Source organism: Alligator mississippiensis, chromosome 1, assembly GCF_030867095.1.
Source record: "Alligator mississippiensis isolate rAllMis1 chromosome 1, rAllMis1, whole genome shotgun sequence".
In the NCBI taxonomy this organism is placed as follows: domain Eukaryota; kingdom Metazoa; phylum Chordata; order Crocodylia; family Alligatoridae; genus Alligator; species Alligator mississippiensis.
This window is the reverse complement of record NC_081824.1, coordinates 432887348-432959436: the sequence shown is the minus strand read 5'-3', so window position 1 is coordinate 432959436 and position 72089 is coordinate 432887348. Positions and strand designations below refer to the sequence as shown.

Below are 72089 nucleotides of genomic sequence, written 5' to 3'. Positions count from 1 at the left end.
CAGCCCTGCCCCGTGCTAGCGGGGCTGGCCCTTCTGCCCACAAGGATGGGAGCAAGTCATAATAGGATATGCTGGGTGTAGGTGTAGGCACCTTGCTGACACCCTCACAGGTGGAAAGGCTGGGCAGGGCACAAGTCATTGATGGGTGCCGCAGGCTGGAGGAAAGTGCCTGGCAGCCTGGATCCAACCTGCAGGCTGTAGGAAGGTAGTAAAACACTGGAACAGGTTACCCAGAGTGGTGGTGGAATCTCCATCCTTGGGGGTTTTTAAGACCTGTGTAGACAAAGCCTTGGCTGGGGATGGTCCTGCTTTTGAGCCGGGGTTTGGACTAGATGACCTTGAGGTCCCTTCTAACCCTAATTTTCTATAATGCTATGCATGATGTGAGCATAGTGGCTCAGGACAATGTATCAATTGAGAGAGTATTGAGGCATACTGAGGACTATGGTGTGTGTCAGGTAAAATTAAATATGATGAAAAGGACATTAATGAGTGTGGAAAATTGGGAGAATTTACAGAGGTTTGGGCTGTGGGTGGTAGAGGGTATAATCAAGATCTTCAGAATCTTAATGGACACTGAAGGGAAAGGAACAAAGGTGTGGGAGAAGTTAGGCATAAGAGTCAGACAGATCTTGGGATCATGGAGTTAGAATGTTATCTTTCAAAGTTAAAGTGGCTGTTGTGAAAACAGTACTCTTGCTGATCATCCTTTACACAGGTGTGGTGTATCAACCAGCATGGCAACAGATAAGGAGGCAGATATGCATTTTTGGGGGGAACTAAAAGAAAAGGGGTAGCCAGAAAAGGGGGAGCTACACAAAACCAGGGAATTTGGAGGTTGTGGAATGCCAGATTTGGAAAGTTTTGTGTATATTTACTTTATAAATATGTTCTATAAAGAGAAAACAGAGGGGGTAAGGAAGGCTGCATGTTGTTACTTGGCAGAAAGAAGATTAAGAAGATGAGGCATATATGGAGAGAATGGAAAAAGCCATGGGCATAGCAGCCACCATCCCGCTATGTGATGATCAAGAGGTTTGTACAGGTAAATAAATTTGAGGGAGTGGCATAAGAGTGCTTGAAAGACCATAAGCAAGTGACTAATACGATAAGAAAGATAACATAACAATAGTTGGGGATCTGGCAGAAAGACAGATGGCAAATATGTGGAAAGAAGTGACAGATAATAGAGTGAAAGGAGAACATACAGATATCATATGGATGATGATACATAATATTCTTCCTGTAAGGGGCATTCAGAATAAATGGAGCTTGGTAAAATTGGCGGCATGCCTGAGAGATGGATGTGGGGCTAAATAATCTGTACTGCATGTATTTTGGGGCTGCCCTTTTGTGCAAGGGGTGTGGAAGGGAGTTCTGTTGCTCTCCTTCCCTCTTCCCTTTAGGATCTTGCACACTATAATTTGGTGGTTACTCAGCATGTCTACATGAGACAATTAATGTAGAACAGACTAATTAGCTCCTCAGTAAATGTTGCATTTCTACACGTGTGCCCCTATTATGGTGGAATAAACTAATTATCTCTGCAGCAGGATAGTAATTGTAAAAACAAGTAGAGTGAAGTTTTTTAGTCTGCAGCAGTGTACGTGTAGATGCTACCCCAGCTGGCTGGGGCATGGGAGTGCTTCAGTGGAGTATCATGCACCCCAGCCAGCCCCTCTGCAGCACACTGAACCAGGGGGGAGCAGGCCCGGATTGGCAGAGTAGCCCAGCTGGGGCTACTCTGTTCCAGCTTGATGTGCTGTGGTCCAGGTGCACATTCAAACGGCATTCCTGGGAACAATAAACTCCAGAGCAATAAACTCTGGGGGTTTATTGCTTCACATTAATTGCCCACTGTCACCTATATTACCTTCTACCTTCACATTCTCAACTAATTCCTTCCTGTTTGTGAGCACCAATTCAAGAAGAGCTTCTCCCCTAGTTGGCCTATCTACCATCTAAATCACAAAGTTATTAGGAACCCATTTTGAGAATCTGCTGGACTAATTGTGTACAGCTGTGTTTTCCACCCAGCAGGTGTTCTGATAATTACAGTCCCCCATGAGAACCAGGTCCTGTGATCTGGGCAGTGTGTGGGATCTAGCTCATGGGCCAGCCCTGTGCCACTCATTTAGCCCAAGGCTGGAAATTTGAGCATCCCTGCTTTATAGCATAGCACTGAAACCATGCCTATGAATAAAACAAGATATTGCTACTTAGGTTGTAGTTGTAATGTTATTGTGCATGTATATATACAAATGCACACCACTCTGTGCTTTTGGATTTGGCTCAAATCCTGCAAGAATTGCCCTGAAGTTAGTGTTTGTTCTATGCTGGGAGGGCTTCCAAATCAGGTCTTTTATCTCATATACAGCTCAATAAAATGTCAGTTAAAAATAGTACTTTTGGCTTTAGCCTCCTCCATCCTTCTCTCCCTACTAGCTTTCTCATAATAGTTACTTGAATATGTGGGGCTGACTACATGTTATTTACAGATACATATTAACATCTATTTTGTTACCACATTAACTACATTTGTACTGTGAAGATATTTTACTTCAAAGAGACTCTGTCTATTTTTGTGTACGTAAGATAAACTTAAATAGATATCCAGTTCATTCACGTGGCTTTTAACTGTCTTTTAACCATTTTTAAGTTTGATAAAACTACATATTTAGATTTCTTCAACTAATCTTCTGTTGCGAGTGTATGCTTACAGAGCACTGGCTATACTAAAATGATGAAAGAAGAGGAAAACACAGTTTTCCATGGATCCATGAGATAACACATTATTTCTTTGCTGAAGGTACATTGCCACCTAGCAAGCACTGACAATAATGACCACAAGAAAAAGAGTCTGATCAGCTAGTGTCTTATAGTTAAAGGGTAAAAGAAAGATTGTAAAAAGAGCTGATAGATTTTCCTGATTGTCCCAACAAGGGATCTCTGCACAAGAGCGTTTTCTCCCTGCTCCCTCCTTCCCACCCCAGTTGTATGTACAGGAAGGAGGGGAATCAGTCACTGCTTACCATGCCCAAAATGTTGCCAGCTTGAGACTATGCACATGAGGAGGATAAGGAGTTCAGTCTGGGAGGGATGTTTTACAGTAACTATTCTTGATTTCACAAAAGAGTTATTGCAGTATGAATTAAAATGCATTACCTGTTATACAGAGCCCCTGGATTCTGTGGAATTCCAAGAAACATGGCCAGCTGGGAAAACCTTGATAATTACTTCTATTAGAAACTTGACTCCCAAGAAGTGGGAGAAGCTAAGGCAGAAGACCCAGAGCTGCCACATGTATACATTCTCCATGTAGACTTCCTTATCCCTCTAGATTGTTCCTTATTTCAGAACAAGGTATTACATTGCAGCAAGGGAAATTTAGGTTGCATATCAGGAAGAACTGTTTTACTATGTGGGTAGTTAAGCATTGGAACAGGTTACCCAGACAGGTTATAGAATCCCCATCTTTGGAAGTTTTTAGGAGCAGCTTAGATAAACACTTATCTGGGATGGTTTAGACAGAGATGATCCTGCCTGGAGCAGGTGGTTGGGCTAGATGACCTCCTGAGGTCCCCACCTACCCCCAACCCATTTTATGATTTTCTTGGGACTCTCACATTTTGAGGATGAAACAAACTTGGGTGTCATTGACAGTACTGAAGAAGAAGTGGCTGGACCGGAGTAATAGAATATAATTAAATGTGGCATGGCCAGGTAAAAGGCAGGCCTGATTCTAGGTTATACAGGTGTAAGTAGAAATCAAGAAGTATTAATAATTAAGAAGTATTAATATTAATGACAACATCTAGAATTCAGCTTGTTTTTCCTACAAAAATGAAGCTGAAGATGGAATACAATTGCTTTCTATAAATAAATAATACATCAGGGGTTAAACACCAGGGATGGAGAAGAATTTTTTAAGCTGAAACAAAATGCTGGTACAAGATCAAATGCATATAAGCTAGCGATGAATAAATGTAAGCTGGAAATGAGAAGAAGGTTTCTTATCATCAGAAGATGGATTGAATCAGCCTCAGTAGAAGTATTGCAGGCAAAAATCCTACCTGGTTTTAAGATGAAGCTTGATACATATATGAACAGGAACATGTGATATAGTTCCTGTGATAGCAGGGAACTACAGCTCATACTTCACAGGTTAGTCTTATGTCCCTAAAGTGATGAGAAAGCTTCAGGTAAACTGAGGATCTGCACTGAGTCAAAACCACTCAACAGAACATCATAACATCAGCATAACAAATAAAGGCTTTACGCTGGGGAAAAGTGTTCACTGTTTAAAGTCAAGAAAGGTGCCTTATATATTGAACTAGAAGAGGCGGAGAATAATGGACAGTATAGAGAAGCAGTTAGAGGAATGTCAAGCTAAACAGTCTTCTACCATACAAGGACCTGAAGCTGCTATACACAAAGGAGCAGGTTTGGGTCTAGCCATCAAGTGGCCACATAAAGCAATATCACAAGATAACAATCCAGGATGAAGTGAGACGTAAGTTGTGTGAATTGTCTACAGCTCTAGGACAATATTGGAGATGAAACTGAAAACAACTGAATTGTAGCAGGAGACGGCCAGCATGAGGGTTCAGATCAAGGTCAGGAGGACATACAAAGAGCCTTAACCACCAGCAAATCTGCACTAAGAAAGGGAGAAGAAATGAAGTGATTTGAAATACAGAGGACCAATAGGATGCTCTCCAACAAAATGAAGGCAGCAAAACAGCAGAAGCTAGTTCCCTGTTAACAGTATTAACAAGTAGTTAGGAACTGAAAGACTGCTTTAAGAACCAGCACAGTTAGAGGACTACAAAGCCTAACTCATTGCAATGGACTTGCCATAAAGACCATGTCCCCAGAGTGGCCAATGTCCTTGTAACTTCTGGCTGCAGCAAGTCAGCAAATATTTGCAGAAAGACACAACAGCAACATTTGTTGAAAGAAAAGATGCAGCTACCTGCATAGAATGTGGAGGAAAGAGGATAGATTAGAGGAGCAATTATTTTGGAAGAGGTACCAGGAAGTTTGGCTGTTGTGTGCATAGCTAAAATGTTAGTTGTAGTTGCAACATCCCTGTAACTAGTTTTCTTAGTAAAGGGCCAACATAATTTTACACACATAGATTCCTTTCATATTATTACTCAGCCTGCAGTACATGAACCAGGCTATAGCTTTAATTGCTTCTTGCCTTAAGGCTGAACTAGAGAAAAATGAAAACATACTTCAGTAAATATAGAAAAAAGAAAATTAGGAAAAGGAATAGGCTATACAGTATACAGCACTGAGGGCACTGCAACCCCCTAGAGGCATCAAACCATCAGCAAAAAGATTGCACAGATTTTTGCAAAATTCCTAGTAGCTGTGAGATAATTGCCACCTAGCAGCAGTTAGGGGAAAAAGCAGGTGCACCACATCACTCTACCTATGGACAGGTACTTTCATGCATCTGAGCTGATTGGAAACAATTGGACTACAGTAGCCAAGAACAGAAATTCTTAGAGGAGTATCAGACAGGGTTCTTGAAAACACACTGAGGAATTTCTTTTCTAGCAGTATAGATTGTCAAAGTTTCTTTTGGGTTATGGGACCTGTATTTCCCACTGTGTAAGAGCAGGTGTGAATTTTTGGACATCCTTTTATGTATCTCTGTAGAGGTTAAAGCTTAATAGGCTTTAACCTGACCTTAATAAAGGTTGAGCTGCCTGGTGTGGAAATGTGTTTCTGATGAGTGTTTTTATATTTATGAACATAGCACTTCTACATAGCTTAGTCATCAATCTGAGGGCTAGCAGGAATGCTTACCTTTGTGAATGTTTCCAAGAAAGACTGTAAATATGAGGATTAGGATGCTTTAAAAATGAATGTATACTTTGTCATTATCTAGGGGTAATTGGCATTGAGAGGGTAGCACCTATAATGAGCTGTTTATATTCCCTAGTGGATTAAGACTGGAAATTAGTTAGGCTCATACAGTTCTATACCAGTGAACAGTTGCCACTGAGGCCTCTTGTGTGAATCTTACATCCAGGAAGTTTGAAGTTGCTGCCTAATGGTTGCCATGAGCACAGCAATTAGGGCTTAAACCTGCAGGCTGCTGAGCTCTGCTGTGTGTGCTGAGGGCCAAAGTGCTAGCACTCAGCATCCTGTGTAGTGTGCACCTGTGCAGCAAGGCTTTGCGAAAATGTAGCCAGTGGTTAGCAGAAAGAGCATGCTTCTATGCCTACATTGAACTGAGACATGGTGAATAAAGGTTGGCAGGAAGGGGGCTGAATGTGAGGAGAGGAGGGACAGAGACTGTATGCTCTGTGTGTAGGTGCTTAAAGTTCTCCAGAAAATGCAGAAGAAATACAGACTAGTCATTTTTTGGCTTCTCAGTTATTCCACCTGCTATTCATAAGCACTAGCTGACTCTAGTGTACCCAAGAGCCACTCTCAAAAGAAATTGATAGCAGGACCAGCCATGTGGGCTAACCAGTGTCAGAGATGCTGCCAAAGTGTGCTATGAAAAAGAATTTCTCACAGATGGCTGCTCATTGACTCATGACATGCTGGGCACAAGCTAGTTGCTCTTGTTTGCACCAGCTTTCTTTCTCAGTTTACTTTCACCTGCTAGGCTGTGAATATAGAAGTACTATGTTCAAGAGTCTTCTTACTGGTTCCTAACCAGTCTTTCACAACTTGACAGGCTTGAAGACTTAGCAATTACTCAAAGATGAAAGATTGATATGCAAAGGTAATAGCTGCATGTCACATAACATCTACAGAAACAATATATTTACTGGTTTAAGCAGGTTTTTGTTGTGGTAGGTGATGTTTCTATGATGAAAGGGCTAAATTATTTTGAAGCAATAAAGAATAAACATAGTATCATCTGAAACTTTTCAGGTTAAAAATGCTAAGTAATGAAAAACACTGTATGTAAAGATATGGGCAAGATTAAAAAAAGTGGAGCCCAGATTTCAGCATTGGAATCTTTAGGATCTAAATAAACTATGCAAAAATATTTTGTGGTTTTGTGTGTTTTAATTAAGACTCAACTTGTGATACCCTAAGGTGGCATGACTTTCTGAAGACACTTTCTGAAAGTCACTTTTATAGCACAAGCCTTATTTAAGGTTTCTCAGGTCTTTCAATGAAATATGGATCCATCAGAGATAGATGCTTGCAAATCTTAGACTGTTAGGCTAGATTCAGGGAACTGTTTTTCAAAATTATGGCCTGTATATTAATAAAAACAGTGTAATTACAAATACTTTGATTATTCATATATTCATATTAAAGATAATAACCTCATGGTATAACTTCTTAAATGAGTGATCCTGCACATGGGTTTATGAGCCTTATGAACAAGATGAAGTTAGTTCAAATTACTTCATATTTAAACACTCCTTTAAATGACTATCTCTTTTCAAATACTGTTATTATTCACAATTGTATTCTTTTCTAACTTGGCTTTTATTTTTTGTATCTTTTTATTTTTCCTTTAGGAGAATGATAAGAAACAAGCTTCAGTCACATAGATAATAAATATTACAAATTTTTGTGAATTTAAGTCTCAACTTTTTTTGTGGAACTCAGTAATGTTGAAATATAAAGCAGACACTAGATTACATTGATTCTGACTATGCCCAAGGGAAATTGCAAGAATCATATTAGCTCTGAGAGGGCTCCTCTATTGTTCTCTGAATTCTATAGAAATGTTATAAATTATTAGGCAAAACAATAGAAAAGCAGCATATACTGACTCATAAACAAAATATGTGCCCTTCTTAGTACCAATTTTACATGTAGGCAAATTTCATGATAATTAGCTTCACAGTCAGATATGTTCAATAAGAACATACTGAGTCCACTGATTAAGCTGAATGGTCTGAATAGCTGAGTTGTGAGCTGCACTGCAGAGACTATTTCATTTTATAGCTGAAGTAGCTGTCTATACCTTTTACAATCACCTATCTTCATTCCTGTGCCCTGGCTTCTGCTCTGCCTTCACTTGCCCTGCTACTGTAGAAAATTTTCCACAGCTGTGGAAGTGGGGGCAAATATTTGCCCTTATATGCAGAATATTTGGACGGTGGTAGAAGGGTGATGAATTTGTTGCTATGTATTTTACTGAGAGAGTAAAAGATACAAAGAGGCAGACCCTCAGTGGTCTAAATTATCAGACTTCCACTGATGTCAATGGCAATTTATACCAGCTCAGGAGCTATTTCGAAGAATTTTAAAATCAGAATACATTCCTTTGTAACTTGAAGTTACTATTTTTGCATATGATAAATATCAAATCCATTAGAACACATAGACTTTGGTTGTCATCTGTGAGAATTTAAATGAGGGAGTGAACCTGTGTGCTGTCTATAGACAAACTCTCGGAGGCAGCATACAGGAGGTTCCTAGATGCAGAACTGAAACAAATTGATAATTGTAAGGGCTAAATTCATTAAAAAATGTACTTATAAATCTTGAACAAAGTTAACATAATTTCTTAGCTAGTTTATACTTCGATTTATATGAGTGGCATAACTTGAGCGATCTTGCCTGATATTATGCTGCCTTTGTGAGTAGCTTTATTGGCCGTAATGAGGCTACCCACGGGAGTAAGGGTGATAGGGTCAGACCCAGGTTTACGCATCTTGACAGAATGAATAAACTTTCAGTGCTTGGTGGTGGTATACAGCCAACCCTGAGATTCCTCAGTGGGTGCAGTAGGGTTGTTTTTTTTAACTTAGTTTTGGTTGTGAGAAATGTTTAAAAAGGAAGAAGCACCATATATATATATATGGGCATCCAACCTCTGGAAAAAAAAGGTTTTCCATCTGTTTAAAATGTTTTTACTCTGGTGCTTAGAAAAAGCAAACAGTCTAGGAAGCATCTATTTTGGGTTGAAATCCAAGTTGTGGATTCCCAGTGCTGCTGCATTTTTTCAGACCCTCTTGTTATGAGTTATAAAGCTCTCTTCGAATAACAGCTGCTGGGAGAGGATTGGAATCTCCACGGTAGTTTTCTGGGAGTCGCATATTTATGAGATCTCCCAACTGGAGCAGGCTAGAGAATCTGTTCTTTTTTGAGAGCAGCTACAGACACAAGTAGTGCAAAGCAGTAGTGTAAGCAGGGGTGGGCAACCAGGGCACCAGTCTCAGGTGTCAGTTCTTAGGGGGCACAAGCAGTGCCATACCTACACTCCTGGCAGCCCTGGGCAGACTTTTAGTATCGGGCCCCACTTTGCCAGAGATAATGATTTTTTTGTTGCAGAAGTCCTTATCACATTTCTGTCTGGGCCCCAAGTGGCCACCTGGTTTGCCCATGCCTGTGTCCAGGTCTGGGCACAAGAATAGTGGCTGCCACCACTGCCACCCAGGGAACAAAAATTGTTTGTTATGCTTCTGATGCAAAGTCAAGATGTTATCATTTAGGAATCTGGGGGCTCTTCTCCTTTTCTCTTGAGAAATGATGTGGTGGGGTGCAAAGAACCTGCTTGAAAACTGCTGTGTGTATAATGTAATGGACTAAGCAACAAAGTAGGACTAGAGCCCAGCAATGGGAGAAGGATACTGCAATGACCTGCTGATATAGTAGCAGGAGTGGTAAAAGTTAATTTTGTTGTGAGTGAGGAAAAAATATTGGCTTTCAGCAGAGGCATAGCAGGGCAGCTCTGCGCTGGCTCCTGCGTTGCCAGTAGTGGTGGTGTATTCAGTCACAAACTGCAACAGTGGCTATTTTTGCAGCCTCCCCACCCCAAAGGCAGTTCCCAGGTCTACTGTCCCGGTTGCCCCCTCAGTTATGCTACTGCCTTTCAGGAATTTGCAGAAACAGACTTAATTTACTTATTTATGCTCTGACCACAAACTGTTTCCAGATTAAATGGAATTTAAGTTGTGGACAGGAGAGGGGAAAATGCAAGATAAAAACAGGAGGAGTGTCTGCAGTACAACAGGAGCTGGATTATATATGTAGGACTGCACAGAGCTCTACCTTAGAGACCTCTATAAACAAGGTCCAGGGTAGCCAGAGAGAGAGCAGGATTTTGGAAGAACCACACTCAGATGCTACAGGAGTAGTTTGAATCCTAAGATTGTTCCCTGAGTTCATTCTATTGAAAGCCCGTTGTTTCTCTTTCCTAGATTTATAGATTTTAAAAACAGAAGAGACCTTCACTGTAACATCTAACAGGAGTTGTATCTCTGTACCCTGAATATCCAAAGCAGGCTGTAGGGGATAAATCCCTGCAGCAGAAAGATTTCTAGCAGTTGCTGGACCATGGACAGTGCCCACTCCTACAGCTGGCAGGGCTTTGGATCCAAATTCTCAAGTGATGTACATGGGATTAATGACACTGTGGCAGGTCACTGTTTGTGCCTGCCACTTTAAAACCTGGTGACAAGTAGCCAGCAGGTGCTTAATTGCAGTGGCCATTTTTAGAGCTCTGGCCCCCCATATAAGCAGGGCATTTTGCTGCTGGTTGGAGGTGCAGCAACATCACCTGGATGTGAGGCTTCATGGAGCACTCTGGAGGTAAGGGAGGAGCTGTAGGGGATGGTCAGGAGGCTCCTGGTCCTGGGCATGACCTAAAACTGCACCCTGCCAGGAATGGGTGGCCCAATGGGGCTCTCAGTGGTGCAGGAGCCCCCAGGAAATACCAGGTCAGTTACCACCCTGGTGAAAGGCGGGTCGGGGTGCCTTAACCCCAGCTTCCACAACCAACCCTTGTAGGGTCCAGAAGGTGGACCCCAGCAGTTGGTAGGGTTGGAAGGGACCTGAGCAGATCAACAAGTCCAACCCCCTGCCATGGACAGGAAAAAGTACTGGGGTCAAACGACCCCGGCAAGGTGTTCATCTAACCTCCTCTTAAAGACCCCCCAGGGTAGGAGCCAGCACCACTTCACTTGGAAGTTGGTTCCAGATCCTAGCCGCCCTGACAGTGAAGTAGCACCTCCTGATATCTAGTCTGAATCTACCCTCTGCCAGCTTGTGACTGTTACTTCTTGTCACTCCTCGTAGTGCTCGGGGGAACAGGGACTCCCCCAATACCTGCTGGCCCCCTCTGACTAGTTTGTAACAGGTCACCAGATCCCCCCTCAGCTTTCTCTTGTGGAGGCTGAACAGGTTTAGGTCCCGTAACCTCTCCTCGTAGGGCCTACCGTGCTGACTCCTGATCATGCGACTGGCCCTCCTCTGGACCCTCTCCATGTTGTCCACATCCCTCCTGAAGTGCGGCGCCCAGAACTGGATGAAGTACTCCAGCTGCGGCCTGACCAGTGTCGCTTAGAGGGGGAGGATCAATGCTGGGGCCAGGACCGGAAGGGTCGAAGGGCCAGGTGCCCACTGCGAGGAACACCCAAAGCTGAGGGCCTGGGGTCCTGACTGGCCTGGAGGTGAGGCCAGGGCCAGTGTAGCCAAAAAGTCCCAGGGGGACCATACCCATAAGGGAGCTATGCAGCCTAGAATGAAGGCGGAGTAGGCCGCCTGAGCAGAGGGATCCAGGTGGGGTTCAAACAGTAGGATTCTGGGGCCCAGAGTGGGGCCAGTGATGTTGACAACAGAAGATGCCATCTGTGAGGCATGGGCTGCGGTGTAGGGGAGGTACGGAGCCCCAGATAATGCCCTCTGGCATTGGGGCAAGAAATGGGCAGTCTCCTGCTTATTAAGATAATTAATTAATTAATATCAAGGCATGGCAGGAAAGAAAGTGGCCAGTTAGCCCAGGAACACGTGGGTGGGCCAAAGGTAAAATCGGCCCTGAGAAGGCCCCCTGTTACAGACACATAGGAAAATGACTGTTCAATAGAAGGTTAGCTTTTATTTGGAAAAGTATCAAACTGGATGGTGGAGAAAGATATCAGATATACATATATACATACACATAGATTTTAAACACACACACTTACATAATATATAATTAATAATTATAAGTGATGTCCAACCAGGGTTGTCCTGAGGTGGGGGAGCTCTGGGGGGCCCTGTGGACAGTGCCTTACAAGCCCCACTGCCGACCGCTGTTGGCTCCGCCCACTTGCCACCACCCCCCCATGCCCCCTGGGCCCCGCACACCCCTAGGGATGGCTCTGTGTCCAACAATAGCTAGAGGAAATCTTAGATTTCTCATGTGAAGCACAGTATTTTTCTTTTCAGTTTTAAGGCATGTATTCCATTTATGCAGGTTGGTAGAAACCACTTTACTGTGTTTTACACTTTGTTCAGCATATTTAGTCATTAGAAGATAAATAATTCATAATAAATAACACCAAATATGAGCCAACAATTAACATATGTGTATGATCACAGTAGAGGAATGTGTGGGACAAATTTCAAGCATTTTGACAGAGTAACACATGCTTCCACCTTATGTACCTACAAGTATCCTTTGCAGATGTAGACATTAAATAAGACCATAAGTATCTATAATGCTGTAATTTCTGCCGGCTTTCTCATAATGGTGTTAGAATGATTGTAGCTAAATCAGGACTTTTGAAATCACACCATCAGATCATTCCCAATGACAGTAAAAGAGTCCCATATTTTGCCATACTTATCGGTTTTTAAATGAATTCATGCACTAGTTTCTAGGACTGGCGAAAAATCATCATGTTATAAGAAATCTATGCAGGGCATGGAGTTGTAACTGTGAATCAAAGGGTAACTGTGATACTACATAAGAATGTAAGACATGCCATACTGGGTCATACCACGAGTCCAATGAGCTCAGTATTCTCAACTGCACAGTGGCACAGAATAGATGCTAAAGGTAAGAATATTTATTTAGGGTCTTTCTTGACTTAGTTATCCCCTGCTGTTCTTCTCTTATTGCTTCCAGCAATTAAAGGCCTACTATTGTGTTTAATACCCATCGATGGACCTATCCTGCATGAATTTCTCTTTGGAACCTGGTTAAATTGTCATCTTCTACATCTTGTAGCAATGAGTTTCACAAGTTAAATACATGCTGTGTGAGAGAGAATGTCTTTTTGTTAGTTTTAAGCATGCTTCCTAATAATTTCCTTGCATGTCCTGTACTTCTAGTATCGTGAGAGATGGCACATTCATTATTTTATCGACCGTTCACATATCCCCATCAGTCTTCTTTTCCTTAAAGTGAAAAGCCCCAGCCTATTAAGTCTCTCCTTACATGGAAGCCTTGCCATACCTTGACCATCCTTGCTGCCCTTCTCTTTTCTAGTTTGATCTTCTAGTTCTACCTGTTAACAGCTTTTACTTGGAATCCCATGTGTAAAATTCACAGTGCATTTTATAATCCTCTAGCTTGAAAAGTTTTATATATGTCAATTACTCAGCACAGGCAAAATATAGTTCTTGTGTGTTTCACTTTTCCATATTTCCTTCTTTAGGATCATAGAGAAAGAGGGCAGGAAGGGACTTCCAGAGGTCATGTAGTCCAACTTTCTGCCTGAGGCAGAATCATCCCTATCCAAACCATTCTATACAAACCCATTGTTAAACCTATTGGCAAAACTACAATCAACCCTGACAGAACCACAAGACATAACATCTTAACCTGCTGTAGGTGAAGAAAGGGGACAACAGCAGCCAATGTCTTGGTGCCATGAGGGTTGTTGAAATACTCCAAGATTCTAGTCTTTTAGCAGTATCTGATTTTAGATGTATTCTTATGTAGTTCTGAAATGGGAAATGAACTGTATTCTGGTACGTCAATCTTCTTCAGACTTATAAGCATTTATTTTATAGGGTAGGGCGACTTGAAGTCCATGGCCAAATCATTTTAGAGGTATATTACTGATTTTTTTCTGGTAATCTAGAATTTTGTAGCCAGGGGTGTAAGCAGTCTTCAACTACTAAATTGAAATAGTATTTGCCCAGCCATTTCTTCTTTGCAGGTTTCATTGGTGCTATTAATAGTTGACTGCCCTCCCTGCCCCTGCCTCTTTGGAGGGAAATGCTGCAACACAGCAACACAGTTTGTTCATACGTACAGCTTATTTCAAAGTACCTTCGAAGTCAGAATTCTTGTGATGAAGCCTGAAATAGTGCCTACATTTCAGAGCTATGCTTGCCTTTGCAAGCAAGGTTTTTCATTTGTGTATTATTCTGTTCATTTTATCCTGTATCATATCTCCCTAGTGAAAGTAAACCCTTCAAGGCATGGACAGGTTGGTTATATATGCAGCAAAGTCCTCCCATTGCAAATGTTGCATAGTGCTAGATCAGCAATAATAAAGCTTTGTCTTCCTACAATGAAATCTGCAGGATAGTATGGAAAACCTCCTTAAGTTCACACAGTGGGTTATTTCGGAGCCTATAGAGGCACATGTTGTAACTTCCAACATCTGCGGGACCTGGAAAAAAGGAAGTAACAGCCCCACAGAGATCTGATTCCTTCATAGTGTTGACAGGTCTCCTCTTCATGGCACCGTGAAGGCAAGGAACATAGGAATGTAAGATTGGAAAGGGACTCTTGGGCCATCAAAACCAATCCCCTGTGTTTGCAGGCAATCATTTAGTGAAAGAAACTCACAATGGATCTTATATCCACATCTAGTTAAACAGCCTTTTTCAGTTATAGGGGTTTAGACACAGAACGAGAGTTAACATTGTCTGAAGCATTAATTTGTTCAGATACGAGCAGATTTTCCTACAGATTAAGGGAGCAAGACATAGATTTAGCTTTTTCTCTGGTGCACTCCATACTAAATAGGCTTTTCCCTATATGAAAATGTAGCGATTTAAGGTCTGATAACTCAAGAATTTCTATGACTACACACAAACATTATGTATCTTACTGGAAAACTCTGGATCTTATATTTTTTATGGTACAGAAAATCCATTTCTACCTCTACAAGGTTGTGAGGCACAGGATTTTAGATATATCATGTGGTTGGTCCAGGATAGAGTATTCTCCATCCTGGGTAAAAGTTACATTATACATTCACCCTATCACACAAATACCATATTGATGTGGTACATGTGGGAAGAATACACAATGATGTAACAGTGCCAAGATTTATGACCCTGCATAGGGATGCAGGGCTTTTTTTGACCCACTCTGTCAGTGGGAGCTAAAATCCTGCATAAAGCTGCTGAGTAACTTCTGATGACTCATTGTGGCAGATGCAGTCTTTTAACTCTGCCAGGCTATAGGGAGGTGGGCGGGAATCTCTTGTTGAAGGGGACCAGTGGTAGAGATGTTCCTGAATGAATATCTTTGGAATAAAAGTGCAGACTTTTAATATTGCTTGAGATATCAATGAAACCAAACTTTTGTGGAGGGGTAAATTTGACTTTATACAGCATATGGAGCACTGCCTACTCACAGATTAATGTAATTTTGGGGAAGACCTGCATAATTCATGTGTGGCTTTAATCCTTATGAAATAACTCAGACATCAAAGCCTCAAGTTAGAGAAAACCTTTATACCACAAAATCTTCTATATCCCATAATATGTGTATATGTTGGCATATGCATCTTTTTAAGTGCCTTTAAAAAAAATAACTAGCAAAAATATCTCTTTACCCTCCAAAATAAAATGTACTTCCCATATAATATTGGTTTGAAACACAGGCTGGATGGTATTCAAACTTGGACTGGTGACAGATTTAAAATCCAATTTCTCATCATCCTGCAGGGTTAGAAATGTATTCTTTATATCACTGGGGAGGAGTTGGGAATACCCTTTCCACTTGTTTCTAATTCTAATTTCTAATATGTGGTAGATCAACACATATTAATCTGTACCATCACTTTGTTATATTACCACTTCTTTGCCAATGGTGCAAGTCTTAACTGCTAAAGTAATTTTCTAGCAAGGGTTTTTGGGTTCTCTCCCATGTAACCCATTAGGTATGAAAAGAGTTTCCATTAATATCCATAAGCCACTACTTTGTTCTTCTTTGGCTCTCTCTAAAACTTGCCTCTGTCACAAAATGCTTGATGTTAGGTAGGCCTGCTGTTTCTTATGCTATTCATGTCTGTGCCTTCTCTCCTTATCCTCCCTTCTTTGAAGCATACACCTGTTGTTTTTCATCATATGCTAGAAATATAAAATCTTCAGGGCAGACACCATCTCTTTTATCCCAGGTGCCTACATTACCTACTATAATAAAGCTGTGAACCCTGACAACAATAAATGTATGACACAGGGAGTTCTGCATTTTTTTCAAATATTTCTACAGGTTTTCACAGTTATCACCACTGGGCATGTCAGCAATGTACACAGTTGTGATAACAGTGCTTTAGGCCCTTCCTGAAGAATACCACAATTTTTATTTATAAAGCTAGAAGAGGCTGTCTTACCTTTTTCTTGTCTACCACTGAACAATTAAATCCTACTAAGTAGACACCTTGGGGCAGTAACTGTATCTCTTTCTGTTTGTACAGCATCAAGCACTTGCCAACACAGCTACTGGCAGGGGCCTCTGGATCCTGTCATAATACAAACAGTAACCACCACAGTAAAGTTAATACATGCATAACAGGCCCCATATGTGTCAGTGGAACAGGGTGTGATAATTAGTTTCATAAAAATAGCTAGTATGACATACTCAAGTTACAACCATGATCACAAAAATAGGAGATAATGATAATCCTGGTCCCTCCCTCTGAAGTGGCTGCCCACACTGGAGGGGGTAGGGGCAGAGGAAGGATGGGATCCCTCGGGTAAAAGACAGGGCTGCTATACCTGGAGAAAGTGGGAAAGGTCACTCCAGTTTGTGGTGCTTCCCCTAAGCTAAAAGAACCAGCAAGTCCGTGTTGCAAAGCTCTTCTCCAGGCAGGATCTCCAGCCTGCACAGCCTTGTGCCCTGCCACGTTGGAGAAGTATCCCCCGCGCTCTTACATCCCTCCCAAGCAGCCTGCTCCCCAGGCGCTGGCCCTCCTCCCCTTCCAGCGGGCTCACGGAATTGTCTTTCCCCTCCACGTGAGCACACCCAAGCCTTGCTGCAGGGAACCTTCTGCGCCCCCCTTGGCCCGCAGCGCCGTGACGTCGTGGGAGGGGGGCACAGGGCCCAGCCTTGCCGTGGGTGTGCGGCGCTTTGCAGGGGGAAAGCCCGGCTCTGGGAGGGGGGAGCCCCGCATGGCAGGGAAGCGAAGCAGGAAGGACTGGGCTGGGCTGGGGAGCGCGGCCGGGTTGAGCTGGAGCTCTCCCCCGCGCGGCCCCGAGGGGCGCCTCCGCGGTGCTGCGAAGTCCAGCCGTGGTGAATGCACCAGGGAGGGGAATTGGGGCGGGGGGATCTGCGGCACATCCAGCATGCACTGAAACTGCAGCGATGGGCACAAGGGGCAGCGGCACAAGCCGCGGCTTTGGCCGCACGCAGCACCTGGCCCGGGGGACCAGGCTTCGCACTCCGCGGCCGATGGGATGCAGCCCGGGAGTGGCGGAGCCCAGCCCCGGCTAAGCAGCGGAGCGAGGGGGGGTTTCCTCAATGTCACGGTGGACTTGGGCTACTGCAGGCATCTGCCGGGAGCTGCTGCCTCCCGCGGCAGCGCCGCTTTGTCCAGGGAGCGCCCGGCTCCTGCCCACCACAAAGTTTCTGGCCGCCGCTTTCTTCCTTTGCAGGCGCGATTGCCGCAGAGCAGCTAGAGCCGCTCGAAGGAGGGCAGAGCTGGAAGGGGAGCGGTATTGCAGCAGGTAGAGCTGGGCGCTAGGACCGCGGAGAATCCTCCCGGCAGCAATCAGGACTACCTTAAACCCAGCCCAATGCCTCTTCCTGCGCCACTCTGCGTGCTGGATGGAGACCCACAGTCAAGAGCTGCAGCTCAGTGCTGGAGTACAACATTGCACAGCGAGCCCTGCAGAAGCAACACCTGTTTCGAGCCAGCCAAGACAGACACAAGCACTTGTACGGTTCTGCTTTGCTTGTGGATCGCCAATAATCCTAAACCAATGGACATCTGCGGAGCCTCCTGAGGATTCTGGATAATAGATTTGGACGTCAAAAGTTTTTTTTTTTTTTTTTTTTTGGATTTATCTCAGCCAACAACGTGAGATCCCCCACCCCCCTTTGCAGGATTCATGCTGATGTATGCAGTCTGTTATAGAGTAAAAACAGCGCATGCCTTTCTGGAGTCAGAATCCATAAATCCTGACGTAGCCTGTGCATCTTAAAAAAAATCCCTATAACGCCTAGGTATTTAAGTTGCTATGGTCATTCTTGTCTTAAACCAAATGGAGAAACTACGGATTTTTTTCCTTATTACAGTTGGATGGGCTGAAGACCTTACTGCTTGCTAAGAGCTGGGGATCTATCTATACATATAGCGAGATACACATATAGATGTTTATACATATGTCAGTGTGTGAGTAGAAAGTGGTGGTTTCTTAGACTAACTGGTTTGACCTTGAACCTGTGCCACTCCAGCCAGAATATTACTTTTATTTATGCATTTAATGGATTGAAGAAAGAACATTTTCTCTGTAACCGCAGTAGGGAGGGGAGTGGAGTGGATATACCTAATCTTGTATCTCCTGGGTTTGGCACCATCATTATTGTTTGCTCTTATTCTCTAAAAGCAGAATCTTCTGATGGCTCCCTTAGGTGAAGTTGGGAACTATTTCGGTGTGCAGGATGCAGTAGCCTTTGGGAATGTGCCTGTTTTGCCGGTGGATAGTCCGGTTTTGTTAAGTGACCACCTGGGTCAGTCCGAGGCAGGTGGGCTACCCAGGGGGCCTGCAGTCACTGACTTGGACCATTTAAAGGGGATCCTCAGGCGGAGGCAGCTCTACTGCAGGACTGGATTTCATTTAGAAATCTTCCCCAATGGTACTATCCAGGGAACGAGGCAAGACCACAGCAGATTTGGTAGGTATTATCCTTAACCCTTTAGCGGCCATGTGATGAAATGTGCTAGAACTAAGGGGGGAGGAGGCTGGATTTGGATGCTGCTGCTGGTGGTGGTGGCGACGATGGCTGGGGTCCGGGGTTGCTGCTGGACGAGTGGCACAACTGCAGCAAAGCAAGAGCACTTAGCGAAGTCTCGGTATTTTTAGTAGCAGCCTCCCGTGTCCTCAAGTTGCGGCTCAGGGAGAAGAAGATGGGAAGGCTTTGTGTTCAGGACGTTTCTACTGAATGGGCTGATTTCGCGACTTTAAAGGGTGGGGGGGGGGTGTTAATCATTAACCACGACCATTGCAAATCCACCGAGTTTCCTCCAGGGAGTGGCTACCGCCTTGTACGCACGCGAAGGCAGGCTGCTCCTTCTTTCTCCCCCTGCAGCACCTGCCCGAGCAGCCGCCGGCACGAGAGGCTGCTCCGCCGGCCCGGAAGGTAGGCGCGGGGCCGCGGGCAGGTATCCAGGGCAGAGCCGGCGCGGGGCCGCCGGGAGGGAGGCAGCGGCATGCCGCAAAATGTGGCTTTCCGGAGCTATGCGCGCGTGAAGCCCGGAGCTAATTTTAAAGAGCATTCCGCAGATTTCATTTCCAGCGGGCGCTATTTGTGACTCAGCATCGAGGGCTGGAGGGAGGCTGGAGGGCTTGCGGCTTCAGCCACGACCAAGAGCCCGAGCGCCCCCGGCAGATGGGCCTGGAGCAGCCCTTCTGCCAGGGCAAGGCTGAAGGCTGGGCGAATACACAGCCCCGAGCCACTCTGCACGGACAAACTCCGTGTTTCAGGAGGGGGGTGTGCGTGTGTGGGGGGGATCGCGCCCCCTGGAGCTAGCCAGCCGGCCAGGCTCTCGGAAGGAGTTAACTTGTGAGTGAACCCACCTGACAGCACTCAAACTAGGTCGTTAAAACAAAGTCCTGGGGTGATCCGCCCCCCCCCCCCGCATGCTTGACTACCAGATGTCGAACAGGATCTAAGCTGCGCGGTAGTGCGAGGTGGGGCTGCTTAGATAACACCCGCCGGGGACTGACGATCTCCAAAGGGCTCCGGCACGGAGGGGGCAGGATCCACTCTTGCAGAGGCCCAGCCCGTCCTGTTGCCCCTGGGAAATGCCAGGGTCCTGCTCTAGAGCCGCTCCTGCCCGTCGCACCCACCCACCTTTCTGGCCCCGCCGCAGCTCCCAGAGCCCTGGCCCGACTCCCCCCGCTGGCCCCCTTGCAAAGCTGGCGGCAAAACAACCCAGCCAAAAAAAAAAAAAAAAAAAGTGCAGCTGGAGTTCCCTCCGGTGTCTTGCACGACCCGAGATAAAGGCAATAAAACGTCTAATAAAATACGGAGGGACATGCAATAAATTGCAGCTGGGCTTTCCAGCGACCGGGGGGAGGAAGGTTTATAGGTGGTATTCGTATCTGCCCGGCCTCGGGGCCGCTCCGGCCGGGGCGGGCAGGAGGCCGCGCGCTGCTCCGGCGCCTTAGGCACGCTTTGTACGGGAGATGCGAAGCGGGAGCACTGGGTGCGTGGAGCGGCGCGGGCTGCGGGCTCCCGCCGCCAGCAGGTGTACGGCGGCGGCGGCGCGGCTCTGCCCGGGGAGCGGCGGGAGGGGCTCTGCGGGGTCCTCGCCCCCTCCCCCGCGCCCGCCAGCTGTTCCCCGCCAGCGCTGCGGCGGCCGCGATCGTGCCACCAGCTATTTTTACAAATGGCTTTCAGGCCCCGGGGGGCGGGCGGGGCGCCCCAGGGCGGGCCGGGGGCAGCGCTGCCAGCCCTGCGGCGCCGCAGCTCCCAGCACCCCCCCAACACCCCTCCCTCTAGGTGTCGTCCCCCCACCCTGTAGCTGCCTCCCCCCGTAGCCGTGTTGTGAGGCTGGGAGCGCTGAGCCGCTGGGCTTTGCCCGGGGCTGAGGGGGCAGCCCTGGCGCTGCTTTTGCCGGGGCCCTTCTCAGTGCACGTGGCCCGGGGCTGTGTCCCCCCGCGTCGCTGGCACTGCCAGCACCTCGCCCGGCCCTAGCCGGGGAAGGGGGCGCTGGGGCCGTGCAGCGACACCTCGGGCACTAGCCGGGGAGCTTGGAGCTGCCCCAGCCAAGGGCTCTTGGCATTTTTGCAACACCCTCCTCCCAAAATCTGTGGGCGGCGGCAGACGCGGGTCCCCTGCGCACAGCTCCCGCGATCCCCCGGGTGACAAAGGGTTTTTTTTTTGATGCAGTCTCCTTTAGTCGAGGGCATTGGGCAGACAGCGGAGTCATTGTGAATCCGGCGGGGGGGCGCCGTGCGTCAGCACCAGGGCTGCATGCACAGCAGGAGAAAAAAAAAAAAAAATCAGGAGCATGCAGGGAAAAAAAAAAAGCTGCCGAGGTGACCTCCGCTCCCGGGACCTGCTGTCACCAGGAAGCGCAGCGCTCAGCATCTGTAGCAGCCGCGCGGGGAGGCGGGACCAGCTCCGCCTCCGCAACTCGCCCGGGACTGATACAGCCCCATTAGGTCGGCGCTCGTGCGGGGCCGGGCAGCATCTCCGCGCGCCCGGGAGCGGGAGCATCTCTGCAGCGCTCCGCGGGCAGCGGCCGGGCACACAATAGCTCCGGAAACGAGCGCGGCGGGGGCTGGTTCCTGCCATCCCCCCCGGCTTCTCGGCCCTTTCCCGCGCCTGCCCCAGCCCCCAGGTCTGACTCCCCGCGCCCTCAGGCAGGGGATGCTGCCCGCAGCACTGGGGAGCTCGGCCTGCCAGCCGCGCGGAGCGAGGGGGGGGAAGCAGGCAGCTCAGTCAAAGCCTAACACTAAAGCAGCTTCCTCCCGCCCCGCCTCCTGGAGCTGCCGTCTCTGCTCTGGGGGCTCTTAATTGGCATAATGTGGCGGAGGAGGCGGCGAGGTGGCAGCTGTGACTGGCAGGGAGCACACCCCAGCTGCAAGGCTCGTTCCAGCTGAGTGCAAACGCGGAGCCTTCTAAAAGCAGGCAGTAGGTGTCGGGGGACGGAACCGCGGGAGTAGGAAAGCCTGGGGAAATCCCGCCTGGCCTCTGCTCCCCCGCGCCCCCTCCTCCCCCAGCCCCTTGGAGTCTGCTCCATGAGCCTGAACTGTCACAACTTCCTAGCCAGGGAGTCTCTCTTTCTATTCCCTGCTCTCTCTCTCTGTCTTTCTGAGGCAATATTATTGCTTGCTAAATATATTGCAACACAGTGCTATTTACCTTGCTCTCTGTCTCCAGGTCCTCTGTGGCTTCCCTCCTATGTGCTGGGCACCTCATTACATCCTCTCAGAAAATTTCACAAATAAGCTGCTGGCAGTGATGCTTAGCTCCTGTATTAGTTACTTGTTTGTGGCATTTTAGGGGTAATTGCAAGCCAAGGAGGAAAGCATTGTACTTAGCAAATTGCACAAATGTCCCAAGTATGGAGGAAATGCAATCCCCAGCTGCAAAGTTGTTCAAGAGAAACGTATTCTCAGGTTCCATTCTTGGGTATTTTGTATGATGCATTGGCTAGATTGAAGTTCAGTTTGTTTTCGTAAAAGATATGCAGTACAATGTCATGGAAGGTCTTGATATTGTTAGGAAGTGGGGATTGCCAGAAGCGATCAAATTGGTATCTTGTCTCCAGCCGGGGACATTGGAACTTTTAAAAAAAGGTGCAAAAATGTTGATTGTGGACATTTCTGGAATAACCTTCCCACAGAGAAGTTTCTTCCTGACCTCCTCACATGGAAGTTAACTTCCTGCCTTAAAATGGGCTAGTTTAACTCAATGCTTAATGTTTAAGAAGAGGGGATTCAAGATCAAACATTTTTAGAAATGTATTTCTTTATTTTGGAAGCTTCCAGAATTTCTAACTGGAAATGGGGTCCAACCTGTCAAATTCAGACTGTTCTGATCAGTTTAATTCTTAAGGGAGACTATCTTTTTAAATATCTGCTTCAGCTCTTAAGTACTGTGTGCACATTATATAAACTATAAAGTGAAAATATTCACAAGGGCATTGGGCCAAATCATGCAATCCTCAAACTGGCAAAACTCCCAATTAAGTTTTGCTTGAGTAAGGACAGAAAGAGAAGCCCCAAAATAATCTCTTGAATTACTTTGCAATTTTGCATATAAAACTTGTTGTGAATGAGCTGTGAATAGTTTAGAGAAGCTATCTACATTTCAAATTTGTAGGTGCTCATTGCTAAGGACCTTAAAAGGTCTCCTGCTGCATTTGCAGTAGCACGTGACTGATTTTTTTTATGACAGTCAGCAGTGCACACCCAAATATGTGAAATTAGAGTAGCAATTAAGGTCACACTACTTTCATATTGATGTGAAAGATGCCAAGCTTACAAACTTAGCTACAATGTGGAATAATACACACCTAATATAAGATTGGCCTCAGTTAAAATCGCTTGGTAATATATATTATTGAGTAATATGATACACAGTGAAAGCTTTACAGACAAAGCTTTATTAACAGGATTTGAACATATCCAGAAATAAGGGGAATATTTAAATAATTTCAGTAGACTGATTGTATCGGAGATGCTACCATAAATATTGCATATAGTATAGTACCACTTTTTATTACTTCAGAAACATAATTCCGTAATTACTAGATATTTTCCCACAACATTTGTGAGGCCTCTTTCCATGCACATAGTTACAAATCTATTTAAGACTCCCAGGTCTTAAGTCAGGGTTACATTTTGTCATGCTGAATAATATATAAAGTAATGATCAATGATTCCTTATACGGAATGTTTCATCTTTACATTATCTTGGCTATAAAGTTTTCCCATAGGCTTCAACCTATACTTTCTTAGATTTATGTGACTCATGCTTGTTATTGATTAACACACAACCTGTTTTGTGAGACACAAAATTAATTGTTCAAAAATCCATGAATGTGCTTTTTTATTAGCCACATGAGACTCAATGCTTCAATATTACACTGTTACTTTACAGTTTCGTGTAAAGATAATTTCTAATAGCTTTTAAAAATAGTTATGTTGATGCCTGGACATGCACATTCTACAAATATACTGAAAATGCTGCTCTACATTTTATTATGTGGCTCAGAAAGTAGCTTACTGCAGCAATAGGCTTCTGTATGAATGTTGCAGCATAGCTATTTTGAGATCATAATAACCTTGCATCAACATTCCAAAATAGAAAACTATTTCCATTTTGTTCCACTAGAATTCTAGATTTATGCAAACCTCCATGCTAGCATCCTTAGTGATGAGGTAAGCAATTTGATGGAAAGGAAGAGGAGGGGGCACGGAGCTAGTGGCTTGATATTTGATGCAGATACTTGCTGTATCAACGTACATTTATGCTGAACATAAGGGGTTTTATGGAAGCAATGTTTCTTTGCAGAATGTTCTTATCTGTGGTGCACAATTGCCTCTTTATGAGGTTACTGTAAAATGTACATGAGTACTTAACCATTTACGCGCTATTATTTAGGTCGGGGAATATTTTAATTTTCAAAGTTGGGATGAGTTAATAATATATTCCCAAGAGTCAGATAATTAATTTGTAGACAAATGTCTGTGAGGCTCTGGACTGCACCACAGATTTTCATTTCTCAAGCCTTTGGAGGATCATACTGTGAGTAGATCTCTTTCAATGTATTCCTCATTCTGTGATGCTTGGAAGTAAATGCTTTTCATAGCAAATGCATAACAGTTATTTTCCTTTTGCAGTTTTGATTAAACCATTTTAGGGATTTATTTGGCAAAACACATTTTATAGCCATGATTAACTTTATTAAAGAATCTATCTAAATACTTGACATTTTTCTTTCGAATTGATTGTTTGTGGTGCAAATCAGGATACCGATTAATATTGTGTAATAGGAACATGCTGCAGAGTTTTTTGTTTAAAAAATTCTGGGAAAGGTTGAGAATAATCTCTTGGTTTGACACCCTTGTGCTATCTGCAATGCATCATTGTAGCAGATTTAAGAGACTTAACTGTTTCAAGTACCTTTCTTTTTTAAAAACAAATTTAGTCAGTAGTTCTTTAACTTCTCGGCAACATAGTCCTAAAGCAGAATTTGATAATATCGCCTTCTTTGTTAGTGATACACCAACAGCAAAAGTCATTAAATGGAAACAATCTGTACCTTTTCTGTTCTGAATTTTCTAGGTATACTGGAATTTATCAGTATAGCAGTGGGCCTGGTCAGCATTCGAGGGGTTGACAGTGGACTCTACCTTGGAATGAATGAGAAAGGGGAATTGTATGGCTCGGTAAGTTCTTTATTGTTTTATAAAAACCTTAGTCTCTCTGCTCTACATTGCACCAAGTATTATTATTACTGCTATTCCCGGAAGCTTTAATCATATCTGGACCCCCTTGTGTTAGGTACTGTAGCAACACATACAAATGCAAACAGGTCATCTCTGTCTTTTATATCTTACTGTATATTTTAAGACATGGTTCAACAGGTCAAAGTAACAAACAAGGAAAGAGCATGATGTAACCCAGAAGTGGTCAACCTATGCTACACATGCCACAAGTGGCACAGGCAGCTTCTGTGCATGGCATATAGATCTGGGAGGACCATATAGCACAGAGGCTGATAGGTCAAGGAGCACAGGGGAGGGAGCAGAAAGCAGAGCACAGATCAGTGAGGGGAAAGAAATTGGAGTGGTACTCAGGGAGGGCGTGGGGCTAATTTGTGGCATGCCTGCCAAAAGGGTTAGCCCCCCACTGGAATAGCTTATTAGAGTTTGACTTTCACTTCTTCCATCCCCCTTCACCAAGTGTTAACTGATTGCAAACTTGATCGTAGTTCTTCATTTCCACAGTGTATACTGTTTATTTACTGTAGGCTTTGTTGCAGACATGTACCTTGAGGAAGGATATGGAGTAGGACAAAAAGCTTGGGTATATAAACTTGAAGTGGCAAAATAAGAGATAAGACTATATAGGCAAGGGGAGGCTCTACTGTGAAATGCCTGAAAGAGGAGGAAAAGAAGCTTGCTGATCATATTTTCTGACGACTTATCAAGATTGTTTATGGGGAGGGAGAAAGAAAGATGGCTAGGAGTAAGGGATGGCTAAAGGAAGGAGAAAAAGCCTGGATTTCTGGTATAGAGTCAGAATGGAGGAGTAGTATTATATGAATGAGTTGACAGGCCTGAAGGAGGAAAAATGTATCTATGCTGGTGCAAGGCTGTACGGATACTTACCTTCTTTCAGAAGCTTGAGGAGGGTTATACCAGTGATCAGTCTGAACTTTGGATAAGTGTGAGACAGGCCTTGCAAAGAAACAGAGAAAGGAGCTGAATGTGATGGAAGGTGGGTCATAGAAGGAATCACTAAGGATGAGGTTGGGAAAGGGAAAAGGAGTCACTGAGAAAAGTAGTGGAGAGTAGTTAGGCAGTAGATGACATCCACATGGAGGGGAGACATGAATGGAGTTGGATGGAATATTGTCCGATGGAGATGAGAGGAGGGCTGGAAAGCAGTTAGAACAGGAGAGCAGAACCCTAGAGCCCATACCACATGTTTCTCTGGGGATGACTGGCAGAGGATCATGTGGAAATGAGAAGCCCACATGAGAGAGAGGTCCAGTGGAAATGATTTCAGAGGGAGATTCAGATATCTGTATTCCCTCTTCTGACATCACCCTGTGAGAGCAGGGAGGTGGAGGGGATAGGGATGACTGTAATCTTGGAGAAGATGCAGGTGGAGGAAAGTGCAATTTGGGGGAGATATTCCAGAAGGGCAGAGGTGGTAACACTAATCGTGTGGGAAGCGGGAAGCAGGAGTGGGATACAGATCACTGGAGACACAGAGAAGAGTGTGAAGGAGTGGCAGGCAGGTGTATGAATTTGTGAAGAGGAGAAGGAGTAAGAGATCAGGGAAGGGGAAGAAGAGAGGAGATGCTAGAATCTATACAGTGAGGAAGGTAGAAAGCAGGGAGGTCTGAAGGGAGGAGGAGAGGAAGGAAGGGAGGCAGAGAAGAGGAGCAGGACTATAGATAGATGATCAGTGATTGACCATGAATAGAAAATATAATAAACAATTCTACAGTTGACTGATAGAACAAAGAGCCAATTAAGTCATTATCTGTCCTTTGACATGGTACATATTCAGAGAAACAACAGTAATACAAATCAGTAATGCTAAAAATTAGAAATGAAGTAAATCATTTAACTAGATAAGCTGTATTCACTGAATCAATTCAATTATGCTACACTCTGCCAAATTTTTAAAAAACAATATCTGATAGCAAAAAGAAATGTAAAAAATGACTATTATAGCATGCTAATAAATGTATTACTATTACAGCACTTTTCTATGTTAATTTTGTAATTTATGCTTGCAATGTGTTCTGGTCATACTGAGCTAGTGAAAATACTCCTTGAAGAAACTTAGAACAAGAAGTTCTAAGAAGAACAAGAAGTTACAATGACTGCTATTAAAAAAATGTGGAGCTCTTTAGCCAATAGGGAAGATTGACTAAATATAGGGCAGTTTAGATATTGGCAAAATATAGCTGCTCATCATGCTGCATAAGGGGACAGAATGTGGAAGAATGATGGTAATCAAACTGCATTACTTTTAATGAAAAATAACCTCAAATAGCTACTTAGGATGACAATGCTGTAAAGCCTCATCGACACTTGCAAAATTAGTACTTTACTCATATATGTCAGCAGCTACCCGCTGTGGCAGAAACACTAACTCAGGTATGGCTTAAAGCAGTTTTTCATTTGGGGTTGGTTGGGAATTTTTCAGCTACACAGATTTTTGTCAGAAAATGACAATTCCTTTTCCTGGGTTTTTATATACCATTTGAAAAGGAGTTGTGTGTCTGGTCCATGATGGAATTTTTGGTCTTTGAGAGGCAGAAACCATGAGTACTCAACAGTGCTCCAGAGTATCCTAAAGCCCTCACCTGAGTTGTGGGGGTCTAAGGTCCAAATCCCTGATCTGAATCAGGCAAAGCAGAACTTAAGCGCATATCTCCAACATCCCAAGTAAGTGTCTTAACTGTTAGACAATTGACTGTTCTGGCATGAAGGCATATCTTTGTTTTTGACTTGAAAGTTCTTGACTTTATTCTGATACAGATGGGAGCAGTTTTTATGACCAATTCTCTTTTCATGATGATGAAAAAACACCTCACCTGAACTTAATTTCCATTAGAGTCATAGGACCAGATTGGTACATTCCTGTTAGGACTTGCTGTTACTGGCATTAATCTTGCTAGTGTAGATGCATCCTATGAGAAAACTATGTCTTTACATTGAAATTACTGTAGAACACTGCAAAAGGTGAAATTTGTCTAGTTCTTTAAAGAAGCTGCTTTAAAGCCCATATCTTCCCAAAATGGGAAGATGGTACCTGACAAGGGTAGATGGAACAGCTGGTAGAGTGGAACAGCTGGGGGCCTGATTGTTGTCAATTCTCAGAGAGGGGAAGAGACCCGTGAGAACAACTAAGTCATCTCTGGCAAGTCTTGACCTCTGCATAGTCCCAATGGCCTTCCAAGCATTGCCCATTTGTGAGGTGGTTACCAGCTGCTTGTAATCTCCCTTCCTTGTTTATCAACATAGGCACTGACTCTGGGTGTTCTGGGGCTCAAGCATCCACCAAAAAAAAATAGTGGGTGTTCAGCACCCATGAGCCACACTGGGTGAGCCGGGTTGAAGTAAAGTGCTACCTCTTCTGGGTATGCACAGGGCTTGGCGCAGAGATGCAAAAAACCCCACCCATCAGCAAAGTCGGCACCTATGTTTGTCAGCATGAATAAGGTGAGGGAGTTCTTACAATTTTTTTACAGTATACTGAAAAATCCTAGAATCACAGAAAATTAGTGTTGGAAGGGACCTCAGGAAGTCATCTAGTCCAACCCCCTGTTCAAAGCAGGACCAGCCCCAACTAGATCATTCCAGATGAGCCAGGCCTTAAAAACCTTAAATTCTGTATAAAATTATTCCTGGTGATACTCTCAGATCAAAACATGCTATATTCAATGGCTATTCTCAGATTCTTCCTTTCTGCCCTCTCTGTACAACCTCAGCCATGCAGAGCTAAGAATGTAAGTTCAGTCCCAGAAGAGGCCAGCAGTAGTTTTCTGGCTGGAAGTGCTGTTTCTCTTCTCTTTTGCACTCATGTTGACTATTGTGTAGCCCCTTCCCCTTTTGCGCTCATGACCATTTTAAGCCTGCAGATATGAGTTCTCATGATTTCACTTCACAGAAGAAAATAGGAGGAAGGATCCCAATGACAAAGGAACCTTAAGACAAGGGAACCTTAAGAGTTTAGATCAATACAGTAAAAGCAGAGAGATTAAGTACATCTGAAAGCTAAGTCTTGTTACAGGGAGAAGAAACAAATAGCTGCTTTTTCATTTTGAAAGGGTCTGTCTAGAAACTAGCTAGTTGAAGACATGGGTACAGTAGTCCATAGATAACTAGCATAGTGCTTATCTTTATTCTCCTACTGTAGGGGTGCTTAACTCCTGGCCTGTGGGCCAAATCCAGCTCACAGAGCCATGTCATTCAGTCCACAGGAATCCCCATGAGTCCAGAAATGTGGCGATGGGGGAGTGGCAGCAATTAACAATGCCACTGCTCTCCCACTGCCAAATTTCCAAGCCTTGTGTGGTTGGATTGGGCCTGGGTTGAGCTGTTGCCTCATGACTAGATTGGGCCCATGGACTGTATCTGGCCCACAGACAGACTTGGCGCTGCTCATCTGGTCCATGGGATGAAAAGGTGAGGCACCGCTGTCCTAGTGAGTCTATATCTGGAATGTTTTATATGTTTGCAACCCCCCAAATTTTGGAAGGGCACCTTCAGCAAAAGCAATAGAATTATGCAGACTGAGAATAAAACAATTTTTTTGAGGAGAGAGATTTTAATAACCTAACAAAAATAACATGGTGTGGTTAAGGGATCACAATGCCATGTTCTATAAATACCTTTCAGGTTATAAAGTAAATAAAAGACAAGAATTTTTCAGTTTCTCAGATGGTAGGACAAGGAGCAAGGAAGAAAAAAAATGAGGCTATGTTAGGAAAAAAAAGACTGAAGCAACTGGGCTAAGTAGGTAGTCAGTGCATAGTTACAAATATCCAAGGACGGGGCAGATAATACATGTTGTTGCAAGGTGTTATTATTATCTTCCATTGATCCAAAAGTCTCTCGTATACTTTAGATTCTATCTTACATATATAGAGTATTTCTCCATCAATCTGAATGCAGCCACTTGGGGCATGGGGGTTGGGGTGGAAACAGGGCAGTCATTATGTACTAGCTGCATTGCACAACACCTTTAGGAGGGAGATTGAAGAGTAGTTCCCTGAATAAAACCACAGGGGATTATTTTAGGTAGAGAGAGGCAATTATCAAGACTGGAATTCGGCCATGACACTAGGGTTAACACCCTCATGATTGCAAAAAGTGTCATATAACGTTTAATGGGAATAAATGCTTGGTACTCACAGGGCAGTGCCAGGATTGGCTTAACTCTAAGAACCCTGCTGGGTTTAGCATGAATGTTATGAAAAGAACTGATGAAAATAGGGATATATTGATAATCAGAAATGTGATCCTAGCCAATAACCAATAACCTTGGATCAAGTGGTCATAAGCTAATTCACCTTAAATTAAACGGAAGGATACACAAAAGTTGGTCTGTAATTAAGGTTCTCAATTTCAAAAGGGCAAGCTTTGAGAAATTAAGAGAACTGGCTGGTGAGGTTAGATGGCCTGAAGAGCACAGGGACTTGAATTTGGAGGAGGCTAGGAATTTCTTTAGTCAGAGGTGCAATAGCTGTCTGGAACCTGTATTCTGGTAAGGGGGAGAAATTGTACAGAAGGGATTCGGAGCTAAATGGATGAATAACTATCTGAAAAGGCTATTGAGAGTAAGCAGAGGGCCTAAAAGAAATAGAAAAAAGGACTGATTAGCAAGGGAAACTGTCTAAGAGGTCAAGAAGAGAAAGGGTAAAGTGAGACTTGCCAAGAGGTAAGGTGAGTTAGACCTGACAAAGGATATTAAAATACATATGAAGACATTTATCAGTGATATAAATACAAAGAGTACAGGGAAAAGAAAAGTGAGGTGCTTTACTGTGAAGGTTGTGTGGACGTGAAAGATAATGTAGTCATGGCCCCAAAACTAAATGAATATTTTGCCTCAGTTTTCAATAATGGCAATGCTGTTGAACATTGGAGCAAAGGCTAGGTGGCTAGTTCACAGGTCAAGTAGCAAGACATAAACTTGTTAAAGGGGATGGTACCATAAGACTGAAGAATAGTAAACATACTATCTGTACTTGAAAAGAAATGAAAAAGGTAATCTGGGCATCTATGGGCCCCTTAAGTTGACTGCAGTAGCATGCAAGGCTTCAGAACATATTTTGAAAGGAAAACATTGGAATCTGGAGGTGAATGTGATATGGATTTACTTGAAGGTAAGTTGTGCTAGGCTAATCTTTGTGTGATAAGAACTGATTTTCTAGACCAAGGAAATGGAATAGATCTAATCCAGGTGGACTATAGTAAGGCAACAGGGTGAGTACCACATGGAAAATCATTAGCTTAGGTGGAAAAGATAGGTAAGGAACAAGCTGGAAGGGTTATGGCAGAGGTAGGCAATGTTTGGCCCGTGGGCCAGATCGGGCCCATGTCGGACTCCATTTCTCAGCAGCCCCGCCTATGCCACTTCAGCTGGGCTCCATGGAGGTCCCTGGAGCAGTGGGCCCTGACAGTGTGGGCTGTCATGGCCCCTTGCTCCCAGGGTCTCTACGGAGACTGGCCTGAGCAGTGGTGGCAGGGCACGTGGCTGAGAGGGTTGCTGCTCCGGGGCCCGGGCTAGGATCTCGCAGCAGTGACGGTGTGGGGCCAGAGCTGAAGCAGAGCTGTGATCTGCCCGTACGCCCCTGTGACAAGCGTGAGTTCTGCGAGCAGGGACTTGCAGGCAGTGGATTGTGGCTCTTCCCCGGCTCTGGCCTGCGCTATCACTGCTGCAAGTTCTGGCCCTGGCCCCAGATGCATCTCTGCCCAGCCGTGTGCCATGCCAGTGCCACTCGGGTTGGTCTTCATGGAGACCCTGGGAGTTTGGGGCTGTCACAGCCCCACTCTATCAGTGCTTCACCACTCCTGAGTTTCCATGGAGATTGGTCATTGCGGCGTGGGCAGGGGCTGGTGGGAAATGGAGTCCAGCCACCAGCTAAATCTGCAATTTTGCCTACCGCTGGGTTATAGGAATATGTTGTTTTGAAAAGGAAGTATTTGGCTGGAGGAAGGTTACTTGGTCCTAGGCCCAATCTTATTTCATATGTCAATTAAGGCCCCCAAACAGTAGTGTGTGCTTATGGAATTGGTTGATGATATCACAGTGGAGGCATTGTCAATATAAAAGAGGATCAGAATATCACACAAAAAGCACTGGATGACATTGAGGACTAGAGCAATAGAAATGGGATGAAATGGAAGTGTACCAAGTACAGGGTTATGTACTTGGGGGCTTGTAATAAAATATTTTGCTATAAACTGGGAGGTCATGAGGTAGAAACAATAGGAGAAAGACTAAGGGATGTTGATCAAAGGATGACTGAAATCTCTTAATGTGACATAGCTATGAGAAAAAGGCAAATATTATCCTAGAGTATATCAGGGGAGGTATTTCCACTAGGGATGGGGAAATGTTAATGCCATTGGACAACTGCACAAAACACCAATGAAACCTTGTGGAATACTGTGTACAATTTTAGTCAACTGTCTTCAAAAAAGATGCATTTAAATTGGGACAGGTGCCAAGGAAAGCTACTAAGATGATTGGAGGAAATGTAACAGCCCATCTTATGAGAGGAAACTAAAAGCATGGCTTGATTAACCAGTGTTTTTGGTGGATGTGCTACAAATTAGCTCCATACCCTCCCTGAGATCCTTGTCACCTGTCCAATTTGCTACCATGTTTTCTGCTCTCTGCCCAATCTTCCACTGTCGTGCATGTCCCCTCCCTGGCCTGCTATGTGCCACATGTGTGGAGGTTGACTACCCCTGGCCTAGACTTATAAAGTCTGAGAGGGGAAATGATTGTCTTCCATATACACATTAAGAGAGTAAAACACCAGATAGGGAAAAGAACTATTTAAGCTAAAGGACAGTGTTTGCACCCAAAAAAATGCCATACACTGGCCATAAATAAATGATCTGGAAACTAGAGGGTTCAAATCCTCAGAGGAGGGAAGTTCTGGAACAGTCATTGAATAGAATAATGGAGAAAAAGCCCAAACTGGAGCTTGATAAATTTATGATGAGGTTTTCTGCAATATAAGGGGACTGTACTTAGTAACCTAGGAAGTCCCTAGCAGTCCCATTGCTCTACTTAATTCTTTATTTGTGTTTTCAGTGAAGGCTAGGTCTGAACCTTTGCTGGTGGATTTCATCTAACAATTGTGCTTGGAGTCTCAGGTTCATGTGAAAGCAGTGGCCCATTGACTTTCAGCACCTCCTTCTCCCTAGCTCTGAAGTTGCCAAAGGTGTCTGTTATTTTAACCTTTTCTTTTGGGGCTTGGGGATCTCAATGAATTCTAAAAAGGTGATGCCCAGTTCTAAAAGGGTCTTTGGTTGTGTATGGATGGGAAAAATGTAAACCTTCTTTCTTCACGCCACTCTGCTGTAGGGCAGGAAACAGCTTGCCCTGCTGTTGGCACCATCTTTGTTGAGACTACAGATGTGAGAGATGCCATAGGATCCTCAAGAGTAGTTGCTACGGAAAACCCGTGTATGTTTTCTAGTATCCCTCAGCTTCCAAGATTATCCTTTTAGGACTTGTCCAGTGCAATCTGACTAAAAATTGGATAGTGTAGTTGTGAGGGATACAGAAATAAGCTAAGGAACCTGTATATCTATTTGAGAACTTGCGAGAATATCCTCTGTAAAAAACATTAGATTGGAATTCTTAATAAAACCTGAAATCAGCACTGTGTTCTGACATCATAATTTAATGATGTCATCCTACATGGTATTGGATCAATACTGATTTGGGGAAACAGCTAGTGAATCACCAGCACTGCTTCCATTGGCACTTAGGTTTTTGTTGGAGAGCTAAGTTTCAGGTACTGACTAGGTCTTGCAAAACTAGATGGGGTAATAGTAGATGACCTAAGTCAGTGACTCTCAAACAGGGTGCTGTGGCACCCTGGGGTGTCTCAAGATCCATTCAAAAGTGCTGTGGGATGCCACACAATGTTAATACTGTTACGTGTACAAACATGATTCACAAGATTAACCCAGAAATGTCCAATAGGAGTCCATGGTGTTAAAAAACATTCTGCCCTATAGTAGTCTTTCTGAGTTGTTTATAACAGAAGAATTGCTCTAGGAATTTTCTGGAATAAAAAAGGAGTCAAAACTAAGATCTGGAATTTTCTTAGGGGTGCCTGAAGTTCAAGAAGGTTGAAAACTACTGACCCAAGTGATTTCTCTGGTCTCGCTGTTTTATGGTTCAGTGATGAGCTTCTAATAGACCAGACATGCAGAAGTTATTTCTTTTAGTTAAACAGTTGACACATAGTAAAATAAAATTTTCCAAAAGAGTTACATTGCTTAGTTCTTAACTGAATTACTTCTCCTTTTCTCTTTCTCTGCATTTAAAAAAAGTGTGTGAATTCTGGGTACTCATGAAAATTGGGGACCAATAGACACAAGCAAATGTGCAAATTTTTTGTGCAGCTGTTCAAATATACCTCATTCTAGATTTGCAGCTTCCCACCTGTTCATATCCTACATTTTTCAGGAGCTGGCACAGTTAGTGATCTTAAACTGTATTAAATTGTGGTTTTATGGATTATGTTTCCTAGGGAATAGGGTAAAGATATGGAAGTGACATGTTAAAATGCATAGGCAAAATGGCACATTAGATATATGCTTGGAAGCTGTTCACAACATCAGATAGAGATAATTTTCTTTAGATTTGACTCAGTAGGTGAAATATAATACTTTTCACTTTTATTTGCTTTTCAGGAAGAGGTTAAAAGCTTAGGTCTCCATTGACTTAATTAGGAGATTTGTATCTCTAGGTCCTTACCCTGCAGTTTACATATGTTCATGCTGGTCTGGTGGTGTACAACAGTGCAATTGATTTATAAATTGAGAAATCCTAAGGAACAGTGCTCACTTCAGTATAAATCCACATCCTTTAAAAAGCTGTTTGTAAAAGATCATGATTCTTTTTGTAATGGGAGATTTTGGGATATTGTACTAGAAAGTGAGTACTGTGCAATGACCACAGAAGGAGAAAAAAAAAAAGACTTTAGTGGTTTGGTGCTGAGCACTTGTGAAATCTTGCCCAAAATGCTTATCATTAAAGGAAAAAAATAAAATTTAGCAGACTAAAGTGATTATGGTACATTGTAACTATGCTGGAGAAGCAGCACTTTAGGCCTGCTTCTGCTGCCATAGAAGTCAGTCAGAAAATTCTCGTTGACTGGCGGAGGTAAGTTTGAGTCCATTCATGCAAAACCTATGGGTGGTGGGCTTGGGAAAGATGGTGAAGGGATCTGAGAGCCTATTTCAGTGAAGGAGCAGTTTAAAAGGGAAGGACTTGGCCTTGATATGGAAAGGGTGAACAAAACTGCCAAGAGAGATATCGAGCAGATCATCTGAAATTACGCTCGTTCAGAGAGTAACGTTGACTTGACATTCTCGATAGAACTTAACAACGATGAACAGAAGCGAATACATCAAATTGCCCAAAAATATGGGCTTAAAAGTAAATCGCACAGGCAAGGTTATGTTAGATACTTGGTGGTAAGCAGAAAGAGGCGCAAGGAAGATTTATTAGACCAGCTGAAGCAAGAGGCCCAGGTTGGGCGTTATGAGCTTATTATGCCTCAAGCAAACTGAGATGCACGGTGCCCAGTTTTACCAGTGAACGCAAAACAAGACTGATTTCCTAGCTCCTGAATTAGAGAGAGAGATGCTACATTTCCTTGTTGTGGGGCATATTCATGCTGAAAATGTTCTATGTTGCTCATTTTAATTTTGAAAATGTTATTAGGAAATTAGAACCTGCCAAGTTCTGTCCAATTATATTAGCACGATCCAGACGCCAATAGTTCTGTTCCTGTATGTGTCTTTAGTTCCTCCATATTTTAATAGTTTTGTAATAGCAAAAATGCAAGTCCAACCACAGCGTATCTGACGCCACTTAAAATTATAGCTACCTTAGTCTTTTTGGACTCAGGAAATAAATATGCCTTTGTTATTTAAAAACAAACAAACAAAACAAAAAAAGGAAAGAAAATGCAGTTTGGAGGAAAAATTATGTAAAGTTGGTATTAATGACAATAAAAATAGTTTTATTTCTGGAAAAATTTTTCAAAAACATTTTGGGGCTGGACTCGACAATCTTCTGAGGTCCCTTCCAGCCTAATGTCTATGAAATCTATGAAATTGTTATTCTGATAGTATCCCCAGATCCTGATCAAGATAAGAGCCCCATTGTGTTAACACATGAAAAACATACATTTAGACATGGTCCTTGCCCTAAAGTGTTTGCAGTCTAAAGAAAAAATTTAGTCTTTGGGCACTTAGCTGTTTTGAAAAAGTATTATGTTTAAATATCTAAGGTGACATTTTGGCCACTTAAAAGCAATGAGAGTATTGCATGGACTGCATTTGGGACAGGATTTCACTCAGTGCACTCAAAGTTGAATTCTTGTTCAGAAAGTTTGAAGGGAATCCTTGAAGTCATGTTAATATGCAAGTGTTATCATGTGAAAAAAATCCCTTTTAGATGCTTTATAAAAAAGAATGAAATAATATTGAATAATTTTGCCCATAGGAGTTTGAAGTTTGATTGGGGGGGGGGAGAGGAGGGGGAGCAGGGGGGGAAAGGGATGTGTGTCCATTGCCTGATTCCTGCAGAATAATTGCCTGATCTTTCACCTTTTCATTCACCAATCCAATTGAAATCATAGGACATTTATAGATCTCCAGGAGGGTGGAGGTGGGGAGGGCAGAGGGGGTGTTTTAATTAGTGCAGCTCTGAGAGGCAAGCTAATTAAAGCTCCAAGAGTGTCACATGTATTAGTGTCCCTGTGCTGAAAAATAGCCATGGGGCACTTTGAACTAAAGCTCATAAAACGCCGGGGTGCTGATACACGTGATGCTGGAGCAGCAGCAGACTCGATTAAGCGCATCAGAGCAGCATCTCTGCACGTGTATAGGAACAATTACATTTTTTAAGACAAATTGACACACTGTCTTTAAGAAAGCTGAAATTAACTGTCTGGGTAAAGTATGACCTAATACAGAGGGATTTCACTGGTGTGGGGGTGGGGAGTATGGAGATAACAAAAGACCCAAGCCAGCTGATGTGTCTAAGAAATCATTGATGGCAGAAGCAGCTGCAGGTCTGAAAGCCTAATGCAAGGCACAAAAGCACAGAACATATTCCTGGCCTTTTTAGAGTTCTCTGATATTACATGTCCTGTGTCATATTTAGGAAAGGAATTACAAAAAAATTATCATTGAAACCCCTGAGGTGCCTTTCCATGGAGAGACGAATGGACAAATGAGTCAGGATAATCTGGAAAACAAATCAAGAAATAACATTTGTATAATAAGGATCAATGACTGTCTTAAAAGAAAAAACAATGATTTATTTATACTGGGTCTTCAAAGTGTAAGGCCAAAAGATCAGGAAGCTAACAAAAGCATAATCTTTAAACAGCTAAAATTAGTAAGATTATGACTTCTTTTAAAAAAAGAGCAGATGTTTAAATCGCCTTAAAATAGCCGACTTTTCCACCCAACTGACTAATGTAAGGATTGAAATCAATGGGAAAAAGTAGATTCCATGGGGGACAAACATTGGCCTCAGGTTTCCAGCTATCTTTACTAAGGCCATAAGCAAATTTTACAGGGTTCTGTCAAGCTCCAGTGGAGGCTTGGCATACTTGATATCTTTTGATATAACATAATAGAATGTGGGAGTTGGAGGTGAGTTTGGTGAAGTTACAGTCTTCAGTCAATCTAAACGTGGCTGAAGCTGTTCTTTTAAAATCTGTATTTTTCCCTTTTTAAAATCATTACCAGACTTCATAATTCAACTCCTATTTAAATGGATTTTTTTTCTGTTGATTTCACTAGAAATGGGGCTGTGTCTTATATTGGCTCCAAGACCAAAGGGTATGTAAAACCTTGCTTCTGATTCTTGGAAGGGTTTACTGTTATACATTTAGCCAACCATGAATTAGATACTCAGATAACATTGACATAACATCAAGGACTGTAGTCCTTGATTGTGCCAGGGAAACAAAAATAAAATAGAGGTTAGAAGGCTTTTAAAGTATGGCACAGTATAGTTCCAAATCTACTGGCATTACAGACAGTTGAAAACACCCCACAATTAGTCTTTCTGTTGTTTTCTTTACAAATTGACTTCCTTGGGCAGGGTTGGTAAAGAAAACTCAACTTCCAATCTGGTACCATTAAACTGAATAGGCGTTAGCTCTTCTAATTTTGAAATCAGTGGAGCAGTGATAGTTTGTACTAACCTTTGTAATTTTGTCATTGCCTTCAATGGCAGTAAGGGCAGGCTTTCCTATGGGTGAACTCCGTGCATTTCAATATCTGAACAGTGAAAGAAAGGCACTTTTATCAGTTTCATTTGTATGAGTATATGTAAAGTGTTCCCATGTTCAGGTAGACCCCCTTCTTGGAACAGCGACATTCTTGGCAAGAGTGACTCTAAGTGCAGTAAAGCTTTCATCATTTAAAAATATTTGCATTTCTAGTTAGAGCTCACTTAAAAACTTGACTGAATTAAAATGCTGAAAATCAAATGGAGTGGATATCAGTAAAATGAAGGTATGTATAATGAACTTGGTTCTTGTAAAAGGTGTTGGAGGAGAAGAGGGAAATTCTAGTTTTATTGAAATCAGTGATAAGTCTTGGGATTTCAATGTTAGTGCCAAAATTATTTATCTAAAAAAAGTAATTGTCTCCTTCCTATTACCCCTGATATAGAGGGACCACAGCTTCTTTGAGTAGTTTTTCATTGCTGACTCTACTAACAAGGGGAACAAGTGCTACCAGGTCCGCTGACAATTTTAAAATGACTTTCTAGGTTCTTCTCAGTCTGAGGTGGTTCAAACCTACATCTCTGGAGGGTGTAACCAAGCTATTAGCAAGGCTGGGTAGAGGCACCTTTCATTTCTCTTACTGAAGTTGGGTTGCTGCCTGGAAATCAATTCAAAATTTCTGGAGCCAGGAAAAGAGAGTATAAGAGGGACTCTGGTTTTGTGGCATAGTGGTAGGACAATAAACTGGGACAGGGTATCCCAGGTTTATGTCAGTGTTTGTTCAATGGCTACTTAATATAAAATATGACTGGTGACAGAAGCAGGGATTCAAAACTGGGACTTCCCTTTCTCAGGTGTGTATCCAAACTAGCAGGCCAGGGCAGCTTTTAGTATACCCACAATACAAAACTAGAGGCATGTAGGGAACATTCAGACCCAACAGGAAGATGCCTAGTGGATCACAAGTTTAGACATAGGCAACTTGAATCTTCCTAAATCTTGTTTTAGAAGCCTATTGCTTTAAAAAAAAAAAAAGAGGGAATTAGGTGATTAAAACAGGACTTTGATGGACTTCAGATAGTTAAATCTGAAATTGGAATCCGAAAGAAACCCTTCTCAGGAATCATTCCTCTTTTTTAACCCAACTGCCAAATGTAAAACACATATTTAATCCTGGGTGCAAGCAGCAGAGCCCAACACCTTCCCCATTACCTCTACCCCCCACAGAATGTCAGTAGGCTACAGTAATGACACCTCTTCCTCTTCCTGGCTGCATGATTTTTGCATTCTAGCTGTACAGTGGCTGAGCTTTAACAATAGGGATGAAAAATACTGCCACCCTTGGAAGTGGGAAATGAGGATTTGAATAGCTTCAGGCCAACAAGGGCCTGTGACCCATGTTTCCTACTTCCTGGGTGTGTCTACATGAATTGCTAACTGTGCAGTAGCCTGATAATACTGTGCGTTAGTGGGTCATAGCACAAACAGTGCTAATACACTACTGCACAGTATTATTAGGATACTGTGCAGTAGCATTACTAAAAAGGCACTACTGCACAGTAACTCTAGTTACTGTGCATTTATTTAGTACTTGATTATACAAGAACTAAATTAAATGCACAGTAACCACTGCACATAAATGAATGTGTAGATATGCCCCCCAGATACCTGCTCTAACCAGTAGGTCATTAAATAAGGGGAGGGCAGTAGCATTGTTACCACTTACTCTGGCTACACCTCAAAAAGGCAATACCTGTAGGTTCCTGATCTCAAGAGCAGATTCTGGACTGTGGATCCTGAGAGGATGGAGGGAACCTACCTTGCAACCCTAATTTGGACCTCTATGCTCTGGAGAGGAATGGGAGTTCAGAGACACCTTTGAACTTGGTATTTCCTATTGGCTAGCTCTAGGCAGTTCTCCACTTAGCATGTAGGCTTTTGTATTGCCATTCTTAGGCACCCAGCTCTGCTTCGGCATGGTGAAAGGAGCCTGGGCACCTGATTCTTGATGCTGGGTTCTATGCTGGGGTCCAGAAGCCTAAAATTTAACTTTGCAGGGCCTAACTTCTTTATAGGGTGTGCCCCCCAAATTCTTTTAAATGTTTCACCTTGTACAGTGTTTGCTAATGGGGGTGCATGCACAATAAAACTGTCTCATGAAATTACATTAACAATTTAGGAGGGGAAGCTAAGATTAATATAGTATCTTGTTGAAAGAACAAGATGACCTAAGGCAGACCAAATATAATTGCACAACTGGGGGCTGGCCAAGACACCTGCCTTAACATCTTAGGTCTTGTTAAAAAATATTTAATGATCATATCTGGCCTGAATTTCAATTTAACATAGTAGTAGGTAAACCTTTCCTCTAAAAGTACAATGCCTTTTACTTTTATTATGGGACATTCTTTCAGCAGTATAAAACTCTTTAAAGTCAAAGACATTTTTGATAGGTTTTTATAATAAATTATCAAATTATTTAACAGCTGAGAGCTGGCTGAATAGTGTCAAAATATTGGTTGAATCACCTTTATCTTGTTTTTCTTCAACATGCACAAAGTCAGATATTTAACAGGAAGTATTCAATGAGCTTTATTCACTACGGAAGCTTTATTCAATGAACCTTATTCACTATAATTAGACGGAAAAGTGGCACTGCCTAGTTACCAGTACTGTTTCCAACAGTGGCTGTGGTTTCCCTAGAGGTTCTCTATCCAATCAGACAACAAGCCTGCTTAGTGTGTGTGATCAGACGAAAGGATAGCCAAAGGGTTTATGACTGCAGTCATATTTATGACATCTCTTCAATTAATTACTGTATCTGAACATGATGTTACACTATTGTAATCTAAGTTCAATAGCTTGTTCAGACCATTGCATATGAAAGACCAATTTTATTATAATGCCATCGTTTGCAAGTAAACCATGAAGGGAAATGCTTAAAATAATAGTTCCTTTTTTAAAAATTTTTCATAGCACACACAATACACTAGGCCTGTAAGATGAAAGTAGCATATACGCTTTTAGGGGAGAATATACCTCTAACCATGAGCTTACTTTATAAAAGATGAACAATCTTTGATATAATGCATAGGAGACATATTAAGAGTATTGACTGACCTTTTAAACTGACTTACTGATTTCTTTTTATACTGTTTGGGGATTTTTGGATTATATAAGTATTTTTTAAATGTCTGTTTCAATTCAGATTAGTGTAGTAGTTTCATGGGTCAGGACAAAACTGTAGGTTTCTTTAAAATAAAATTGTTTGACCCAAACGCACAACAGGGCATGTTTGTTGTTATATTAGTAAAATTGGGCAAAATAATTTTCTTTTGGTCACATTTCAAAGTAAGTCACATAGTTTACATGTAACCATAATTAACAGGCCTTCAAAGGAAAAAGAGAATATTTTTGGACAGGACATTGTATTTCACTTTCATTTACTGATCAACACAAATGTCTACTATTAAATATTTTTCCAGTAAAAGTTACTAGCCCTGAGAATTAAGCTATTCTCATAATACTGCCCATATGGATTAAGTGTTTTCTTATTTCCATACATTTTAAATCAGTTGCTCCACAGGAATATATATTAAAAATAATCTATTCAAGCCTTCATTGTGGTATCCTATAGTCCTCTACTTTATTAATTCATAGTCTTAGGTTTAATGGGGCTGGCTGGAAGTTTTGATGTTGTAATTACTGTTTTCTCTACTGCTAAGTAGTGGATAATATAAAAAGAAAAAGGGGTTTCCATAGTAGCTAATATTTGCCAGATTTTGTTCCGAAGTACCAAGTTAGCAGATTTCTGAATTAAACTCATATTTACTACTTGGGCTTTGTGATACAAAATGTGTATACAACTACTTTAAAATAATTTAACAAAAAGCAGACCATGGAAATTCAGTAAAATAAGAACTGATTGCTTCATAGAGAGTACTGCGTAGCCCTTTTACCATGACATCCAGGATATGGGGAGGAGTGTAAAGTCAAGTGTAATTGTGACCAAGCCTATCTTGCAGTAATTTGTTTGTATCCCTTATACAGTAGCTAATATGGGGCCTGATTCAAAGCCAACTGAAGTAAATGGAAGTCTGTTTATTTTTTCAGGTTTAAGTCTTCAGGTCAAGCCAGAATTTCTGTGCGCTCTAAACAGTTGTTTCAGAATATTATAAAACAGCTCTTATTTCCAGCTTACCCTGAAGTTGTGATTATATGTAAAGATCTAACACGAGTTTTCCTTCTAAGTGGGTAACATGCATTTTGATATAATATAGGAGGGGTCTAGTGATGTTCTAAAAGGAAAATTAAAACATTTAGTAGACAATGCAGAATACAGTGAGGTCTGTTGAGTAGTATACTGCAGTGTTGTCATAACTCATTAAGCCTGCTAGAGAAAGGATAGACTATTTTAGACTGTGCACCTTCTGGGGATAGGAAAAAAACCTGTTCTTTTAAAAATATACATTTATGATAATACTAAAAAAAAATCTCATCATTTATGAAATGTAGATGAAGTGAATAATTAATGTCTTCAAGAAAGGACAGAATGACATTTTAGGAAGATCTCTATTTTTAATAAGGATTGAATCTGCAGTGTATGTCATGTGATCTGATTCCCTGCAGAGAGTAGAAAAACTTAATTTGAATTAGTTTCATGTTCCCTGTGGAGCTACACACACAGCATACAACACCACTCAGCATCTGCTTTTGCAATTAAAGAAAACAAAGTAATTTTAAAAATCACTCCAACTAAACAAAATGTTAGGACAACACAAGCAGTACTTAAATGTTATTCCATTTGTACAGTATCAAGAAGATGCATATTACAAAGATGCCTGTTTTGTCTTCTGCGTATTCTCTGGATAGCTATTAGAGAACATTTAACTCTCTCAACTTCTGTTGATGTTAGTAAAACATGTTATTGTTGCAACTCCTTGTTCAAAGTCAGTGTGGTGATTTCTGGCAGTAAATTTTACAGAAGTAGGAAGCTAAAGAATTGAATTCTTTACCAGTTGAGGATTTACTTAAAACAAATGTGTCTTCTTATTTTTTCATAAGCATTAGTACTGCTAGAGACAAAATATTTCACAAAATTGTGATTAAAAATGTCCCAAGAAAGATGCATTTTATAAACTTATTTAAAAATAAGGGGCCATTTGAGTTGCTCATGTGTATGTACACACAAACAAAGGGGGGGTGGTAAAAGAGGGGAGGAGGAAGGGCATAGAAAAGAGTATTGCAGTTAATGGGACTAGCAGTATGGACAGATGAAACGCAACGCTGCAAAAGGTAGGGAAGGAATTAGAATCCGAGGCAGGATCATCCCCATCTAAACCATTCTAGGCATGTGGTTATCTCACTTGTTCTTAAAAACTTCCAGGGAGGGAGATCTCACAGCATTTCTAGATAATCAGTTCCAGAGCTTAACTGTCCTCATGGTTAGAAAGTTCTTCCTAATATCCAACATAAGACTGTTTAACTATATGCAACTATAGACTGTTCTGTAGCTTGGTGCTTATCACTTTCCTGGGAGCAGGAAGATGAGGTTTTGAATCCATTCAGGCCGAGGTGAGCCTAGAAACCAGGTCTCCCACTTCCTACATAAACATTTTACCTGAAGTTATAAAGAGGTAGGGAGCATCAATACCTGTTTTATTGTTTATCAATGGCATGTTTTATTTGGGACAGTGACTACTGTGCTTTAAACTTGACTCAGTGCTGCTGGTACATGTTAGGTGGACTTCACACACCCCTATTGGATTGATTCCCTCGGGGAAGCAGGCAAAATTTTGGTGTATTAGTGCCTGCCTGCTCTGATATGTAGGGAGCTTTCAGGACTACAGGTTAAGCACCTCTTGGGTTTTACTGTTGTTGCAGTAGAATCCTTCCTTCCTTCTCTATGTAAGCACTGCACCCAAATTCTAATTAAGTCCAGTTTTAGTACCTAGGGTGCCTTTGTGCATTTTGCCCTAAGTTATCATAGTATCATAGTCCTTAGGGTTGGAAGGGACCTAAACAGATCATCATCATTATTATTGAAGCCTATAGAACAAGTTTAGGGTTTTTTTTGCTGTATTTCACAATTTTAATCCTTTGTAATAAAGGTTAGAGCAAGTACTAATACAAGTTCAGTAACATCATTTTGCTGCTAGCTGTTTGCCAATATAGAGCATTAAAGTGTTTGCTATTTTTTGTTGTTTTGTTGTTTCTCAAAACAAGTTATTGGAAAACATTTTGCTATTCACACATGTATTGTATATATGTATATGGTTTTGTGCATGTTAAAACATTACTAATATTAAACTAAAGATTCAACAGAACTTTCTTATTTATGCATTGCACATTTTGCTATTTGTTATATGCTATACACAAAATGGGTGTGCCTACACGAGACTCTACTGCACAGTGGTTACTGTGCTTTTATTTAGAACTTGTATAATTAAGAACAAAATAAATGCACAGTAACCAGAGTTACTGCGCAGTAGTGCCAGCAAATGTCTTTTAAGTGATGCTACTGAGCAGTAGCCAAATAATACCATGCAGTAGCATGTTAGCGCTGTGATGTACTACTTTGCAGTATTATTCAGCTACTGTGCAGTCAGCATCTCATGTAGACACAGCCAGTGAGTCACTAATATCGATACTTGAAGGTAACCAGGTACAATTGGGGTCAGACTCGATGATCTGTTGAGGTCCCTTCCGACCCTAGCATCTATGAATCTATGAATTTTTAAAATACAGTGGGCACATCTACACGAGATGCTACGTCACACTACTGCACAAACGATTGTTATTGTGCCATCATCTAGTACTTCCTTTAGGAACCACTAAATGATGGCGCAGTAACAACGATACTGTAGCAGCATGCATAGACACGCTCAGTATGAGGCACATTAAATGGGTAGAAAGTTATTTTTGCTGTTATCTCCTCACTACTTTTTTCTTTCTTTTCCACAGGAAAAATTAACCCAGGAGTGTGTATTCAGAGAGCATTTTGAAGAGAACTGGTATAACACATATTCATCAAATCTATATAAACATGTGGACACTGGAAGACGATATTATGTTGCATTAAATAAAGATGGGACTCCAAGAGAGGGGACTAGGACTAAACGGCATCAAAAATTTACACATTTTTTACCTAGACCAGTGGACCCTGAGAAAGTACCTGAACTATATAAGGATATTTTAAGCCAAAGTTGACAAAGACAATTCCTTCACTTGAGCCCTTAAAAAGTAACCACTATAAAGGTTTCATGCGGTGGGTTCTTATTGATTAGCTGTGTCATCACATCAGCTCCACTGTTGCCAAACTTTGTCGCATGCATAATGTATGATGGAGGCTTGGATGGAACATGCTGATTTTGTTCTGCACTTAAAGGTTTGTCCTCCTGGAGGAGAGCCTATGCCCACTCGCTTGATTTATTACGAGAGAGAGAGTGTGTGAGAGTGAGAGATTGAGTGAAAGAGAAAGAGAAAGAGAAGCAAAAGCAAGAAGGAAAAAGGCCTGATGCATGCTGGGAAATAGACACGCTTTTAAATTTTTGATCAGTTGTACTTCGTCATATATCAGCATAGCTGCCATACTTTGATTCATCAGGATTTTTGGCTGGTGGCCTGCTCAAGTGTACGCTGCATTTACAAAGGCATGGAGGGTGCAGTCTTACTTAAACAAGAGACTTTTCAGTTAATTGCTCCCTGGGCAGCATCCCAGTGAGTTTAAAGCAAAGACCTCTTAGTAAAAAAATAAAAGGTTAAATTTATTTATAGAAATTCCAAAGGCAACATTTTATTTATTTTATATATTTATTTATTATATAGAGTTTATTTTTAATGAAATATGTACAGGCCAGATAGGCATTTTGGAAGCTTTAGGCTCTGTAAGCATTAAAATGGCAAAGGCCGCTATGAACCTGTGGTAAATTCATGCAAGTAAATATAAAGGTGCATGGATACAAAAAATTCTAGTGACCCTAATGTACTAAAGGCGACAATCTATTTTGTGCCCATATTATTGTAAAAATATGCACACCACTCATGACACTGAGTATTCACTCTTCTGACTGCTTGTTCCATAGCTTATCCCCAGAGGATTAAAGATAAAACTGGGTCTTCAAATTTATTCTGTGTCTGTAATATTTCCTCTCCTATAAAAAGTGACTTATTCCATCATTGTAAACTTCACAGTTCTGGAAAATATAGGGGGTGGAATATATTTTACTTGTTAAAACCTACTGCAGATTATACCAAAGCTAAATGATAAACATGCTTTTTTAAGCAGAATGCCAGAGCTAAGTAATGTCAACAGTTGTACTAATTAAAATGCTCATAAATAGCACATAATGGTTTAAAAGGACAAGAACAAGATAAAGAGGATCACTTTTGAAAACATGTTTATTTGTGCACTTGACTATCTACTATGAATTATACAAGTTCCATAGGGGTCATTGTAACATCTTTTATGAAATTTGCTTTCAGTGTGAACTGTCATAATACTTGATATTAGCACCCTTCTTAAAGTAAAACTTGCAAAATGAAACTAATAAATCTCTATTAATAATGAGGGGAAAATTATTATACTTGCTTTTTTCTTCCTGAAGCTACCGTCCAATATCCATGAGTTACAAGTGAGTTTATAATATGTAATATATGCAGCTTTTGTAACATTTTATGTTTAGCTCATAACCACGTTTTTAGCAATAATGATGTTTGATTTTGCCCTTAGGAAAGAGACTATCTTGTTACAATATTCTGAAGAAAATAGAGGATAGATTGTTAAGAGCATAATTTAAAACAATGGAAGTTTAGGTTCTGAGCCTACCTCTACTGAAGTGAATGCAACTTTTTGCATTGACTTCATTGGGAGCAAGGTCAGGTTCTTCTAGACAACTGCACAAGGAAATTGAGTATGGTCATTGATATATTTTGGGGTGGCTACACATATGTTTCCCACCAGTTTTAATTTAATAATCCAAAAATATATTTTGTTCTGATAAGAAATTGTCCGCATGATAGAAAAGCACATTATTTGACTTCTGTTAAGGAACAGCATATGGCTGAAGGTTATGACCACTTGTGACCTCTCTGTGCTCAAAGGTGTGATGTAATAGGTAGCAGAGGCTATATCTTGGCTCTCAATACTAGTAGACTACATTATGTGAAATATGGCATTTTCTAATAATTGTTACTGAATGATACAGCTATATAAATTAACTTAGTTGATTTAAGATAATTGGGGATTGCCTATTTATTTGCCTATGGATGACATTATTGTCTAAGGATTCACAGCATCCTAATATATTACATTAAAACATTAAATTGTTTATTTTAATCCCTCCAATATTGCTGAAATGTTCAAATAGTTTGGCTATAGATTAACCAAATGGTAAACTACTTAAATAGAAGACATTATGCCTATCTGGTCAAAAGGGAGAAATGGAGTTTCCAGGATGTATCAGGTTCTTTATTTAGAATTAAAGAGGTTCATTTAAGTGAACTGTAAAAAATAAAAAGATTATAATGATCTGAATTTGTAGTAAATTCACAAACATCAGGACATTAGTCACAAATGTTAAAATATAACCATGAATTGAGGCTAGGATGGTAGGTCACAGTTTGAGTCTTAACATTGAATTACCTTGGATTTTTAGTCATAGGCAGATCATTAATATTAGTTGACATGCTTTTGTTTAATTTATTTTTGTATTTTTCTAAGAAAGGAGTAAAAACAAGAAAAAATGTTATGAGCTTACAGCAGTCAATATAAACTGTAACCAATTTACTCTAATAACCCATAATGGCATATAAATACTGAATTTATGTAAATATAAAAATATGTAATTTAATGTAGGATTTATTGCAAGACTGGATGGTCCAGGAGTTGGCAGTAGGCCACAAAGTCTTTCAGCCCAGGTTTACTGGTTTGAATTTAGCTCATGTCAAATAGTGAACAAAAGTTTGCTTGGTCACTTATGTAAAATGAATTAATTATGTTTGTTTTCTAATGGAGTATGGTCCACACCACAAAACCAGTACCACCTTGGTGCCAGTTAGCACCCTTGCCAAGGACTGAATGGGCACAGAGACTCAAAAGCCCTTTGAGTGCTTTTGTGAACCTTTGAAAGCAGCCTGAAGATAATGGAATAAAGGGTTGGGGGAGCTTGCCTGGATGCAGTGCCTGGGCTGTAAACAAACATAAATCTTCATTTTTTAGTACTATCAATCTGGCACCTTTCTTGAGCACTAAAATTCATTGAAGAAAAATCTGAAAAAATGGGTGTTATTTACTTGCTATTCTGTAATGGTGTGTAAATACATACAGAATTCTGTAATTTGTATAAATACATTGTTATAGAATTTTGAAAATTGGTATTATTTACTTGATATCCCTTTAGAGCTGGTTTTCACAATGATGCGTTTATGGAATTATGGCATTTAAAAAAAGGTCTTGTATTTCTAGGAAGTCCCACATATAGCAAACCCATTAACATTTACGTTTCTTTTTCTAATTTGGGAGGATGTGGGAAGATCTTTCTGCTAGAAGCTTTTTCAAGGATTTCACTCTGGGCAGATCTGTAAAGTATTTGGCCAATATGGAAAAATGTGCTTAAGGTCTAAATCGACTTTACTGAGTTTCTTGGTTCTGATTTAACACTAATATGGGACAAGCAGCGCTCAAAAGTTAGGCAAAGGAAAACTTGGTAGAGAAGGGAAGATGCTAAAGGGAAGAAAAGACAAATCTGAAGAAAATGGTCTGGTTGCCAGTCACAATGGAATTTCACTCACTCTCACATAGAGGAAACATGAATGTTTTAATTATTGGGTATAAGAATATGTATGGAGAGGAAGAGGGTGAAAGAAGAATGAGGTGAGTGCTACCATTGGGGTATGTGAATGGGACAAAAGTTTACTTAATTAAAACACAAATAGGGAGAAAATGATGAGGTAAACTACTTGCTTCAAGATAGTATTTAGGTTTCCCCTAAAACAACATAGGAGGAAGCAGGGGAAGATATAGCAGCAGCTTCTGTGCCTTCACCCTATACTCATTTTATCCTTCAGAGGACCCATTGCCTTCATGTTCTGAATTTCATACACATTTTATTTTATGTTGCTTAGCCTTGTAGTAAAGGTATCAAGTGAAGAGGAAAATATAGGCCCTCATATACAACATTAGAAATAATGGGCTTTTATTGTACAAAAGTAGAAACAGGCTTACACATCTTCCCTGTATGAACTCATGTTCTAACTAATACGCTTTGTAATACCCCTGTCATGTGGCTATTTTCCCTATCTTACAAATGGGGAAATTGGGCTACAGAAAGACTGAGGTCAACTTTCAAATGAGGATGCCTAAAGTTAGGCATGGCTTGATTCTCAGAGGTGCTGAATCTGGAAGCCCTGTTGATTCCTTGGAAACTGGAAGTTTTGAAAACCAAACTGTTCATCTAAGTGCCTAAATTTAGGCAGCCATATTTGACACTCTCTCCCCAACATTGGCTAGAATAATTTGTTACATAATTTATTAGTTTAAGTTGGGAATAGAAACCAAAAGATCGGAAAGAAGGGAACCTTGCAGGTAGGATATTAGAAGTGATTACTGTGTTTCATTTACAAAATACTGCATAAAACCAATCTTCTTGCCTTTTTTGGTAATTATGTATTTTAATAGGTTTTGCACATTCTTCTTTATTGGGAAAAGGAATGCTGTGCTCTGAATCTTTGAAGTACTTTGTATGATGATAACCATTTTTGTTGACTTGGCCACAATGTAGAATCATAGAAAGTTAGGGTTGGAAGGACCTCAGGAGGTCATGTAGTCCAATGGTTCTCAACTTTTTTCACACTGGGGTCTATTAGCATAACTATCAGCATGCTGTGACCCACGCCCTCCTGGTCCCCGACCCACAGAGTCTCTCTCTCTCTCTCTCTCTCTGTTTGTCTCTCTTCCTCATAACTGCTGCATCTGGCCCATTCCCTCCCTCTCCCACTGCTTTACACTACCCTGCTGCATGCTTACCATGCCCTCCGTCCTCACCCTCTGCCCCGTGTGCCAGTTTCATGCAGCCTTTCAGCATTTCCCTCAGACCTCCCCACAACCCTTTAAACTTCTCTTGCAACCCACTTTTGGGTTGCAACCCACAGGTTGAGAAACGCTTATCTAGTCCAACTGTCTGCTCAAAGTAAGACCATCCTCAACTAGATCATCCTAGCCAAGGCTTTGACTAGCCTGGTCATGAAAACCTCCAAAGATGGAGATTCCACAACCTCTCTAGGTAACCTGTCCCAGTGTTTTACTACCCTACTGCTGAGAGAGTTTTTCCTAATATCCGACCGAAACTTCGCTTGCTTCAACTTGAGACCATTGTTCCTTGTTCTGTCATCTGCCACCACTGAGAGCAGTCCAGCTCCATCCTCTTTGGAACCACCCTTCTTGTAGTTGAAGGCTGCTATCAGATCCCCCTCAGTCTTCTCTTCTCCAGATTAAATAAAGCCCAGTTCCCTTAGCCTCTCCCCAGAGGTCATGTGCCCAGCCCCCTCACCATTTTTGTTGCCCTCTGCTGGACTCTCTCCAATTTGTCTAAATCCTTTATGTAGTGGGGGGCCCAAAACTGGACACCACATTCCAGATGTGGCCTCACCACTGCCGAATAGTGGGGAAGAATCACTTCCCTCAGTCTGCTGACAACACTCCTACTAATGCAGCCTAGTATACCATTAGCCTTCTTTGCAACAAGGGCACGCTGTTGGCTCATATTCAGCTTATTGTCCACTGTAACCCCCAGGTCATTTTCTGCAGAGTTGCTGCTTAGCCAGTTGGTCTATAGCCTGTACCGCATGGGATTGTTCTGTCCTAAATGCAGGACTTTGCTTGTCCTTATTGAACTTCATGAGATTTGTTTTGGTTCAATCCCCCAATTTGTTAAGGTCTCTCTGAATCCTAGCCCTACCCTTCAGCATATTTACTACTCCCCCCAGTTTGGTGTCATATGCTAACTTGCTGAGAGTGCACTCCATCTCATCTTCCAGGTCATTGATGTGAGGGAAAAACATTATTTAGCCTTTTACAAATCACACTAGTAAATTGCCCATCAAGAATGAAGTGGGGAAGTGGGGAGCAGGGACAGAGCCCTGTGTCCACCCCCCTTTGTCCGGGCCTGTTCCTCCCTTTCCCCCTCCGCCCCTGCCAGTTGGGGTTTGGTCCTGCTCCCCTCCTCCCCCGCCATGTCAGGCCCAGGCCTGCTTCTCCCTTCTCCCACTGCCACATTAGGCCCAGGGCCGCTTGCCCCCCTTCCCTCCATCACTGCTTGGGCTCTGGGCTCACTCCACCTGCCGCTGCCTCCAGGGAGCTCTGTCCCCGCCATCATGTTTCCTGTCTGGAATGCTCTTGGAGCACTCTGATTCGTTGTTTCAGACCACCAATCAGAGTGCAAATAAAGCATTATGGACAGACTAAGGCTTTTATAATATTAGAATTTGCTGTTGATTGTAAATGAGATCTGATATAATACTGCAGATACCCAGACTTTCCCTAGAATACCACTAAAGTGCTGTCTCTTTTCCCCTTACATCTGTACACTTCCTATTACAGTTCACAATGGATAAAATAATATTTAGCTATATATTATTAATGATAAGGAATCATTTAACCTCCTTGAAAATTCTTTGCTGAAGTAAGAGGGAGCTCTATTTTTATGTTCAGCTTCTACAAGATGTGACTATGAAATAGCTAATGAAATAACCTTGAAATGGATTCAGCTGTCAACATGCTTTTCACGTTTATGCTAGGTAATCTTATCAAATTAGGATGATATGCAAAATGTGACCTATGAATTGTTTCTGTGTACTAAGGACATTATTTATATTTATCTTAAAACTGAAAGCAATACACCTAGAGGAAGAGAGCATTTCTTTAATGTTGCTATTCATGCATTTTGCTAAAATTGCATTTTCTGAAATGGAGGCTTTCTGTAATTTCAAGTGCAAAGTTAATTGCTGATAAACAGTGTTTGAAAGGTGATTATAGAAACTGAAATAGTTCTCTGATCTTCTCATTACCATTCCTCTTTATAGCTATGCCCTTTTTAGCTTACTTCTTTATTTTGCATACCTTCTTTTAATCCAACTCCTACTTTGTTAATCGTGCTGCCTGCTGTTACTCTGCACACACTGACTCAGTTGTTGCCAATTCTATATCATTGTTCTCTTTGGCTGTACTAATTTTCTGTTTCTGATCTTCTTATGTTTTTACTGGGAAGACACTAATAATTGTTCCCTTTGTTGTCATCCAACAAGGGGAACTCAATTATCTTTGAGTAAAATTACCTACCACAATTAATTTCAGAGTTGTGGTGAAATTTCAGGAATTTTTACATATTAATTGCCACACTAAAAACTTGTCTTTGGGTGCTTCTACATGAGACGTTTACTGTGGAATTGTGTAACTAGCTCCTTAATAAATGCCTCAGCATCTACATGCGCAGTGCTATTAGGCTACAGTAAACTAATTAATTCTACTGTAGGTTGGTAATTGTAAACACCAGTACTATCTTATGGCAGAGTTTTTTTTCTTTGCGGCAACTCGTGTAGACGCTGACAGGGCTGGGTAGGGCATGAGGGTCCTTCAGTGCAGGGGCTGCCTGCTGGCTGGCCCCACACTGGAGCACCTTCGTGCCCCAGCCAGCCCCTCCACAGCAGGTTGAGCTGGGTTGGAGCAGCCCCTAGGCTGGCAGGCTGATCCCCGGCTCTGACCTGGCTCAGTGTGCATGTATTCAAACACGGTGCCTGGGAGCAGTACAGTTTATTGCTGCGTATTAATGAAACGTAGATGGGCCCTCTGTGTAATCCTCTCAGCAAGAATGACTAAATACTTACGTCTTACTTACAATAGTTCCGAGGTAATGGTATACTTACTCAATACATATACCATTTACTTCCCATTTATGGAGCCTGGGGTTCCATTTATTCTTATATTCATTGTCTCCCTATTTATCTTCAACTCTACTTTTCAGCTTTCTTTTCCAGGCTTTTAGTTTTCTCAATCACACCATGAAATTTCTGGGCCAATAAGCAGATGCTGTCTGCAAAGTCTAAGTCCTCCAAACCCACTGTATGTCTCTTAATTTCCCGTTATGTTTCTCATCACTGAATCAATAATCAGAAGAAATAGCAAGGGTGACAAAAATCACCATTATCTCATATATCTTTCTGTATCTGAAAGAGAGTTAGGTAGATTACCTTACAATCAGATCCATTATAAAAGGCTTTCACAATTTTAAATCTTTACTGTAATTTTGTTATGTCTCAGTAATTTGCAAGTGACACACTTGTCTGTGCTATGAAATACTTTATGGAAGCCTATACAGTTCATGTGCAACACTAAGTCATTTGATACTCTGTTCAATGATGATTCTTCATATAGCATTATGATCTGCCATGATTTCTCTTTCCTGAAGCCAACGTGTTTGTCCCCAAATTGTATGTCCACTGTTTATTTCATCCTCTTACAATACTTTTGCCAGTAGTTTGCTTGTTACAAAAGAGAATATAATGCCCCCAATTATTATTTTGCAAAAGACCATCTTTCTTTGGGTGTTTAATAGGGGTGTGTGTAATGGGCCATATTCAATTTGGATTCAGATTCAGCCCAAATTGGGGACAGTAATGTGATTAGTTGATTTGGATCACTGTCCCAATTCAGTTTGACCGAATCCGAATCTGAAGATTCGATGCTGATTCGGAGAGTCAGCGATTTGGCTATAGACACAGCTTTAAATGTTTTTTCTACATACCTTGAGGTACCAGCATGGCTCATGAACACTGTGATGGTGGGGCAGATGGAGCGTCCCAGAGGAGCATGGGGGGGCCCTGCACATGCTTGGCAGTGAGCCCGGAAGTGGACCGAAAATACTTCTGGTTCACTTCCAGGCCTGCTGCCGAGTGCACAGGGGGGACATCCCCCCCCCATAGCTCAGCACTCAGCTGTGGGGGACTCAGGGTGCCACCCCCAGACCCAGGAGGCATCAGTCACCAAGCCAGGGGGTGGAGGGGGGGTCCTGCAACCGCTCCCTGGTGGACCTGGAAGTGGACTGGTAGTGCTTTTGGTCTACGTCTGGGTCTACTCCCTAGCGCGCTGGGGACCCCCCAGTGGTTCTGTGGGACTCTCCATCCACCCCAGCATCATAGTGTTCACGAGCTGCCTAGTACCTTGAGGTATGTAGAAAAAACATTTAAAGCTGTGTCTAAATCTGAATCATCAAATCTTTCTGAATCTCTTTGAATTGATTCAGAGGGTTCTGAATCATTTCAGAGAGATTAAAGGGTCTCCTGATTCCATTTGGATTTGGCGATTTGGCTGCCAAAATGGGCCTAATCTCTGCCAAATCGAATCAATGACTGAAGCTTCGCACAGCCCTAGTGTTTAACCACCTTTCTTTTACGCCTAGGAACTTCGTCCTGTTCCCAAATTATACCAAAGACTCCACACATTGCTTCAATAGCACTTGGACCTTTAACACCTTCTCTAGGATTTCATCCCTCCAAGGATCTTTCAAAGGCTTTAACAGGTTTTCTCATTTTGTCTCTGAGTGTTAATCTTGAGAAGAAGCCTTAAGATCAAGATGAAATGGTACATGCTATGACTTGGATTCTCTCTGAGCCATAACACTATATTGAAGATAAAGGGAAATACAATTTTTTCAGGGAAGATAGGCAGAGTCCTTGTTTTCCTATGGGTTGCCTGTAAGGCCCTCTACCGAGCAGCATTTGGATGGCCCTGATGGGGTTAAAAGAAGTTCTGATAATTAGCAGGAATGTACACATCAAGTCAGTTCTATTCTCTTCTGTGCTTGTATTTTTAAATATATCATTGGTAACTTAACTACTGTGGGGCAACTGGGGCAGCAGCCTTGGGCACTGACATAGATTGGGGGTTACAAAACTAACTTCTACAGCCCAAGGCTGTGTGACCGTACTGGCAGCTGCAATTTGCCTCTGTCCCCATGCATTCCACTGCTCTGGGTTCCCAGCTGCTTTTTTATGCCTCTGTACATAATTAAGAAAGAGAATAGTCAAGGTGTATTTGGGCTGAAATTTTATAAAATGAAGCCTCTTGGTTTGCATGTGATCATTCATATGGGGAATACATAATAGGTTTGAACCAATGCACAACTGGAGCATCAGTTCATTTCCTGATGGAGAATGTGGTTGCTTAACAGAAGCATCATCTTGCAGACAATATTCAGCCATTATAGAGGTATACTGAGATTTAAGGCTTGATAAAGTAGAGCATTCTCCTTTTACTACAACAATATTTTTCCCCCAAGCCCTTCTGTTTTTCCCATGTAATGGCTATCCTCTTGACCCTGCATTCAGCTGCCTGCCTTCCAGCTGAGAAAGCCTGGATGGGACAGTACAGTGAGGCCTTGTCCCTCAGCCAGTCTAAAAGGATGCAAGTCAGCTATGCAAGGTGCTGCCTTCTAAAAACAGGCTATGTTGGCTGTCTCTGAGGGGAGAGAAAGAAGAGGCAGCAGCAAGTACTGTGCAATATATGGACAGAAGAGAAGTGCCTCCGGTTACATGGAGATTTTAGAAAACCAGTACAGTATGAAAAAACTTAAAGCCCAAGTGGATAAGGCCCTTATTTCCCTTTCAGTTTTTCTTTTTCATTTCTTCCACAATGCAGCATTATTATGAAAGTGATATGCATCAGCAAAGTTACAAAGATTGCTTGTTGCATGTGTTAAACTCATTCGTTTGACCCCAAATAATTAGTTGATTTTAAATTTAAAAAAACTACAGAAAAGCTGCAGTCTATTGTGAAGATTTTGGGTTTGCAAACCAAGGTCCACCTCTGATCCTTGCTTTCATAAAATCACAGAGCTCCCTCCAGTACTTCTTTACGTCAATGGAACCCATAGTGCACTGGTCCATTGCAATTATGATGTTTGGGATGAACAGGAATTCCTGGGGAAGTTATGGGAATGCATGTTTGTGCTGATTTTTTAGCACTTTTTAAAACAGTTGTTTATTTAGAAAGTAGAGCTTAAACCTGTGGGTGACTTCCTCTTCAATATATTTTCTTATGAAGATATTTATAACAAAGTCTGGTCTATGGGGAAATCAATGCCATTATTAATGGGTCTTAATTCTAAGGAAATACAGAATAATCATGACCCACAATTTCTGTTTCATGGGCATTCCTGGTACAACAGTGGTTCTCCATAAGAATAAAAGGGTTTTTGTTTTTTGTTTTTTTTTTAAATGATTCCAACTGTTTTTGCCTGTACAAATTCATTGTTCAGTGCTATATTTCAGTAGTTGACAGAGACCAGATTTAATGTCATCCATTTTAATACCAGATGGGCCTGCACCAAACCCCCAGACCAAATACTCCTGCAGGTTGTGGAAGTTTAGATTTATATATGAATTGTTCTGGGCTCAAATCAGTCAGTGGGGCTGGCTGGCAGAAGGAGGGGCCGGTTATTCAAGAAACCTTTTTTGGACACACTGAAGCTGCCTGACCACACATCTGTTCCAGATCTCCAAACGAGTGGGGAGAGAAGGGAGGGAGAACCGACCTGCAGTGCACTTGAGCAGAATAATCTGTGCCCAGAATCACATGGAGGGGCAGAGAAGCTGTTAGCTCAGTGGGGGTCCTCTGCTGTGGAGCAACAGAAGACCCAAGTGGATGCAATTTTCAGAATGACCAATTTACTAATTAAATGAGGGTCTCCACAGTTTACTATTCATTTTAATTAAATTGTTAAGCTAACACCACAGAGATATTTCTTTTGGCTACCTAAAACTCAGGAGGTATGCCACTGCCTCAGTGTTTTCTGTTTCTTTTGCTTTTTAGCCCTCATGGCTGCAATTCACAAGGTTGTGTGCACAGACTGCTCTGCTCAAGTGCATTGCAGATGGGTTCTCCCTCCTCTCCCCACTCACTTGGAGATCTGTAACAGGTGCATAGGCAGGCAGCTTCACTGTGGTCAAAAAAGTCTCTTGGAAAAGCAGCCCCTCTTGGAGCCATCCTAATTGAAGTGCCTGCAGCCTGCTCCTCCCCCCAAACACAGTATGTAACCCATGCAGTACTTCAAGAGGTACCCCCTCTCCAATTGAAGGGATCAAAGCAGGTGCACAAGCACTGTGGGAGATATAGGGACTCTCCTCCCCCTATAGAGCAGAGTCAGACCACCGCTGAGGACTTAACTATATACCTTTTAATGAGGAAACAATACTGGGAACATAACAGGCATAAATAAGGGGGTATAGTGAACACTACAATGACCCAAGGGGGTAGGATTCAACAGATGTTAGACACTTACAATCATTGACAAAAGACAGGGTTAACAAAATATAAAACACAAAACAGCAGAGCAAACAATACTGGTTGGTGAAATATAAAAAGGCACAAAATACAAAATGTCAAGGGCCAAAGAAATATAGGGCCTAGGTACCTGGAGAGGGAGAAAACACAATGGCCCCTCTCCACTACAAGAAGATTTGCTCCTTGTTTGCTTACTCACCCCAGCTGGGACTTGAACTCAGATATCTCATGTGGTAGACAGAAACACTACTACCCAGCCACCACTGGCAGCCCCTGCTCCAAACTGCTAGGGGTTTTGACCTTTCCAGAGCCCCAGCCTCATGTCAAGCTGCCTGGTCTCTGATTGGAGGAGCTGGAAGCCAAGCTGGGAACTCCTCAGGTCGCTGCTCAGATCCTTGCTGGAGCAGAGGAACTTCTGCTGGCCACAGCCTCTCATAGGCAATCCTGGAGCCCAGCAGGAAGCCTCTCCTACTGGCCACATGCCATGCTGCTAAGAGTCTAGCTGCTGCCTACAGGTCCTGCTTCTTCAGGCTCTTCTGGGGCAACTGTTCCCACCCCGCTGGCTCAGCTCTTGAAACTCCTTTCTTGTAGTCCCTCACTGGTCTCTCCCTGAGTCAGCTGCGCTGTCCCTTTTATCCCCCTCCAGGTGACCCAAGGGGTGAATCAGGAGACACGGAGGGTGAGTCTCTGGGGCCTGATCGGTGAGGAAAGGAAATCCCAAGTCCTCCAATCATCTTTTGCCCTTTCAAAACTCCTGGGCTGGGTCACTACCAGCCAGCCCATCACATGTACAAACACCCATAGTGTCAGGGGTACAGCCAAGATGCAGGAAGTCAGAGTTTGACCCTGGAGGATCACAACCTAGGGGACCAAGAACAGACAAGGTCAGGAAAGCAGGTCTGGAGCACAAGGGTCAAGGAGCTGGCAAAGTAGTCTGCAGTCTATGGGGTCCAGGCTAGAGCCAGCAGACAGGAAACCATGGGACAAACCAGGAACAAGGAGGAAGCCAGCACATAGGGAACAGGAAACTAGGAACAAACAAGCAGGACCTATGACACTGGAGACAAACAGGCAGCAAGTAGGAACTGGGAAACTAAGAACAAGGGGTCAGTAGCCTGAAGCTAGACAGAATTCTGGTGATGAGCCTCCAGGGCTTTGAAAGGGCTGCTGATTATAACTGGTCAGCAATGTCCATGCAGGCAACTGAGGCCAGCTGGGATAGTTAGGCCACTGACAGCCAGGCCCATTCAGTAACTGAAGCCAGCTGGGGGCAATTTAGCCTGTTAGTTACACTGACTCCAGATACTGTGGCAGAGAACCACAACCTAGTCTTCTGGTCCCCATGTGCTCTTTAGCTCACCAGTAGCAAAAGGGGTGATTGTCTTTTCACCTGTTCCCTCTGATAGATATTTGTTATGCTTCTGGAAAATATCTGCAATGCACAGCTAGTCATCTGCTCTTCCCAGTTCGGCTTCATTTTCTCACACTACAAAATTTGTTCTAAAAAATATCACATTTTCCAATATCATTTTCTGATTAGCAGCTGCATCTTACAGTGATTGTGTGCTATTCCATCTTTGCTTTCCACAAAAGGATGAGGGTTTCTTTATCTACTGAGTCGCACATGACACCAGAAAAACCTATTTTTCATGCTTTCACCTTGAAGCTCCATACAGCCATTACCACATTTTTGGTTGAGGCAGACAGGACTCCCTAGGAAGCAGTCAAGCATGTTTCTTATCTGAATGGAGAGGCTCCTGCTGGGAGATATATGACTCATTTTTTCACAGCTCTTGAGTGTGTCCTTGGCCCACCACCCTGGAGGAGGAGATATGGGCTGAGATTTTGACACTTATATTCCTGTAAATCCAGCCTACTTCAGATGAAGCAAAGGCCATAAAGAAAACCAAAACCAAGAAGTGTGCATTCTGCTTGGTTTTGCTTAACATCTTCACAGCACATACTAGCAATAGGCCACCAGGTCACTTGGACCTGTTCTTTTAAAACAAAAACAAGCACAAGTTCTTAAAACCAGCAAACCCTAAAAAATGGGTTTTAGGAAGGTGAACAAGCTGGCAAATTGGGATAATCATTCTAGTTTTAGGGGCTGTGGTGGTTATTATATGCAGTTGTTCTAAATCTCTCTTAATCGCTGCAGCAGGACATTTCTTTCAAGAGCAAAGCTAAATTGTATCATAATATCAGATATTTAAGCATAACTCCACTTTTGATATTTAGTGGGCACTTCTGATTATAATTTCATGGTACCATATAGACTTCTGCTCATTCTTGTCTTACTCAGAGCGGGTATTGAAAATTCTGAACCAGCCAGGTCAGAGCTGATGCAACTCACACAGTTAGGCGCACAGTTTTTATTACTGCCTAATTAGCTAAACCAGGGGTTGTCAGCTGGGGGTACACAAACCCCTGGGGGTACTTGGAAAGGCCCTAGGGGGTATACATGGTCAGGCAGGGACAGAGTGCCGCCACCCACCATCCCGTGCTGCTGCCTCCCAGGAGCAGAACCGGGGTGGGACAAGGGGAGTGGCGCCCCTCTGCAGGTCACACAGGCACTGCCCAGCTGGTCAGATGCTGGGGGGGAAAGAGGGGAATGGAAGTTGCATGCGGTGGCATCTGCCACCACTATCCACCACCCTGCTCCGCTGCTCCACATTCAGCTGTGCTCCTTTCCCCTCCCCCTCACTTGTTCCATGTCCAGCTGCCAGGGGTACACTTAGAAAAAAAGTTCGAAAACCCCTGAGCTAAACAAAATGGCTTAGGAAATAATTTGCACTATAGATATTTGTTCATGGTGTATCTGTTTGAAAACCCAAAACATGAACAATTGGAATGAAGAACAAATATGGCCCCTGTTTTTTAACCCACAGAAGGGATATCTAAGACCAGTTGTTGAGAGTACTGACAGGAATCTTTATACACAATGTATAACACCCAGGGATCATGTGGAAGTACAATTTATGATGGTTCATAAGTTGCACAAAGTAACATAGCCCTGAGTAGCGCACTGCAGCAACAAAAGAACACTGGAGTGCAAGGATACCTGAGCCTTGCCTATTTTCCCTTGGTTGTTTCTATACCAGAGACTAGAGGGAGGTAGGATCAAGATGACAATATTTAATTTATGGCATCTAGGGGTTTACCCTATGCTCATGAGAACAGATGAACAAGGTTTCTCTTTATCCTGTACTGCTTATCTGGTCCAAACTGCAAGGAAGTAAGGAATTAGGCCTACACTTCCATGAATGAAGCTTACAGTGGAAGTGTCTGCCATATACATTTCTGTATTTCCTTATTGCTTGCTTGATTATATGTCAAAAAATCATAGAATTATGGAAAAGTAGAGCTGGAAGGAACCTCAGGAAATCATCTAGTCCAAACCTGTTGAAGGCAGGATCATTGCTATCCAAAGTGCTTTTCTAACCTATTCCTAAAACTATACAAACAACCTTGTTGCACAACTAGAGGCATTGCCCCAAAACACCAAGAACACCCTAACCTGCTCCACATAAAGCAGGGAGACAAGGGAATTGTCGATGCCCTGCCACTGCAAGGGTTATTAAAATACAATGGAGAGTTCCAAGAAATTTCAAACCAATATTGTGTATAAGTATACACATGTATAAGCTGCTTATGCCTGGGGTTCAAGTCTTCCAGAACTGTTAGGAGAACAGACTCAGTTGAAGTCTCACACTCCTGGCAGTTACCAGCCTCTGAGGGCCCACATAGTGAGCCTGGGGCTGTTATACAGGCCTTTCCATTTATATTGGCCTAACTATTTAGTCAGTCTTGCTCAAGAGCTGTTTCTTTTTGTTTTTACAGCAGGGGAATCTCCTCAAGTAGCTGGAACAGTAATTGATGAGCCATTATTTGAATACTAGCAAATTGCCCATCATGAATGATGGAGCGGGGGTCGTGGGTAGGCAGAAACGGAGCGCTGCCACCCAGCGCCCTGCGGCGCTGCTGCTCTGCCTCCAGCCCCATGCACCCCCCTGCCTTCTGTGTCCTCCCCTGCCTCCTGCGTCTAGGCCCCCTGCACCCCCCATGACCCCAGCGTTTCCCTGCGCTCCCTGCATCCAGCCCTGTGCGCCTCTCCTGCGCCCCCCCAGCCCCCACATCCGATTCTGTGCACCCCTTTGCCTCCTGCATCTGGCCCTGTGGCCCTCCCCACTGCTCCTGGTGTGGCCCTGTGCACCCTGCCACCTCCTGCCACTCCACCCCGTGCTGCTGCTGACTCCCAGGAATAGGGGGGGAGAGGAGCTTGCATGTAGTAGCAGCTGCTGACACTGGGCAGCACAAAACATCCCCCCTTTCCCTGCCTCCCCTTCCCATCTCATCCCTTCCTCTCCGCTGCCTCCCCCTCTCTGCTGGCTGTTGTTGGGGCTGGGCAGTGACCACAACAGCAGCATCAGGGGGTGGGGGCACAGCAGCAGCAAGGGGGCGCTGCCACCAGAAATCCCTTCTTCCCCTTCCTGCTCCTCTCCCCCACTTCCTCTCCTCTTCCCTGCTGCCTCCCCCTCCCTGGCAGCTCCGTTGCCCCCTCTGCCTGTAGTGCTCTGGGCCCTCACAGCCAATCATGCACACCCTCTAAGCGGCGCATGTGCAGTTGGCCTGGAGTGTTATGGACAGACAGACAAAGGCTTTTATTATATTAGAATTTTGAGAGTCAAAAGCAAAGCTCACATGGATCAGCATGAAAGCAGGGCTGTTTCTACTTTAAGGACTGGTACTGCAGGCCCTGCTTGGGTAGGTAGAGCTAGAACCAGTTAGACCCAAATAAAGACTCAGGCCCAGATCCATAACTGGGACTTAGATGTGGCAATGCTCACCACAGCCACATATTAACTTTTAGGCACCCAGCTTTGGAAGTGGAAGTCACACACCTGATTTAGGAACTTTAGAAAAGGATTTGTAAGAACAAGCATGTGGAGTGGGGAATTACATAAGCCATCCATTGGAAAATGCTGAAGAGGGGTGTGTCTGAAACTGTGTTTCTTTCCCAGACTTAGGCATCTACCTACAGCCCTGAGTTAGGTGCCCACGTAAGATGAATTCACAGCACCAAACCCCTCACAGACATAGGTACCTAAGTTATCCCTTTGGTACGGAGGGCTGGCTCATTCTTTTCTTTTAAGTGTCAGCACACCCACTCAGATAAGAACCTAGTGATTAGAGCACTTGCCCAGGAAGTAGCTGATCTGGCACTTCTAGAAGAGCCCTAAGGGTTCAGATCTATGCCCTGCCTGCTCTCCCAGCTTCCAGCTCTATATGTCCTAGAAGAGTGTCCTAACCAGCAGGCTAGAGACAAGACAAGGTTCTTGATGGTGTGGGGGTGTAATTTTCCCCGCCTGCCTCTCCTGTTGAAGATGCATCATTGTAGAGAAAGGTATCCAAGCAAATGAGAGATAGAAAGCAAGCAGGATCATGATTATGTAGTAGTCCTGTGCAAAGCAGTTAGTGTTCCCTTCAGATTCGGCTGATTCGGGGGACAGTGATTTGAGTTAGTGATTTGAATCACTGTCCCGAATTGATTTGGCTGAATCTGAGTCAGAGATTTGGCCACAGCCAAATTGACTGAATCTTTGAATCAGCCCCATCCCCTGCCCGCTGTCAATGGCTGCCCCACCTGCTCTCCCAGCTCCTGGCTCTTTAAAAAATGCCAGGCACTCACTGGCTGCTGCCAGGTGTGGGGGATCCCTGTTGCCCCTTCTGCCCCACACTGCAAGGGGGCCTCTTCCATGAGCCCCCTAACCTCTTCTTGCTCTCACAGCCCCCGCATGACTGCCCCACCCGGGCCAGTTCCTGACCTTAAAAAAAAAAAGCCATGACTCACTGGATCCTGCCAGGCAGTGGGTGATCCATTGCCCCACGCTGTGTGAGGGCTCTTCCATGAGCCCTCAGAAGCTCCAAGGCTGCTGTAGCAGTTGGTGAGTTTGGGTTGTTTTTTTTTTTAAAGGGCTGGGAGCTGGGATGGGCATGGCAGCCGTGGCAGGGCTGGGAGAGTGGGCGGGGGTTGGGTGGTGCTCAGGGAGGCTGGGGGAGCAGGCAGTGGATGGGGCCTGGTAGAGGTCCCCCCATGTCCCCTCCCTACTCCTCCAGTACCCCTCCCCCAACCCCTATTTACCAGCATGGGGTCCAGGTCCAGCTCCCTGCGGCAGCAAGTGGGGACTGCCTGAATCTCCAAAGCTCTCTGAATCTTTTCCAAATTGATTCGGAGAGCTTCAAATCAATTTGGACCTTTTATTTGGTCTCCTGATTTGATTCAGATTTGGAGATTTGGCTACTGAATCAGGCCGAATCTCCTCCAAATTGAATCAGCCCCTGAAGCTTTGCATAGCCTTACTGTGTAGCTGTGATGAGGATATTCTACTGGAAAGGGAGTCCTGGGTGCCAGCTTGTACCCCAGGCCTGTGCATTTTCAATTAATAGTCAATGAATAAAATGCATAAATAGAGTTGGGCACAGGGAGAAAAACAAGATCTTCTTTTTCCTAAGGGAATTCTCTTACCATTGGGCTACAGAGTCACAGGCGCTCTTCCCGGCCTAGTGGATCTTGCTTTCTTGATGCACTGAGATCCAGAATCAACAGGAAGGGTGCCAAAAATCACCACTTATCTAGCCTAGCCCATCTGGCATTCAGACACTCCTTTGGGAGGTGTTTGTTTCTGCCACCTCAAGCTGAAGAGGACCTAGAAGTTAAGTTTCCCATTTCCTGCACAAGGTTCTAACTATTAGGCTATCATAGAAAATGGTGAACTTCCCTACCTCCTCCTCTAGCCATTTTTTTATACAGAAATAGCCCTGGGTGTGGTGTTCTATATGGAACTCAGTGCTTTTGAGGTGTTAGGCATGTTCTGAACCCCCCTCCAAGAGATGTGTAGACCCAGAGTTCATGAATCCTAAATTAATCCAGGTAGCCAGTAATTATTAGAATGCTTGGTTTCAGAGCCAGCCTTGGGGAAAATGGTGCCCTGGGCAAATTTGTATTTTGTTGCCTCCCCTCCTTGTAAGTCAGCAGTACTGCTGTAGGTAGAGGCAGAGGCAGGTAGGCAATTGTGTGGGGTGCACTCTGGCAGGGAGGTAGAGGGTCATGGTATGCCAAGCAGGTGGGCGGGCAGGTGCAGCTGCTGCTGTATGGGAGCAAGGTGGGTGGACTGGAGCAGGTGCCACCCTGCCTGCACATGCTCAGCCTAGCTCCTCCTGAGCAGTGGCTGGAGGCAGGGGGTTGGCTGGGCTGGGCACTGCTCCTCCTCTCTGAGGCAGGGAGAGGCTGGGGTAGGGCAGAGCAGGGGGAGAGTGCTGTTGTGAGCATGGGCTGCTCAAACATGTGTGTGCATGTATGCACATTTGTATGTGTGTTTGGTGACCCCCTGAACTTGGTGCCCTGGGCAGTTGCTCACATCACCCACCCCTAAGGCTCGCTCTGCTTAGTTTGGTCAAGATGGCAGTTATTCTAGGTATGTAAATGGGTGCTGACAGTGTCTCAGGTCGTTAAGTAGTTAAGCAGTTGTTCTGCGGATTGCTCACTTGGATTTAGGTGCCTAAATTCTACTAAATTTAACTTTTGTTACCTAATTCTTATTTCAGATCTGGCCCTGAGCCCTTTACTGAATCTAGCCACCAATGATTATCATAGATGAATTTTCTTGCTTAAGGTCTAGTGACATGAGCAAGGGGTAAAATGACTGAATTCTAATTTGATTGTTTTTCACATTAGGCAAAAGAACACCATGTCAAATTATCTATATTTATTAAACCTTTTAAAACCTGGTAGAAATGCTTGGTTTACATTATCAAACCTTTGGAAGATCTGCAAAAATGCAGTGCTGCAAAATGCATTCTCCCCAGCTGCTTTAAAGTGACCTTGATTACTTCAATCCTTTCTTTGAAAACAAAAACATGCACTTGGAATGTTAATTACTCCATGGTTAGCAGCCTATCAGGCTTGGTTTTAATTTGTGTTAATGACAAAGCATATTTGAGGAGGAGAGAAAAAAATACATAATTCACCATGGAAATTTCACTGTCAGAGTTTTACTAGAATTTTTCTCATTGCTTTTCATATGAAGTGTTTTTATGGGGTGTGTTAAAGAGACACTGTTACAAGCAAAACCAGTACCTCACTGAATTGCATTAGAAGTGATAGCTGAAAAACTAAGTGCAAAGAAATATATCAGAATATAATATCTATCCACGACATTTATTGCTTTAGTATTGTATAAAGTTAGTCCCATGGTTTATAACAGCTGCGGAGGCAGCATAGTTTAAGCACAAGGAGGCAAGAAGCATGGCCTCTTGATTTTTAGTCTTGGATTTACCATGTAACAAGACTGGGTGTGCTTCTGTTTGCAAAACTTATTTGAATGAAACAGTCTTGGTTTTACAATGGTGGGGGGAGGGGGTACAGGCATTACACTTAGACTGGTCTAAATGATCGGAAATTTATCTAAACCCATAACTGTATAGAAATTTGGCACACACAGACCTGTTTAAAAATATTCTAAGAGATCTAAGATAGACCTGGTTCAAGGTACAGTTATTATTAATATTATAATTATTATTATATTTATTATTATTTAAGTTAGACCAGTGTATTGAACTTCTGAGCCAGCACAGCCCATCTCCCCAGCCCTGCCTCCAGTCATCTGTCAGCCACAGGCTGACAGCGGGGTGAAGGGAGGCATCTGTGTCCCCTGCATGAGCCTCAGGGTTTGGGCACCTGAGTCCCCGGTCTGTGCCCCCATACCCTGTCATGAAGCACCCCACCATGTACACACAGACCTGATACCGAGCCCAGAAAACCCCCTATGCTGAGCACAGCTCCATGGACCCGGATCCTAGCTCCTGCATACCCAGCTAGTGACCCCATGCCCCTGCACTTGGGTACAGCCCCACAGACCTCAATTCTGGCACCCGCACATCCTGGTAGGGACCCCTATGCCCCCATACTCTGGCACAGACCCACGGACCCTGACTTTGGCTTCTGCACACCACATCTCAGAGACCAGAGCCAGCCACCTTGCTACCTGGACCCCATCATAGACCCCTCCCACCAAGCAGGTGCTGGTATGGGCGGCTTGCCTCTGGTGGGTCAGGGTAGTGGGGCTAGAACATTGGCATTGAACCTGCATGGATATCTGTGGCTTGGCCACTCCTGGCAAGTACCCAGGCCATGTGAATCTAGGGTACTGCAAGTCTTTTTTTGCCCACAGCTACAGGGTCCCAGAGTACTGGGTGGGTTTAGCAGGGGGAAGGGGCACTGAGCATCCAAGCCAGGGCAAGCAGGCAGATGTCCCTGGAAACTTCAGAAGATTGGGTTTGTCCAGCTGTTTCCATGTCGCACATAGAGGCCACTGGAAATTTCCAAGCTGAGGCATAGGGCATTGCCAGAATCAGGGGGTGTCTGCTGGAAGCCCCTGAAAAGTTTGAGATTATGGGGGTGGCTTGACCAGTGGAACCCCAGTCACTCTGAAGCAAGGGCCACACCCAGCTGCAGTGAGAGGGAGAGCCATGCGCTGGTACTCGCACCTATGTGCATCCACCCGTCCTTCCATCCATCCCCACTCCCAGCCTTCCTTCTATCCTTCCATTCACCTCCTCATGCCCAGACCTTCACCCAGCCATGGATATGGAGACTCCATGGGCACAGCTGCAGTCCATGGATGAACCCATCCCATCCTTCTCCACTACCCAACCCTGGTCATACAACTAGAACTATGGGGAGATGAGGGATCTTGTCACTATCTGGGGCAAGGAGGAGATCCAGCACTAGTTCCAAAGGGGCACCAGAACAGGGATGTCTTAAACTGTATTACCCAGCAGATTCAGGCATGGGGCCCCAACAGGCACTGTGTGCAGTGCCATGCCAAGACTAAATGGATGAAGATGCAGTATACATTTGTGAATGATGCCAACAAAAGGTCCAGAGTTCAGAGGCAGACCAGGCCCTTCTATGAGGAGCTATCCTGCTTCCTTGCCAAGGACAGGGGTGTCAAGAATCTGCACACCTATGGCACCACCAAGGGGTGGGAGGAGTCATCAGCAGGGACGCCACTGGAGGAGGAGGTACAAGGAAGCCATGGGACAACAGGACAACTGGGTGACCAGAAGCAGGTCTGCAGCAAGAGGTCAGCTTCTGGAGCTGGTACACAAGGAGTCCTCCCCCATTGGTGCTGGTTTCCACATCATCACAGGATGTGGGAGCCAAGTTCACCTGTAGCTGGACCTGAGCACTCTTGAGACCTTTGGTCTGGTTGAGAGCAGGTAGCAGGTCATCCAGGGGCGGGGGGAAAGCTCCAATGCCATAACAATTGAGACCCATGCCCCCCACTTCATGAGAGCCCCTCCCCCTAGTCCCCAACCCCATAGACAGCAGCTGACCATGTGGGCTCGAGGACACCATTCCTCACACAACTGCCATGGGTGTTCCTCTTCCACTTTTCTGACACCTCCTTGCCTCCCTTCCAGATGTGCAGAGTGCCCCCCAACCCCTCACTACCTATAGTGACTGCTTCTGCAGCATGACCCACAGCCAGCCCTTCCCCCCACATTTCTGCTGATGAGTCAGGTACTGACTGAGGACACCATGCAGCCTGGGATGGTATGGTTAGCACATGCTCCACTTGGCCATGATGGATACCCAGTCACTGGGGGAAATGTGGAGCTCCTGGGGTGTAAGGGGGGAAATAAGGGGGAGCAGGCTACAGGCCATCCCCATAGTCACAGCCATCTCTCAGGCCACTGTAGCCAAGAATCCCACAGGGGGTGAATTGCCCTAGCCTGACTGCTCAAAGCACAGGGCCCCAGGCCACTAAATTCTTAAGAGGTTTCTGTCTTTCAACACTGGGTAGACCAGTCACCCTCTCCCCCCTGACCTTCCCCCCATCCTGGACACCAGCTGAGGTGCCAGGCCCCCTGCCCCTAGCCTTGGGTGGTTAGCAGCCCATCTCTCACTCTGTAGGAACATAAATCTGCCTCATTCGTATCCCCCTGCCCTATCTCTCAGGGCCATGCTCATGCATAGAAGTGGAACCTCCTCCCAGCTGGCCAAAGCATTGGTACTGAAACAGCTCCCCCTACCCCTTGCACTCACAGAAAGGCACTAAAAGAGTTTATTGAGGTCTGCAGATGCAATGTAAAAAACAGGTACAAGTGCCAGTGCTCTGTACCCCACCCTGGTTGGCAATGCCACAGGCCTGGGTGGCAGAGATGACACTGAGGTCAGGGACAGGAGATAACATGCAGTTTATCTATGAGAACCACTGGAGTTGCAGTACAGCAAGAACAAGAAAAATTCCCCCTTGCCAAACAACCCCTCTCTTTCCCCGCTCCCAGTCCAAGAAAGGCACAGCTGTGATAGGAGTCTCATGTGGGAACCGTTATCTCAGCTGATCTGTTTCTGCCACCAGGGTTGAGTTGTTCACCTGGAGGGGCTTGTAAGTGGCACTCCAGCATCTTCCCCCCTCCCCTCTGATCTGATCCCTGGGGAAAATCCATGTGCGTCAGGTGACTCCAAGTGTCACAGCGCAGGCAGTCACTGTACTGTCCCCTCAAGGCAACTCCCACCCCTTCCTGCAATTGTGGCCCCACTGCAGTCCTGGACCCCACCCTAACCCCTGAAAGCAAAGCAACCTCCAACCCCACCCCTCCTGGAGTATTCGAAGTAGAAGAACGGTACTGGAAAATGAAGGACAGTGCATGGCAGGACTCTTCTTAGGCAGCTGGGGTCTGGGGAACCTCTCTTGGGTTCAAGTCATCAGTTCAGCAGTATGCCATCATCTTCCCGGGGGGGCTGAAGTGGGCTAGACAGAAAATTGAGTGGGGCTGCACTATACATCTTCTGGCCTAGTATACATATTAGTTTTAACAATACCCACTTAAACATGTGTTTTATCTATGTTATCCACAAAAGGAGAATAAAAATATATACTGTATGCAAACAGATTGGTCTGGGCTGGGCTAGGAGTGTTGCACCTCTGTGGGCTGCAGGCAGGAGCAGGGTAGGCTCAGCTGCATGGGGCAGGTGGCAGCAGCCTCAAGAGGAGGCAGGGGGCTTAGACAGGGGTGTCGCTAGGGGGGTGACTATGGGGGGGGGCTAAGGTGAATTTTGGGGTGTCTGTAGCCCCCCAAGCTTCCCCCTAGTGCTGCCCCTGGTAGTGTGCCAATAGCTGTGGCAATTGTGAAGGTGTCTGTGGGCATCAGTTCATCGTAGTGGGGCTACAGGTAGTATGTGAGGTGGACTCTCACATTGAATGGCAACACTGGCTTCCCCAGTACACAGCCAAAGCAGATGGTCCCCCTTCAGCTGTTGAACACCTCCCAGAGGACCATGCCCTGCAGCAGGAGTGGGGTGTATTGGCTGGCGTTCCCTTGAGAGTAGTAGTAAAAGTAATCTTTCCAGGCCCAGCTGACTCTCACTGAAATATCAGAGCTGAAGTATTGCTCCTACATGAATACAACACTGAAATGCCTCTCCTGTAAGGGAAGAATGGTGGGGGTGGGGTAGTGTAAGAGCTCTGCTGGCATTCCCCAGAGTGATCAGTCCCTTCTTGCTCCAGGGATGGTCCAAGTCCTTATTGGACCCTGGGTCCCTGAACCCTCTGAGGGAGCAGAGCAACTGCCCACTGCAGTGCCTGGAGGGGGTGCAGACCCTCCCTCCCTGGCAACCCATCCCAGCACCACTGCAGCACAGCTGGGACCCTGGTCTCTGCTCCGCCAGGTGTAGAGAAGTGGTATGGCTCCTGGCCCTGGGTGGGGGAAGGGTCCAGACAGAGGACTTACCATAGCTACCTTGCTGTCTCTGTGTGAGTGCCCAGACAACTGCTGGGAGGGTCCTAGATACCTGCTCTTATACTTCATCAGCAAAAGTTGCAACCCCCACACAAAGATTGTGTGTCTCCCCTGTCTAACTGCAGAGATGCCACCTATGCGAGGGAGGATGGTGCAGACAGGACATGATGCTGGCACAAGGCCAGGGGCCCACACAGCTGCATAGTGCATGAGGCGTATCTGTAGGAGGTGTTAAAGAAGCAAGGATGAGGTGCTGCAGGCCTTGGTCACTGCCTCCAAGCTCTCCACATGCACAGCTGATTCCTGGTACCAGGAGCTATGGGAACGGCACAAGGAGGGAGTCCAGATGTGGAAGGGGGACATGTTCAGGCTGGGGGGTGCCTATGCCTAGGTTGCCAAGGTACAGGAACAGGGGCTTGAGATGGCCACCTGCTGTTTCGACAAGGCAACCTGGGCCTCTGTGGAATGGCAGAGTCACAGCACCAGGAGAAGGAATTTATGGACAGGGTGCTGGATTGCTTGCATCCACCTATGACATGCCTTACAGGCACTAGCACTGCCTCCTGCAGACAGCCCATAGCCCTTCCAGCTGGGAATGGCAAGTGAGGCTGCCATCCAAACCCCCATGGCATGCCATGCCCCTCTCCAGGGACCCTTCCCAGGGGCTACAGGAACAGGGGTCCTAGGGGAGGGATCCCTGAATGCCAGCTGGGGTGGAATACTTCCCATCCTGCCCTGACTGGGAGCTACTGGAGTGACAGGGGGATCTGGGACAGGAGGAGGGGCATGAGGGAGCTGGTTACCTGTGGTCCAGGGAAGCAGAAAGGCCCTAGGTGGGGTCTGCTGCAGTGTGCAGCAGTGGGTGAGGGGAGTGGGAACGGGGTGCCTGGGCCCCAATGCCAGGGCCATCAGGGATGCCACCCCCCTCCCAGAGCTGATCTGCTCCCCTTCAGCCCTGGCAGTTGCCTCTTGTATGCAGCCCCCCACAAGCAGTTCCTGGCCGGTTCTGAAGGGGCACAGGAGTGCTCACAAGCAGGTGAGAAACCAGCCCACCAGTCTGTCACTGGGACAGTGTCTGGCAACAGAGCCCACCAGCCCCCAGCTCATCCACCCACCAGCTGGGGAGTTTGGAGTGAGCTCTTCCAATCCCCGTGCCCCCCACCCAGGTCCTTGGTACTGCAGTGTGACATGAGCCCCAGGTATGGCTGAGAGTTGTGTGGCCAGGGTCCCTGAAGGGGGAGCCTGGGCTCTGGGGGCAGGGACCCAGGGACTGGGGTCCCATGGGGGACAGCCAGGAGTTCATGGCCCTCACTGTGGTGTTGTCTCCTGCTCTGCTGCCTTCTCTCTCTGGCCCAGCAATTGCCTCCCTCCTGGCCCTGCAGCTGCCTCCTGCCCCTGCCCTACAGCTCTCAGATGGACAGTGGGTCCAAGATCACACATCTGGCCAGCTCCTGCATGGTGAAGTCCCTGGTCTTCACTCCCAAGTCTGTGAATTAGTGTGCCAGGTCTATAGCTCCCTACCCCATGCTCCCCTCCAAGGTTTTGTGTTAATTGAGTTCAGGCCCTGTGGCATTCCCCCTGACCCCACCCCCTTCCTGTCCTAATCACACCTTCCA

The 72089-nt window shown here is 43.9% G+C and overlaps 1 protein-coding gene and 1 long non-coding RNA gene across 2 annotated transcripts; one reads left to right on the top strand and one right to left on the bottom strand.

The window, feature by feature from the left end:
* The first annotated feature begins 17226 nt into the window (after positions 1 to 17226).
* FGF9 (fibroblast growth factor 9) lies at positions 17227 to 48704 on the top strand. The gene is made up of 3 exons (XM_006271093.4): positions 17227 to 18787; positions 24917 to 25020; positions 45297 to 48704. Exons 1-3 carry the CDS (start codon positions 18511 to 18513, stop codon positions 45540 to 45542), a joined length of 627 nt encoding a protein of 208 aa, XP_006271155.1. The 5' UTR covers positions 17227 to 18510; the 3' UTR covers positions 45543 to 48704.
* LOC109281833 (uncharacterized) lies at positions 34223 to 58806 on the bottom strand. Its single transcript, XR_002088616.2, has 3 exons — positions 57866 to 58806; positions 38307 to 38382; positions 34223 to 37336 (listed from the first exon to the last, which is right to left on the bottom strand). It is a non-coding gene; the product is annotated as an uncharacterized LOC109281833 (long non-coding RNA).
* Positions 58807 to 72089: the final 13283 nt, after the last annotated feature.

Excerpts from the sequence above, each read along its gene's own strand:
- FGF9 (XM_006271093.4), top strand. The coding sequence starts at position 18,511 with ATGGCTCCCTTAGGTGAAGTTGGGAACTATTTCGGTGTGCAGGATGCA. Across the intron at positions 18,788-24,916 it reads GCAAGACCACAGCAGATTTG|GTATACTGGAATTTATCAGT; the intron begins GTAGGTATTATC and ends TGAATTTTCTAG. Across the intron at positions 25,021-45,296 it reads AAGGGGAATTGTATGGCTCG|GAAAAATTAACCCAGGAGTG; the intron begins GTAAGTTCTTTA and ends TCTTTTCCACAG.